The 72,089-nt window shown below is 40.7% G+C and overlaps 1 long non-coding RNA gene across 1 annotated transcript; it reads right to left on the bottom strand.

Moving 5' to 3' along the window:
• Positions 1 to 23,297: 23,297 nt before the first annotated feature.
• LOC112545169 (uncharacterized) lies at positions 23,298 to 60,738 on the bottom strand. Its single transcript, XR_003088606.2, has 4 exons — positions 60,706 to 60,738; positions 59,881 to 59,957; positions 46,680 to 46,816; positions 23,298 to 23,602 (listed from the first exon to the last, which is right to left on the bottom strand). It is a non-coding gene; the product is annotated as an uncharacterized LOC112545169 (long non-coding RNA).
• Between the last annotated feature and the right edge of the window lie 11,351 nt (positions 60,739 to 72,089).

The following is a 72,089-nucleotide window of genomic DNA, read 5'->3' as shown; positions in this document are numbered from 1 at the left end:
CCAGACTGCCGGTTCCTTAGTGAGCACTTAAACTTACGTAGCATTATTTTATGTAAGGAGAAAAGTGTGTATCCGAAGAATTATTTAGCAATCTATCTGACTTCTGAAAGCTTTGACCAGGATTTTCTGATGTTTGTGAAAAAGAGTTTTGATTAAACTTTTTTTGAACTTTCTCCCCCATCCCAGTCCAATATGATAATTCACAGAAGTTCGAGCTCTTGAAACTGATATTTTTTGAGAACACTGGTAATGTGGGAGAGATGTCCTCCATTTAAGAATGTAGCCTCTCATACATACAGTGAACTTCCTTGTTATGTATTGAGACTTCTCATTTAATCTGTGATTATTAGCTTTAAAAATAACAATAAGAATGGTTAATATAATTGTATGTCTTTAAATACGTACATTAAGAGTTATGTACTGAAGTGCTAGAATTTTTTTTTTTAGAGAGTACTCATCCAATATACTGGAATTGCTTTATTGTATTTTACAACAAATAATCTTGTCTAACACTGAAATATTTTAATAAGCAATCACATTCAGAGTAAATGTCAGCCAGTGTGATCCTGTGACTAACAGATGCTAGTGCACTGGGTGGGGAGAGAGTGAATAAAAGTACTGAGAAACCAACCAAGGCCAAATTAGAACAAATGTTTGTCAAGTAAAAAGGGCAGCTCTTTGTCTGATGGAAGGGATTTAATTAGAAAAGTCACAGAAAGAAGCTGTCTCAAAAGTACCAGTCGCATTTTCTTCAGATAAGCTAATGAACCTCAGTGAACTTTGCAAAGAATTGCTGAAACAAGAATAGAGGAAAAAGGAACACAGAAAATCTGTGGCAACAGCCCTTGGAAATGAGAGGACTGATTGTTTACACAGCTCTAGATCATAAAGGGGCATATTTACCTACTGATTTCTCTTCCATTTGAGTGGGCAATGGATAAATAAATGATCAGAGGAAGAAATTATTTTAATATGTTTCTCTTTTATAGGAGGCCATAAATTTAAAATTTAAATCACATGTTGTATATGCTAAGTCACCTACATGGTACATTATCTACCCAGTTTGTTGTCTAATTCCATCAAGGTTTTTTTCCCCTAACAGCAGCCATAACAAAAACCTATTAAGGAACATAATATTTTGCATTAGACAAGGGCATCTTGAATGTATTAAAGAACTCAGTAAACAAAATTCTTTTAACAATGACATTGCAATAATGAAACATAGCTTTAGAGGAAGATGGTTATGTAGCAATCCAAAGTAACTCACACATTGTGCTAAAAGAAAGAAATTCTAAACTCTTTTGATTGTTTTATGATTTGTTGGCTTGTTTGCTTTTTTTGTTATGAGATAAACTTTGGAAGCATGCTTGGGTGAGGATGCCCTTAGACATCAAGATGGTTTATATGGAATAAGAATGTATGTGATATGTATGGGGTTACATTGTGAAGTGTGTATATTGGGACTCCTTCCATCCTGCTGAACAACCATTATATACAATGTTGACCTATAACAAGAAAGTATAAGCAACAGACATAACACAGGGTAAGCAAACAGCCTTAATATGCTTACCTGATGGTAATTTAAAATATTAAACACCGTCATCATAGAGGTATTTTCAGAGACCCAGAGCGGTTACGCACCCAGACATCATTGACATTCAATGACAGTTATGTGCTTATGTGACCTCTTTGCCTTTGAAATTTCTTTTAACAGATCTAAATAGTTTGGAGGCTATGAGGTTGTTGACTGGAGACTGTCATTAACAAGGAGCTGGGTGAGTCAGCAGGTCCATTGGTTCCTTCAGACAGTCTGAATGCACTTTATTTGAAATGTCTATGCATAAAGGGTTCCTAATAATTCCCTTGAATAACACTCAGTCAACATAGTGAAACTATCAAAAATCTAACTACTTTATTGCATGTTGGCTCAGACCCAACAAACTCAACTAGTTGTATTCATTTTCACAATATATGCTTATTTTTGGAAGCAAATCTAATTTAAGAAAATATTTTTATTTGTATATCACAGTTATCACAATTCAAAAGTAAACATATCCCAAGCTATCCCACTTGGAGTATATCCTAATTCAAGTAGGAAGCAAGTGTGTGATCTCTTAGATAGACTACACAATAAACTGGGTAAATGTTGGTGTTTAAATGGAAATCCCTACATCTGGTATGCATGGCTCATGAAAAGTACACTCTCCTTTAAAAAGAGAAAAATGGACAAAGATATCCTCAAGCAAACTGTCAAAGAAAAATATAACCGATTACAAAATTAGTTTACAATAGAAAAGAATCTGCATAACTATAACTTGAAACTTAAAAAAAAAGATTTGTAATTGTCTTACAGCCTCAATAATAGCCCCCTTTTTAAAGTTTCTTTTTAATTGCTATGTTTATTCATGTTAATAGTGGTAGCAGATATTTGTGTTTGACAGATTTTAAATGGCAGAATAAAAAAACCCTCATAATTTTACAGTTTATTTATAATCTATGTTATTTTCATTCAGTGCACATATAACATACTAGGTTTTCTTTATACTCAAGCATTATATTTTTTCATATTACAGTCTATGTGATGAAAATTATTAGACCTGTGGCTGGAGTGACAATTTCATTGTGTAAGTTTCTCACTATTATTTCTTTGTTTAATTTGGCTTACATTATATTTATGGTTACAATAAGCTATTTATGGTTAGTTGCAATTAGTTTAATTGATTTCTGATATTGGTGTCTCCTGTTATATAAATCCAGTATCTCTTCCTTTCCATTTTCCATGCATGTCTATAGCTTACAATGATCCTTCAGTAGTTCTTTATGACTCTATAAAATATACCTATAATTTTGTTTTTACTTTTATAAAAAATGGAAGTCAACAAGAAGAATATAGTGTATGATAAATTGACATTTTTAATTACTAAGTAATGTGGGCTATTTAGAAGAATATAGTGTATGATAAATTGACATTTTTAATTACTAAGTAATGTGGGCTATTTACTATATATTTAGCTGCTTTTTAGTTGAACTTTTGCACTTCAATCAAAGTGTAATTTTGTACAACACTGTTTCTTAACTTTCATAGGAGGCTCAGCTAGGCTTTATTATTATTATTATTATTTCCACTGTAGCTAACTGCATAAAAAAGGTATCAGCAGAAAACACCTCTCAGGCAGATTTTGTCTATATACCAATCATAATTCATCCAAAGGAGGTTTATGCATTGTGAAAGTCTTGACTCCAAAAGTTAAATTAGTTGGTCAAATAGTAAATATCTCTGGGTAGCAAATGTAGTAATTGCCACTAAATCAAATGTATGTTTAAATTACAACTCCATGAACATTAGATTATGCTGATTCCCCTTTCACATTCCTTGTTAAGAGTAACAAGCAGTCCTGTGGCACCATATGCTATTTGCGAATCGCAATTTGCGTATCTTTTTCCACTTTTTTACTGAAAGAGGCTTTTCTGAAATTTGGGCCCGTCTATCTTTATTAAGGAACATCCCTTATTCCTCTCACCGATTGGAATCCACAGATGCTGAAAGAACACGTCTGCTTTTTCAGAAACTGTTCTGAAGAAGCAGATGCATTCCTTGGATGCAGCAGAGCTTTTCCGGAATACCAGAGGTATCCCAGAAAAACTCTGCAGTCTAGACATAGCCTAAGAGACTAACAAGTATATTATGAGCTTTCCACTTCATCAGATATGTGGTTTTTACCTACCAAAGTTCAAGATATAACATTTGTTAGTCTATATGGCCTGGTCTACACTAGTCGGCTCAAGGTACACAACTCCATCGATGTAAAACGCACAGCTGGAGTCATCTTACCTTAAGATGTGCTTTGCGTCCACAATGATAGCCACGCTAGCTGAAATAATTTTACTTGTATTTCACAGGCAATTTCCTAACCCCCATGTAGGTTTCTGCACTTATGAATCTGCACTTAAGAATCTGCACCGTGAAAGTTACGTTTTTTTTTTCTCAACAATAGGCAGCTTGCTTCAACGCACATTATGTTGACTTCTAAAAACAGAGCCTAGGCTGTACAGCCCTCAGTGATGAAAAAGCCACTCAACATGATATTGCAAGACACCTACAAATGATGGGACAGAAAGCTCCAAAAGTAGAATGGCCCCAGGGACTATTGTGATACAGCCCCCAAATGCCTTTTGCTCTGCTGGGCTCCAATTGCAAAGAAAAGCTGCCCTCTCCTAAAAGAGGTCTTGTGAGATACAGCAAGCACTGATAGAACAAGGGCATAGCGCCTTTCACAAGCAGGTTTGAATCAACCTCAATATTTTTTTCTCTCAATAACATGACATTTACATTGTGAAGTGTCAAACCTGACATCTTTACCTACTTTATCCAGGGCTCCGGATCCTTGTATTAAGTAGCTAGGTCTGCTTCTTCAGACATTATACTGTTTCCCTGAGCCACTTCCTACCTTTAAGCCCCCTTATGCTTTTTCCCCACAATCTACACGTAATACAGCCTCCCTTTCAGTTCTCTCCCTAGAAAAGTCCACCCTTCCCAACAACCTCCATCATTCCTAGTTCCTTCAGCTTTACATAAAAGATTCCAGCGCCTAGTGATACTTACCTCTCTCTATCCTTTTTTACCTAAGAATCAATCAATCATTTAATCAATCACTGGTGCAATAATTGGCTTTTTATCTCTAGTCTACTAAGGGTATGTCTAAACTGCATCCCTAGTTCGGACTATGGATGTAAATAGAGACGACCAAAGTAGTTAATGAAGGATTTAAATATCCTACACTTCATTAACATGATCTTGCCGGCGCGCTAGTTCGAATCACAGCTGATTCGAACCAGGAAGTGCACGCCGGGACGTGTTAGTTTGGACTAAAGCCTTTAGTCCGAACTAATGTTACTCCTCAAAAAATGGAATACGTCTACACTACAAAGTTAATTCAAACTAACAGCCGTTAGTTCGAATTAACTTTCATAGGCGCTACACATACAAACTGCTAGTTCGAACTTAATTCGAACTAGCGAGCGCTTAATTCGAACTAGGTAAACCTCATTCTACGAGTACTAACGCCCAGTTCAAATTAAGTAGTTCAAATTAAGGGCTGTGTAGACACTTAATTCGAACTAGTGGGAGGCTAGCCCTTCCCAGGTTGCCTTGGTGGCCACTCTGGGCCAAAGCAGGAAAACTCTTCTGCCCCCCTCCCAGCCCCGGAGCCGTTAAAGAGCCATGGTCTGGCTACACTGCTTGTGCTAGTTGCAAGCCTGCCAGCACCCAGCCAGCAGACCCTGCACCTGGCACGGCATGAGCCAGCCACCCGCTGCCACCCAGCCCTCCCCCTCTTCTCAGGACTAGGCTGGCGGCTCCCAGGAGCCTGCCCGGGGCTACAAGAGGCGGGCGCCTGCTTGGTCAAGTGCGGAGATTGTGGACCTCATCGAGGTTTGGGGGGAGGCCTCCAATGTCCATGATCTCCGCACTAGCCACAGGAACATGGCCTTCTACAGCCGCATGGCTGCCAGCCTGGCCACCAGAGGCCACATGTGGACCTGGGAGCAAGTCCACTGCAAAATTAAGGTCCTGCGGGAGTCCTACTCCAGCGCCTGCAAGCCAGGGGATGACCAGGAGACCTGCCCCCAATTTGAGGCCCTGGACTGCATCTTGGGGGTTCACGCCGTCCATGCCCCCCGGATGGTGATCAACTCCGGGGAAGAGGGACCCGTCCCTGATACAGAGGAGGAGGAGAAGGAGGAGGACGCCAAGAGCCAGGAGCCTGCAGAGAGCCTGCCCAGGACCCAGGACCCCCAAGGCATCCCACAGAGCACATCGGCTGTGTCGTCCGAGGCCAAGGAGGGCTCCACATGTGAGTGCCATCATGCTCCCCTTATGTGTACGGGGAGGTGGGGGGAGAGGGAGCCCAGGGACCGTGCGCCTGGGCCTTGCCCACCATGGAGCAGCAGCTGGGTGTCATGCAGGGGCTCTGGCCTTGCAGAGGGGGGCATTAGGAAGCCTAATCCGAACTAGCTACTCCGTGCCGCGTGTAGCCGTGCTGCATGGGTTTCGAACTAGCCGGGATTTAAAAATGGTGGCGCCCGGCTTATGCAAATGAAGCCCGGGAAATTCAAATCCCGGGCTTCATTTGCAAGTGCGGTATGCCTACATTACCCCGCTAGTTCGAACTAGCGGGGTAGTGTAGACATACCCCCAGTCTCCATCAGCCTCACTGCTGAAGACAGTCCTGCTCCTGCTGGGGGGTTCCCCGGCTCGGGATCGCCTGTCCGCTGCTTAGCCCTCCTGCCACCGGGGGTTCCCTGACAGAGGCTGGGACTCCCAATTCACTGCCTGGCACTGCTGATGTTGGGGGTTCCCTAGCTGGGGTGGGGCTCCCCAGCCCCACTTGTGCCGGGGGTTCCTTACCTGTCTGGGGTTCTGCATCCTCCGCCTGACCCAGATATTGCTGGACCAGACATGGCTCCCCAGCCCTGAATTCTCCTGGCTGGCTCCCACTCCTGGCCTCCCAGGTTCTTTGGTCCAGCAACATCAGTGGCCCTGCCAGATCAGAGAATCCCAGTTTTGTAATGCTATTCCAAAATACTCAACCACACAATAAATTAAACCAGAATAGTTAATTTTCTTTAAATTCACATCTAGATTTTTTCCAGATTATGTGACTGTATTTCTCTGAGTTCAAGATGAGCTACTATTTGAAATAAAAATGGGTTGTGTTAATGATTAGGTATGTTAGATAACATGTAATTGAATAGTCATGTAACCGCATTAAAATTTAGTGGTAACATGAGTATTCAGTAGTCCCCAGAGATGGGCTGACAGCCAGTATGCTCCCAGTCCCACCCCGAGAGCCCCCTGCCTCCCCCCACTGCTGCCTCTCTATCAGAGGCAGCAGCTCACGTGGCAGGTGGAAGCTGGTCTGCAAGGGGAGCTAAGATAAAAACCAGCTGCCCACACAAACCAGCTCCCACCTGCCACCCCACACTGCTGCCTCTGATACAGAGGTGGCAGCACAGGGTGGCATCTCCCCTGTCCACCGGGGGTTTGAGCTCCACATGGTCAGAAGCTGCTCCCCAGAAAAGCCATCTCCCCATGCATATCAGCTCCTACCTCCCCCCCAACCCTTCGTGCTGCTGCCTCTCTATCAGATCAGAGGCAGCAGCACAGGGGTGGGAATTCAGGCAGATCCAGTGCCTGTGGGCACCAGCTCCTGCCTCTCCCATAAAGAGGCAGCAACGGCTGGGGGGGAATGCGTGTAGTCGACAGTATTAACCGATAAGACAGGCTTATTGGTTAATTGTGTAGTTGACTATACGTTGATATCCCTACTAATGAAACTGCGTAATGAATGGTGTCTTACTGAGAGCGTTTCATACACCAAACCTACAGAACAGCCTGGTCCTCAATGGATTCAATCATTTGGATGAAAAGAGCTGTCCTTTTTCAGCCTTCCTAATTTAACAGTTATTTTTCTGGCAACCTCTGTATCGCTTGTATTTTTCATTGTCCCATTCCTAAGCATGTAAGATTTAGAACAATGGAAATAAATTTTTGCATCTAATTTGTTAATCTTTTCCATCTGGACAGAGCAGAACATGTTGATGATGACTTCATCTGCCCTCTAATGTCATTGTTCCTTACATTTTAACTCTGATATTTAAAACAAAATCCATACAATTTCAAAAGATGCAAGAATAAGAGAGTGAAGTGAAATGTCAGTGACTATAATGTTCAGCACCATGCTCAAAATGGGAGGGAGAGAGTCATGATGGCTCACCTCAGCTTTTCTCGACTAGCCCCAGCACCCTTTTTGCCTTAAATGCCCGGCCTGTGTTGTGGGGATATGGAATAAACATTATTAATAGAATAGCCCATGGTCCAATTAACTATGTAGCAAATACAAAGAAAAGAACAAAAATAGATGAAATATTTATTTGAAAGTACTGCTGTTTGTTAGGCAAATGCCATTTTCGCTCCTCTCCAATGTGAAGAGAGAGAGAGAGAGAGAGAGAGAGAGAGAAAGCGATTTACTACACCTGTGAGACTTTTAGAAGGCAGGCCTAAATGTAACTAAAAAGCCTTTACCAGCAACTCACATGCAGATAGCTGTCTTTTTATTTATTTTAAAGCATTACAGCTGCTCTCAAAAGACGAGTCATCAGTCTGTAGTGACAGCCAACATGAAAATGTAAAAGAATAAATTGGGCTTTAATTTTTCTTGACTAAGTATAGACATCTATCATAACTAATGCACTTCTAATAGCACAGCATTTTTTCCATGCAGTAATCTCATCTATTTTGTTATGTGTCTTAAACCTAATTAGAAAGTAACAGTTCTAGCAGATATAAAAGAAAAGACAATATTTCTTTTGACGAGTGTAGGTAAAATCTACTGCAATTAAAGTTATGGCGAAGTTTATGCAAGAACAGAGAGACCATATCTTTGCTAAATAGGCTGTGAAGTCCTCCTACTTTTGGTGCCTAATTATGGGTGTTATGCTTGTAATAGCGGCATCTGTGCATGCTCAACACTCTAATGGGCATCTCCTGCAGGACTAATGAATTTTAATTGATGGTATTTAGCGTGGCTTTTGGTTTCTCTCTCTTGTAGAGGAGGCTATGCCCTTCTGCTCTTCTGTCCTCAAGTGCGTTGGATCGCTGTTGGGAAGCTCATAGATACAGATGGTCAACAAAAGGTGAGGAATGCCAGGACTCTTTGGCCATCAGTTTCTTTTCAGAAAAGATAATGCTTGAATTGCTAATCAGCTTCCTTTTTTCCATCCAAGCTGTTTACACTGTGGACTTAATGCTAATCTCTCTTTGCAAAATGACATATCCTTTTTCAATTCAAAACATGCCTCCCGAGTTGACAAATCAAAGGAGGAGACTTCCTTCCAACCTTCTGATTGGTAGTTTTAAATGTAGTGTCCTTGATTTGAGGGGGGGGGGGAAACCATGGCAACCTTTAATCATTTTACCCACTCTAAGGAGCCTCTTCTGAAAGAGGTATAAAAGTACTTGACACAAAAGAATGGAATGACTGATCACATGTACTGTGCATAAATGGAAATGGTGCCTCTGTATGAAATTGTTGTTCGTTCTATAAATGTTTTAGAGTTTTATTCAGAAATGGAACAGTCATACTTCACACTAATGTTTCCTGAGAGTATGCCTTTAGTTCTGCTGTGATAAAAGGTGCCGTATATGCTGAAAAATACAATGCAGAGTAAAGCTCTCCATTTAGTGACCTTAACGATACTCAGATCCCTTTGCCTTGTTACAAAACAAAAGAGGATTTTTAATGGGATAAAAATCATTTGCTAATGCAACAGCAGTAGTATATTAGCTTGCTGAATGAAACCCTCTGTTTCAGAAAACCATAACTCTCCAAATCTTCAATGCATCAGAGGCTTACATGTTGCAGAAATGATTCCCAGTATCTCGTTATATGGAGATGGGAATTGGTCACCCCCTGCTGGATAATTAACAAAGCAGCCTTGTCATTATTTGTAAAAACAGCCACTTACCTGCTTCCTGTCTGACTGCTGCCCAAAGGGAGCAATCACAAAGTTATAATGGGCATGCATTAATTGTGAGTAATATCTCAGAATTGCTATTGTTTATGGTCTTATTTCATTAAAAAGGAAATTGAACCTTGCCTTTAAGCAGAAATCATGTCTCTTTTAAGAAAAAAATAAAGAAGTAAAGCATTTTATCTGAATGAAGACATATTCTTTCTCATCAGCTTTTTCACCACATCTATTAAATGGACGCAACTAAATAGCCAACAAGAATAAATGTCTCAAATCACTGTTACCATAATCAATGCTGTGATCACTGAAATCCGGCATTCCCTTAATGATACAGCATCTGAGACATGTAGCACCTTTAAAGATATTTAATACAAGTTGGACCTCCCTGGTCCAGCACTGTCAGGACCTGAGCAGTCCCAAATGAGAGAATTTGCAGGACCAGGGAAAGTGTCCCCTGCCACCTGTCCAGAGTCAGTTGTCCACCTGACTCTGGCCCCCTACTCCCTCCCCAGCGAGGCTGTCTGTCATGCTGCCGCTCCCCCCTCAACTCCGGGCAGCCATGGGCAGCTGGGGCTCTCCGGCCCCAACACTGGCCTCACGCTTTCGCAGACAGCCAAGTTTCCCCGGCTCTACACTACTGTGTGCTGCTGGGCTTCTCTAGCCTCTAGCCACAAACTGCCATAAATGACCAGGTTTCCCTGGCTTGATGCTGGCGCATGCTGCCGGGCTTCTCTGGCTTCAAGTCCTCTGCTGCCACAGAAGGCTGAGATTCTCCAGACTCTGGCTCCATGCTGCTGCAGCCAGCCAAAGTTCCCCAGCCCCACACTGCAGTGGGCTGCCAGGGTTGTAACCTGTACCAAAAGCAATCCTTCTCATGAAAAGGTCAAAGATATGCCTTGAATCATATTTGAAATACTAAACTTAATACAACCTCAAAAGTCCAGTGCACTCGGATATTTCCATAACTCTTACAGATTTGAGACTTGCTCATACTTTGGTGTGAGGGGAAAATGCAAAGATTTGTTTCCTTCTTAACTGTTTTTTCTTACAGAAAAAAAGACTGAAGACCTATGTTGCACGTGATGTGGTGAACCCTGAAATATGCACCATTTTTGCTCTGATTCATAAGCCACCATTGATCTGTTGCTGAAGGAATGCAGCAGAATTGTGGATCAGCTTTTACTGTGTAAACACTAACAATGAATACCAGCTGTCATCCTTAGGCCCAGTTCGACATAGTGTGTGTGCACAATCTGATGGAACTAGGCACTTGCTCGAAGTTACAAGTGTGCTTAAAGTCTGTACTGAATCAGGGCCTTCACGAGTGAAGTGTTATGCTACTTCTAAGGCCCCAAATCAGCAATGAATTTGACTGACTTCAACTGAAGAATCCCCACCCCCTGTGCAAGTGCCTACCCACAGAGAGGGTATGTCTACACTAGAAAGTTAGTTCGAACTAACGGACGTTAGTTCGAACTAACTTTCCTATGCGCTACACTAGCGCTCCGCTAGTTCGAATTTGAATCGAACTAGCGGAGCGCTTAGTTCGAACTAGGTAAACCTCATTTTACGAGGACTAACGCCTAGTTCGAACTAGCTAGTTCGAACTAAGGGCTGTGTAGCCCTTTAGTTCGAACTAGTGGGAGGCTAGCCCTCCCCAGGTTTCCCTGGTGGCCACTCTGGCCAACACCAGGGAAACTCTATGCCCCCCTCCCGGCCCCGGACCCCTTAAAGGGGCACGGGCTGGCTACGGTGCCCGTGCCAGGTGCAAGCCTGCCAGCACCCAGCTAGCAGACCCTGCACCTGGCACGGCACAGAGCCACCCACCCGATGCCCCCCAGCCCACCCCCTCTTGCCGGGACCAGGCTGGCGGCTCCCGGGAGCTTGCCCTGGACCGCAAGAGGCGGGCACCTTCCTGGGCTAGTGCGGACATCGTGGACCTCGTCCACGATCTCCGCACTAGGCACAGGAAAGTGGCCGTCTAGGGCAGGAGAGCTGCCAGCCTGGCCACCCAGGACCAGGTGTGAATGAAAATCAAGGGGGTCCACTGAGACCCCCGACACTGAGCCCTGAGCTTACAATGGCCGTCCTGGGTCAGACCAAAGGTCCATCTAGCCCAGTAGCCTGTCTGCCCACAGCGGCCAACCCTAGGGACCCTGGAGGGGATGGACCGAAGACAATGACCAAGCCATTTGTCTCGTGCCATCCCTCTCCAGCCTTCCACAAACTTTGGGCAGGGACACCACTCCTACCCTCTGGCTAATAGGACTCCATTGACCCAACCTCCATCACTTTATCTCACTTCCCTTTAAACTCTGTTCTAGTTCTAGCCTTCACAGCCTCCTGCAGCAAGGAGTTCCACAGGTTAACTATTTGCTTTGTCAAGAGGAACTTTCTCTTACTAGTTTCAAGCCTGCTACCCATTCCTTTCCTTTGGTGTCCTCTAGTCCTTCTTTATGGGAACTCAGGAAGAACTTTTCTGAATGCACCCTCTCCACCCAACCCCTGCTTTTACAGACCTCTATCCTGTCCCCCCTCCGTCTCCTCTTTTCTAAGCTGAACAGTCCCAGTCTCTGTAGCCTCTCTTCATCTGGGACCTGTTCCCAACCCCTGATCATGTTAGTTGCCCTCCCCTCTCCCAGCCTTTCTCTTCCCCTCTCCCACCTCCTTTTCCCAGTCTCCCCCAGTTTTGTTCAATAAAGACAGAGTCAATGTTGGAAGAAACGTTATCTTTATTTTGTACATCAATAAGAAGGGGGGCTAGGGAAGGGCAAGTGGAAGGAGGTGAGGGAGGAATGGGGTACGAGCCCCCGATGGGGAGGACTGGGCTGGCTCTGCGGGCTTCTGGGGGTGGAAGCTCTCCTGCAGCCCCCCAATTACTCCCTCTCCCCAGATGGCAGCCTGCGGCAAGTGCAGCCGGGCTGATGGCCGAGTGGTGTGATGTGCCCAGTGTGGGCACTCAGGGCACTCCAAGCCAGAACTTCTTTGCAAGCGGGGCACCCCTTAGAACTGTGTGTCCGGGGTGGGGGTCGGGACCCTTTAAGCGCAGCCCTCGGCTAGCCTGAGACAGCATCTCCATGCTCTAAGTCCTCCTTTTATGCCCTGCCGGCACTGCTTCCGGCCATCATTAAGCCCTGTTCAGAGTCCACTCAATGTGGACTTACTAGTTCGAACTAGCAAAACGCTAGTTCGAACTAGTTTTTAGTTCTAGATGCGTTAGTTCGAACTAGCTTAGTTCGAATTAACTAATTCGAACTAAGTTAGTTCGAACTAGCGCTGTAGTGTAGACGTACCCAGGGTGCATTGAAGAATTATGGCCTATATTTGGACTGGGAATCACTTCAAATGTAGTTGGATTTCTGACACTGGCTCTGCCACCAGACTCACCACATAGACTCAGGAAGTTATTTAACATGTCTGATTCTCATCTGTGAAGTGGGATAAAAAATGCCTATCTATGTTCCAGGGGGGCCTGCAAAGGTTAATTATTCTCTGTACTGCACTTTGAACAAATAAAGCATTATACTCAGCAAGTGTTCTTATTCTTCCTCATTACTATTTACACAATGTCATGGGTGTGCTAAGTACTTCATTATTAATAACAGAATCAACAGACCACTCACATTAATCCTATCGCCATACTCCTCCGCTTGAATTTCTTTCTAAATTAAGTATAATTCAATATGCACCCCAGTTGTTCCCTGGCAAAAGCAGCACAGCATAACCACATTCTAACACCACCAATTTCTAATTAACAAACCTACCTCTCTGATAAGGAAGTATAGAGAACAGATTTTTGTCCACGATAAGAACAGACATTAGAACTCTAATAGTTTCCCATCTCTCATATCTCCCACCGCCTGATGTAGTTGTGCATTTTCAAACTTGAACTAGTTTCTAAACAAAAGACCATTGTATATCAAACTTCATTACATGAATCTGGTAAATACATTCTTGAAAATACACTGAAGGGTATGCATGTGTTCATTTTAAACAAAATGTGGTTTGGAAAGTAGATATGCATAAAGAAGCATGCTGTGGCTCACCACCCCAGGAACAGTCTAGAAAAGGCCAAGGGGAGAGGGGTGAACTCAACACGTGGAGTGGAGAAGTACAAGCATGTGACAAACAAAGCCATATATGGAAAGGTTGAATCTAATTGGTTTAGAAGTTTGTGTTATGTAACCTGTTATGTAACTGCCATGTGCTATAAAACAGCAAGGGGAGGGGCTCCTTGCTCGAGGGGCTCTGGCTGATTTTAGTACCAGGGGCTCTCCCTTTGTGCACATTGTTAAAGTCTTGTTGAATTTTATTGAAGTATCGAAGACCCTTGATTCTGCCCAGCATCTGACTCTCTGGGAACCACAAAATCCCAACATACACCTTAAAATTTTGCTATTTCTTTAATTTTTCAAATCCATGATGTACAGTTTCAAGACTACTTTGAATATGGGATATCACAATCTACTTAATAGAATAATGGAAACACAGAATATCTGGGTTGGAAGAGATCCCAGGAAGTCATCTAGTCCAACTCCCTGCTCAAAGCAAGACCAACGCCAACTACACTTAATTTCATACATTCAGAAAACAGCATAGACATAACAGGATAGCCATCCGTGGTGATATTGGCTTTGAAGGGGAGAGAGGGAGGGCTAGACAAACTGTTACAAACACATTTGTAATGTGTTATAAACACACCAACTTGTGTAAGTAGTAACTCTCACGAGGTGATGAGTTCCTTAAAACACGTGCATCATAGCTCAAAGTGCAACTATTCAAAATTACACATTTTAGCATTAAAGATGCAACGAAATCTGTATGAGTTGACTTCAGCTTGTAATTTGTTTAAAAAGGTGTCAAAAAGGTAACCTGACAAATTTTATGTGTTGGAATCACTTCTTTACAATTTAATCAAAACTTGACTAGTAACTAGCACTACAAAGAAGTAGAAGTCTAGAACTAGAAGTCTGCTAATATTTATTCAAGTAGAAATGTAAACTGACTTTTTACCAAGTGTATGCATGTATTGGTCCAGATTCAGTTTGACTAAGGGTACGTCTACACTAGCCCCCAGTTCAAACTAAGGTGGCTAATGAGGGCGACCGAAATTGCAAATGAAGCATGGGATTTAAATATCCCGCACTTCATTAGCATGTTCCCGGGTGGTCGCCACTTTGGAAACTGACTAGCCCAGAATAACTGTCCGCATCTACACGCGGCAGTCAAACGGGAGTTCGAAGTAAACCCCTTAACTTGAATTAGCTGTTAAACCTCATTTCACAAGGAGTAACAGCTAATTCAAGTTAGGGGTTTATTTCGAACTCCCGTTTGACTGCCGCATGTAGACGCAGGCAGTTATTCTGGGCTAGTCAGTTTCCAAACTGGCGACCACCCGGGAACATGCTAATGAAGAGTGGGATATTTAAATCTCACGCTTCATTTGCAATTTTAGTCGCCCTCATTAGCCTCCCTAGTTCGAACTAGGGGGCTAGTGTAGATGTACCCTTAGAGAAGAAACTATTTGCTCTAGAGAGGAAAGACAGCCATAAAGCCAGTTTTAACTGGCTGGTTAAGCCAAGTTTACATATGCTTTAACTGAGTGATGTACTACAAAGCACCATCGTGAATGGGGACAACAGAGTTCAAATTTCTGTGCTTTTTCCAGGAAACAAGGTCTCTGGCAGGAATTAGAGCTCAGTGAATACAAGTTTTTTTTCCTGGCAGTTCTAAACCACCGCTCATCCCAAATCTGGCAAATCAAAAATGTAAATGAAAAGTTAATTTCAAGTCAAACAAAACATTCAATCCACACCAAAATATATTGTGTCTAAGCATTTTTAAAGGGTGAAATTCACAACACATCCAGAGATGTCCCCCTCATCACATTGAGCCCTCAATATGGGAAATCCTTGAATACCCACTCTGGAGCAGGAATTTTGTAATATCTAGAAACTTGAATGTAAAAGTTCTATTAATTGAATTAAGTAATGGTGTGTTTTGATCAACACAGCCTGAATTTCAAATATCAAACTCCTCAGGATGAACTGCTTGAACCCCAACCAACAGAATGAGAATTATTCGTGGGAATTACCATGTAACATTTTGAGATTCCTAGACAGAAAATGATGCAAAATGCATCATCTAGTAAATCATGTATGATGTCTTATTTGTCCAGGAGTGCTTGTAACCTCCACAGGAGGGACACTGTCTGGGATGATGAAATCAGACATTCTAGTGCAAACAACAATTCTAGTTATTGTACTTTGTAGCAACAGTAGCCCATTAATCATGTGAGTTGGAATGTCAATAAGTGGGCATGTGAAAAAAAAAATTAAAATGAAAGTGTTCAATAAATGGAATGAAGAACAAAAGGCTGCACCACTTACTGCTTCTCTAAAGCAGAAGGAGTACTAGCAAGTTAGATATTTTAATTTTAGTGAAAGGGGCAGTTAATACCATTTGACACAGGCACCGACTTTGTTTCTCTGGGGGTGTTCTACTCCCACTCTGCCCTGAGGCCCTGCCCTCAGCCCCTATTCCTTCCCCCTCAGTATTCCCCCTTCAATGTACCCATTCTCTCCCCCGAGCATATCTTGCCAATGCTCTACCCCTTCCTGTCCCCACTCTTCTCCCACTCCCCTGGTGAAGAGGAGAGGAAGGATGTGATCAGTCGGACCCACCAAATGGCTGATTGGTGGGTTGATGCTGAACACCCACTATTTTTCCCCCAGTCACTCACAGAGTCAGCACCTATGACATATGTCAGAATTTCTCAAAGTGTTCCATGGGCCACTTTCGAAAAGCCACACACCACTTTGCGTGTCTAAGGGGTCTGTAGCCACAGAAGCTTGTGGCTCCCATTGGCTCTGGTTTGTTATTCTGGCCAAAGAGAGCTGTGAGAAGTAGTGTGGCCCAGGCTACCACTTCCTGCAGCTCCTATTGTCTGGAGATGGCAAACTAGAGTCAATAGGAGTCATGAGGTTCTGTGGCCACAGACCCCTTAGATAAACTAAGTGGTGTGGATCCATTAGCAGCTTTCCCAAAGTAGGCCATGGAACACTTTAAGAAACACCAGCCTATGCTAAGGTAATCCGTTCTAGACTACAAAACTCTTAAGGAAACATGCACAGCAGCTTATCAGGGAGACTTGTTTCATTCTGTGATAAAGCTGTGACAAGAAGAAATATATTTATAGAGTTGTTGGCTTTATTTAAGTTTGAGTTGGTTATAAATATTTCTAACTGCTAATGAAAGAAGGCTCTTCTGGCCACTGAACTAGATGAATGGCATGGAAAAAAGAAAGGATGTAAAGCCCTGCTCTACACATGCTGGTGCCAACAAAGCCCACTGTGCCTCACAATTAGAGCTGGGTTAAATGTTTCAGATGAATAGTTTATTCATTTAAACTTGCAGTTGTGGTGAACATGAAGTAGTTTGGCACTTTGACACAAATTTGCCAAATATTTTCTGCCCACGTTTTCTTTGTTTGACATTTATAAAATAGTGGCAAAAAGACTCTAGCTTTCTTTTTTATAGCTTGCAAGCCAAGACACGCACCTGGACCAGGGTTTATTTTCCTTCTCCCTGATGTGGAGCAGGAATCGGAATGTAGGTGTCATCCTGCCAGGTGAGGGCTCTAACCACGTCATTATAATTAAGGACCTACCAATTTCAGGGTCCATTTTGGTCAATTTCACAGTCATAGAATTGTAAAAATGGTAAATTTCATATTTTCAGATATTTAAATTCTGAACTTTCATGGTGTTGTAATTGTAATTGTAATTGTAGGGGTCCTGACCCAGAAAAGAGTTATGTGAGGGTCGCAAGGTTATTGTAGGGGGGATTGTGGTACTGCTACACTTCTGTGCTGCTGCTGGCAGCAGCACTGCCTTCACAGCTGAGCAGCTGGAGAGTGGTGGCTGCTGGCCATGAATCAAGCTAAGAAGACAGAATTGCCACCAGTGGCTGCTCAGAAGTGAGGATGGCATGGCATGGTGTTACCATCCTTACTTCTGTGCTGCTGCCTACAAAGCTGGGCCTTAGTCAGCAGCTACCGCTCTCTGACCACTCAGCTCTGAAAGCAGCAGTACAGAAGTAAGGGTGAGAGGGGCAAGGCCATATGCAGAATACATAACTATGTAGGGTGCCCAAAAATTAGGGGCACTGCTGGGTCAGCAGGTTAGAGTGGGTCAGCTTCCCATATGCATGTGTGGGAGCTGATCCACTTTTGCTGTCCCCGTGGTGCCCCAAATTATGGTGATATGCATTGGAGAAGGTTCAGGGGCGGTTACCTGATTACCACTACAGGCTGCCTGTACCCAGGGCTACAGCTGTATCTACTGAGCCCTTGGGCAAAGTGTGCATTGGGGGAAGCTCTAGGATCAGGAAGGGGTGGGGCTGGGTACTAGTCTTCCCCAGCCACTCCTTCAGCACTGTCCACTCATCACTCAGGGCTGATTTAAAGGGCCCAGGATTCTGGCTGCTACCGTGTTAGTAGCGGCAGCAGCCAGGAGACCTGAGCCCTTTTAAATTGCCATGTCCTGAGGCAGCTGCCCTTTAGCCTCTCCTCCATCCCTGGCTTCCCACTCACTAGAGGCTGGAGTACTCTGACTCCCAAGGTGCTCCAGGCCCTGGTGCTGAGTGGCAGCCTCCACAATAGGTATGTGAGGCATTCAAACCCATCCCTACTGGACGCCCAGGGTATGTCTACAAAGTTAATTCGAACTAACAGCAGTTAGTTCGAATGAACTTTAATAGGGGCTACACATACAAACTGCTAGTTAGAATTTAATTCGAACTAGTGGAGCACTTAACTCGAATTAGGTAACCCTCATTCTACGAGGAGTAATGCCTAGTCAGAATTAAGTAGTTCGAATTAAGGGCTGGGTAGCCACTTGATTCCAGCTAGTGGGAGGCTAGCCCTTTCCAGGTTGCCCTGGTAGCCACTCTGGCCCAAACCAGGGAAACTCTTCTGCCCCCCTCCCGGCTCCGGAGCCCTTAGAGGGACACGGTCTGGCTACAGTGCTTGTGCCAGTTGCAAGCCTGTCAGAACCCAGCCAGCAGACCCTGAACCTGGCACAGCATGAGCCAACCACCCGCTGCCACCCAGCCCTCCGCCTCTTCCCAGGACCAGACTGGCAGCTCACAGGTGGACCTCATCCAGGTTTGGGGGGAGGCCTCCAACGTCCACAATCTCTGCGCTAGGCTCAGGAAAGTGGCCATTTAGGGCAGGATAGCTGCCAGCCTGGCCACCAAAGGCCACATGCGAACCCAGGACCAGGTTTGCATGAAAATCAAGTTGGTCCAGTGAGACCCCCGACCCTGAGCCCTGAGCTTAGAACATAAGAACGTCTGTACTGGGTCAGACCAAAGGTCCTTCTAGCCCAGAAGCCTGTCCACCGACAGCGGCCAGCACCAGGTACCCTGGAGGGGATGGACCAAAGACAATGACCAAGCTATTTGTCTCATGCCATCCATCTCCAGCCTTCCACAAACAAAGGCCAGGGACACCGTTCCTACCCCCTAGCTAATAGCACTCCATAGACCCAACCTCCATGAATGTATCTAACTTCTCTTTAAACTCTGTTATAGTTCTAGCCTTCACAGCCTCATGTGGCAAGGAGTTCCACAGGTTGACTATGTGCTGTGTGAAGAAGAACTTTCTTGTATTAGTTTTAAGCCTGCTATCCATTAATTTCATTTGGTGTCCTCTAGTCCTTCTTTTATGGGAACTAATGAAGAACTTTTCTTTATTCACCCTCTCCACACCACTCATGATTTTATAGACCTCTATCATATCCCCCTTCAGTCTCCTCTTTTCTAAGCTGAAAAGTCCCAGTCTCTTTAGCCTCTCTTCAAATGGGACCTGTTCCAAACCCCTAATCATTTTAGTTGCCCTTTTCTGAACCCTTTCCAAGGCCAAAATCTCTTGGTTGAGGTGAGGAGACCCCATCTGTACACAGTACTGAAGCTATGGCGTACCATAGTTTTATACTTCCCCTCCTCCTTCTTCCCCTGGCTTCCCCCTTCCAGCTCCCTCCTCCCAGGTTTCCCCCTCCCCTCTTCCACCCTCTCCTTTCCCCTCTCCCACCTCCTTTTCCCAGTCTCCCCAGAGGTTAATTCCCCCCTCCCAGTTTTGTTAAATAAAGAGAGTTTCTATTTTTGAACACATGTGTCCTTTATTTTTTACATCAGGAAGGGGGGCTAGGGAGTGGTAAGTGGAAGGAGGTGAGGGAGGAATGGGGCATGAGCCCCCAATGGGGAGGACAGGGGTGGCTCTGCGGGCTCCTCAGAGTGGAAGCTCTCCTGCAGGGCCTCCTGGATCCTGACAGCCCCCCAATTGTCCCTCTGGATGGCAGCCTGCAGCAAGTGCAGCCGGGCTGATGGCCGAGTGCTGTGATGTGCCCAGTGTGGGCACTCAGGGCACTCCAAGCCAGGATTGCTTTGCTGTCCCTCATCGAATTAGACAATCAAGCGGGGAACCCTGAGAACTGTCTGTCTGAGGTGGGGGTCGGGTCCCTTTAAGCACAGCTCTCGGCTATCCTGAGGCAGCAGCTCCACATTCTAAGTCCTAACCTGTCGGTACTGGTTCCGGCCAGCCTTAACTTCTGTTCAGGGTCCACTCAATGTGGACACGCTATTTCGAATTAGCAAAATGCTAATTCAAATTAGTTTTTAGGTCTAGATGCACTAATTTGAATTAGCTTATTTCGAATTAACTAATTTCAATTTAGTTAGTTAGAATTAGTGCTGTAGTGTAGACATACCCCCAGATAATGTTCCATCCATATGGAGGGAGGAGCAAGAGTGGGGGCTCCAAACTGGGAACAGAGACAAGTCACGTGGAGGGAATACAGAGGGATGCACAAGGGGTCCCGTAAATTCTAGGGTTGGCCCTGGATATGAGTATTGTATTACCACCCTTATTTCTACACTGTTTCTGGTGAGGTAATGCCTTCAGATCTGGGCACGCAGACAGCATTACAATCACCACTCTCCTGTTGCCCAGCTCTGAAGGCAGTGCTGTAGTAAAGATGGCAATACCATGATCTCTCTAAAATAACCTCATGATGCCCCTGCAACTCCCTTTTGGATCAGGACCTCCAATTTGAGAAACTCTGGTCGCTCCCATGAATCTATATAGTATAGGGGAAAGGCACACAAAAGGCTAGATTTCACACAGTTTGCATGGCTGTGACTTTGGTAGGGTCCAAATTATAAAGTCATACTCTCCGACCCAATGACTGTTAAAATATTATACACAAAGTGGGACAGCTTCAAGTACAAGGTGGAAAGAACCCCACTGTAGAATTCATTTACTTGATGGTTCCGGCATTTATCTGGGAGATTCTACATAATCTCCCTGATCCAATGACTATGTATTTTTGGTGGAACAACTTCAAGAGAGACAATACCAAATTATCCTATAGTCCAGTGGCTAGGGCACTATTCTGCACTCTGAGGGTATGTCTACACTACCTCCCTAGTTCGAACTAGGGGGGTAATGTATGCATACCGCCATTTTTAAAAGCCGGCTAGTGGGAACCCCGTGCCGCGCGGCTACACACGGCACGGACTAGATAGTTCGGATTAGGCTTCTAATCCGAACTATCTGTACGCCTGCTTTTAAAAATGGCGGCGCACGCTTTATGCTAATGAAGCCCGGGAAATTCAAATCCCGGGCTTCATTAGCAAGTTCGGTATGCATACATTACCCCCCTAGTTCGAACTAGGGGGGTAGTGTAGACATACCCTGAGAGAACCATATTCCAATCCCCATTCGACAGCAGGCAGAGGGGGTTTCTCATATATCCAGTAAGCACCATAAGCACAGAGATAAAAATTATAAAGGTGGGGAAGCAACTACCAGCAATCCTTTCGTAACTATCTCTTCATTTCCTTTGCTTCCCCTTGAAGAAGTACATCAAACAAAATGTTTAGCTGAACAGGAAAGCTACCTTTTTGTTGACTTTTTTGATTCACCACTTTTTTTTTTTTTTTTAGAATCCCAATCTGAATCTGATTTTTTTTTTCCATTTTGGTAAGTGACAGTGAGCCTAAAAAGCATTTATTTGCCAGCTGTCCTCATGATATTCCCCAGTAGTTTTGCACTGGCATTGCACAAGATGTGGGGACAGAATTTAATGATGTAGGAATCTGCATCAGGAAGATTTTTGGGTACCAGATTAATCATCACCCTCAAATCACTCTCTGATAACTTTCTAAAGGGAAAGAAGAGAAGTAATATAGTGTGATCCCTGCCAGAGTCTGCAATGGGGTTAACCTCCTGGTCTTTGATATCAAATGCTACAGACATGGAACTAATCTGACTCCCCTTGGTCTTACCAACTATTAAGGGCATGAATCCAATTCACAAGCAGTAGCCAAAAACACCTCCAAGTGTATCTTCAATAAAACATTCTGCAAAAGCAGATGAAACTCATCCCAGAACTATGTTGCACTTGTCACTGCTAGACATAGATCTGCTCCAGAGAACCATTGACTCCAGTCCAAAACAGATTGATGTTACCTGTACAGAGAATGGAAAAGTCCGTGCAGCGAGAAACATTCATTTAATCTTCCAGGAAATGATGGCCTGGATTCAGCACGATATCTGCCAGCCAGCAGATGTCTTCTGAATGAAACTTCATGGATGATATTAGGAAGCAAGAAAAAAAAACCCACACTCTTCTTTTCATATATGATAGCCATATCACTTACATTAAATAAATGTGCTGTATAAAAATTAGTGTTGGAATAGTTCCTCGAAGCAGATATATAAGAGTGACCATCTGACTGAAAGAAAGCTCTGTCCATCTTATGTTGTCATTGTTAACTTTCTGGAAGATTGCCACCAAAGACTTTGTTTCTGTCGGCAAAAATAATGGTGAAAACCCTCCCCCATGTTGTCGTCTGCCACCATGAATTAAGAATTTTGAAAGGTACTTGCATCACTAAAAATATTTAAAAAAAAAAAAAACAGATGCAAAAGGCAATTCCATGTGCTTTCATGCTGAGCAAATGTATTGATTGCTTTCTGGCAAGGAATACTTTAGTAGGTTGTAAAACCTTGCTAATACCATGCAGTATATAATATGCTGGAATTGTTGAGGTTTTTTAAGTGGGCATTATTAGATCAGGATATTCTGGAGCAGAGATGTGAAATAGTTTGAGTCACTTGCTTCCTAAAGGAACATTAACTGGCCTTCATGTGGTAGTCCAGCGATCAATAGTTCAATTCCCAATGCTTCATTCCAGCTCTCAGTAAATATGTAATGTGATATTATCCAGTTCATGTCCAATGCTTTATCATTAAAAAACAGGGTTAGAGCCTCAACAGGCATAAACTGGCAGAGTTCCATTATCTACAGTAGAACTATGCCAACATGTACTAGCTGAGGTGTATTGTATCTATTTTCCAAGTTCTTTCAGTAAGAATAGATTCCAATACAGAGATGCTGAGATTCTAAGGAGCACCAAGAGTAACCTATAGAAAACAGCCTATCTGCAAGGGAGCTGATATATATATTGTATCTAGGCTGTCAGTTAATCACAGTTCGTTTGTTTTGTTTAAATTGTATGCATTAACTAAATGTTTTAAAATAGTCATAATTGCAATAATAGAATATACATTTAATTTTATTATAAATATTTGAATGTTTTTCTACATTTTCAAATACATTGTTTTCCGTTACAACACAGGTCATAATGTGCACTATCTTCCCTTTATTATATTTTATTACATTATATTATTTTATTATAAATACATAATTATAAAGATTATTATTTATGCTATATATTATATTTTCACAATAAAAATTATTAAATAGTGTTTTTCAAATCATATTATTTGAGTACACTCAGTCCTATTTCTTGTTCAGCCAATTGTTAAGACATAAAAACTCAACAAAAGAAAATAAGAATGGCCATATTGGGTCAAATCAAAGATTCCATCTAGGCTAGTTTCCTGTCTTTCAACAGTGGCCATACCCAAGTTCTTCAGAGGGAATGACGAGAATAGGTAACCATCTCAACAACTGATCCAGTTAATGACTTCCGTTCCCAGCATCTGGCAACCAAGACAAACAACTTTGTTTACATTTATGGGAGATAATGCTCTCTATGTCCTATTTTCAATGTCACTGAAAGTGAAAACAGGCATTCTTATGGTTCTGTTGTAGCCAGTGTTCCAAGGAATTTACATAATAGATATCCTAAATATGTGTATGCCTATTCATGCTTCAACTTATTGGTTCTAAAGGCTTACCTTATTTCGGTTTTGAATGCATAATATATATATATATTAAAATCTACATTCGTACATTGTATTTTCACAATAACGAGATTACACTATAGAACTTCTATCAGGTGAACTGAAAGATATTATTTCAATAACAATATTCAAATTTCATTCCTGTAGCCAGGGTACTGGAAGGTAAGTAACTGAATACTTGGTTTGGTCAGGCCACTATAATATCAGAATTTCAAGCATGACTCGTATCAGCCCAGGCATTTTAGGATTTGAACAATAATATTCAGCACGCATCTTAATAAAGAGGGTTCAAAGAATGTACATAGAGAGCCATATATTGTAGACACCAACAGTGTTGACTCTAAGATGTGCAGCAGCACAGCTTCACAGGTGATTAATCAGCCCTGCCCAGTCAGAGGCTCAGGACTCCATTCATAGCCCTGACTGACTGTGTGGAGCTGATTAATCAGAGATGAATCTGTGCTGCTCCACAGCTTAGAGGGAACCCTGGTTGCCAATGACCAAACTATAACGTGTGATCAAACAAGAACTAGATCCAGCAAATAGGTTGATGTTTAAATAGCTTTGTGACCCTACTTACTCATAAGTCCAATTGGAGTGCTTTGCATTCAAAGGGGATCTGGAAAAGCCTTCCTGAGGAAATGGGACTATATACCAAGGGCTGGTGGAGGGGTTGATCATTCAGTTTCTTTTTCTTTTCATTTTGTATTAGACCACCAGCTGAGAGAGAGAGTCAGAAGCTAATCACTAGGCCACCTATCTCACCAAGTCTTCTATTACAGCATCATATACATTTAATTAAACTAGAACATCCTGTCAACACAACCCCAGAATCTCCCACTTGCCTTCTTCCAACAAGGAAAAAAAATGGGACTAAAGGGAGAGGATGGAGCGGATGGGTGGCAGGCAAGAGAGGGTAAAGTGAACACATTTGAACACCATGCAGAACAAAGCAGCCATTCAGGCATATGTAGTCTGAGTGTGCTCTCCATTATAACTATGGAACATCTGTTCAGTAAAGTTGTAACTCTTTCAAACAGCAGTGCTAGGAAATAAACTCCATTCCAGGGATTCATTGAGTCATTGTGGCACCACAGCCAGGCTGTATTGACCAAAGGATAGGTATGCTAACCCCGCACCAGTGAAGAATAATATGACAGCCCAGAAGTTTTTTTCCTCCAATTTAGAAATCCATCCCAGGATTTAGATAATCTTCAGTCCAGCAGCCAGGAAGATCTCACATAATCCCTACCACATTTTACACCCAGAGGCACTGCACTTTCTGACAGCTTCCTGATGGAACAGCTGAAGATCAAAGTTCCCCTGATCCTCCTGAGGCAATGACTTCTGCTGGTGGATATTTTTGAAGCAGGGTATTTTACTCTCCAGAATGAACTAAAAGGGTAAACAAATGTGGTGCACATGAATTATCCCAGGGGTGGGCAAGGAAGGGAGATCAAGCAAAGATCACCGTCTTGAAATACAGAAAGCTCTGCCTATAATTCTCATGTTATATTGCCATGATCTCCTTCAATGTCTTTAATTTTTGCTTTCAGGAAGGTAATCACATTGATATTATGCTGAATATGAGTATGCAGCCCTTGGATTTGATTGCCAGTGGCTGATATGCAGCCCTCGGCCTCTGTTACATGTCCAGTCAGATTTAGCAGGGAATAACCAATAGATGTAATTGCAGCTTGCATTCTGGAATTGTGGCTTTAATTGCCATCAAGTCATCTGCAGCCTTTTTCAATGGGGCTCTAGCAGCATCGCTGTCCTCCTTGTCTGGGAGGGGGATATCACAACTCTTTTTTCAATGGCTCAAGAGCTTAAGGCAGCTGTGCCTACATGCATCACAGCACCACCTGGAGTTCCTGCATTCTGCGGCCATCAAAGGGCACAGTTCAGTGTACAGTCTGCAAATCCTCTCATTACATGTATGAGGGAATTTTCCATATTTTTCATTCTATCACTTTTTCCTCTTCTCCTTTTCCTCCACCTCCCCAATTCTGTGCATTCTGTACTGCCAGTTCACTTTCTAATCCAATTGCCCCCCTTTCCTTCTCTCCAGTAACAGCAGCTCCCCAAGTACAAGCAGATTTTTATGGTTAGTTGAATCTCATGATATGCAGGTCTCGGGTTTCACATCACATCTACAAATGGAATTGGTAAATTCTGAAAAAAATACATAATTGATACAGGTAATATCATGCCAATTCATTTTGATATGCTAGTTGTACCTCTTGCAGGATGTCTTACCCAGGCATTTTATGGTACTACTGTAAAAGTAGGAGATGTTGAGTAGCATACCATTGCCTGAAATCTAGATGATTCTACTACAGTAACACTTAGGGTACATCTACACAGAGGAGCTATTTTGGGATGATATCCATTATCCTGAAATAGCATTCTGCGCTGTCTACACAAGAAGCCTGCTATTTTGAAATACATTGGAAATAATGGGCTTCTTATTCCGGCTTCCTATAAAACTTGTTGCATGAGGATTAAGGAAGATGCCGGAATAGCAATTTATTTCAAAATTTAGTGCTGTGTAGATAGCTCCAAATTTCAAAATAAGATATTTTGAAATAAGCTATGCAAATTGCATAGCTCAAGTTGTGTAGCTTATTTCAAGGTACGAGATACTGTGTATACCCTTGGGGTATGTCTAGACTACATGGCTCCGTCGACAGAGACATGTAAACTAGTTTACCTGACATAGTCAATGAAGTGGGGATTTAAATAATCCCCGCTTCATTAAAATAAAAATGGCTGCTGCACTGTGCCGACAATCAGCTGATCCGGCACAGCGCGGCAGTTAAGATGCGAATCGGTTGGCAAGGGGAGCCTTTGTCAACCTCCCTTATGCCTCGTGAAATGAGGTTTACAGGAGCGGTTGACAAAGGCTTCCCTTGTCGACCGAGCCACGTCTAGACTGCCGTGCTGTGCCGGATCAGTTGATTGTCGGCACAGTGCGGCTGCCATTTTTATTTTAATGAAGAAGGGATTCTTTAAATCCCCGCTTCATTGACTATGTCGGGTAAACTAGTTTACATGGCTCCGTCGATGGAGCCACGTAGTCTAGACATACCCTGAGGGTGTGTCTAGACTACAGGGTTTTGTAGACAAAAGTGGAATTTTGTTGACAAGACTATACCTGTGTCTACACTACTGCCGAGTTTTGTCGACATAACATCAACAGAACTCAGCAGTTTTGTCAATGGTGGTAAACCTCATTCTACGAGGAATAACGCCTTGTGTCAACAGAGTTCTGTTGACAAAAGGCGTTATTGCATCTACACTGTCCTTTGCGTCTATACTCTCCTGTCGAGAAAGCGGCTTGCTTTGTCGACAGAACTGGATGTAGTCTAGACACTCTTTGTCGACAGAGGCTTTGTCGACAATATCTGTCGACAAAGCCTCTGTTGACAAAAGCCTGTAGTCTAGACATACCCTGAGTGACTTGCTGACTGTTACCCCTTTTAGGCAAGATTGTGAGATGGACTGCGCAGAAGCACTCCTGGGAGTAAAGCATCCTTCATTATGCTCCTCCATGGCCTCCTTTGTAGGCCAACACGCAGAGGTAAGTGAACTTTCTCTCTTTCTCTCTCTCATATATTGAATGAGCAAAGCAACTGTCTATAGATTCAGTTGTCAGGCCATAAGCCATTCCAAGATTTCCCCTGTGATATTATGGATATCATCCAATTCACCTTTAAATCCATATTTGGATCACTGAGTTATGAGGTGTTCGATAGTTTGGATCTTCTCACCACAGTCACATGAAGAGGAATCTTTGGTTTACCATTTGTGCATCAAGTAGCTGCATCTTTTATGGTCTATTCAGATGAGGTTCAGTGAGGTCCACACTCTGCATGGCAGGTTGAAACCAGAAAGGCAGTTTGTTGGTTTGAAACAGTAAATGAGGTCAATACACTTTGCCATTACCTGGCCAGATCCAGAGATGGATCTGTGGTCTAACACATGTGGTTCCATAGTGGTTTCTGCAATCTCAGGTTTTGTTGAGCTATGCTCTCCATAAACTTGCCAGGTGGGAAGTGATGGGTGATCTTTAGTGCACTTCAGTTCTTATGCTGTGGCTATATCTCAATGGCTAGGCAGTGTTTTGGGGTTTGCTGATTCAGAAAATCACAGCAGAGCTGTTGATTTTAAAGTTCCTGTGCTTGTAAGACTATATCTTCCGCCAAACCTTGCCTACAGCTTATTTACTTTCCAAAGCCTTTTAACTGTCTTATTCCATTTACTCTGTTTTAACACTAATGCGACGGACCTGCAGAAATCCTATTTCTGTAAGAAGTTAGCTTTGGCAATAAAGAAGCTAATAAGTAAAATGGAGTAGAGTAAGTAATAAGATAGCTTATTAGCATGTGTGGAAATTTCCAGTCTTGTCAATAAGGCCATGTCAAAACCACAAAAGGGGCTGGAGCACTAACCTAGAGCAAAAATATATATTAGACATCCTGTCCTTTTGTATGACAAGAGCAGAGAGAACAAAAAATATAGGTGAGGTGTCCTGTTTGTCAAAAAAAAGGTGAGCAGTGAACAATATCTGATCAGTTTTAGAATTTTCAGCATCTTGCCTGTTTTTGGAGTTGAGATGTGCTTTCTCCAATCAAATATTTAGACCTTCAAATCTTAGTGCCGAAATCTATTTTGGGGTTGGTTATTGGATGATGAAAAATGCCAATAAAAAGGCTACATATGCTCTGCCCGGGGTTGATGCTCTGTCTTTCCTTGCCTTTCCTAATGTCCTTTACACTCATTTCTATTCCTTGCTACCTTTTCTTCTTGTTGCTCCACTGAGGCCCCTGCTCCATCTACAGAGTGAGGCTGATTCCTTCATCTTCCAAGGGCCTTTTACTATGTATAATCATAAACCTCTCCAACGCATCATTAGTGATCTACAACCCATCCTGGACAATGATCCCTCGTTTTCACAGGCCTTGGGAGGTAGGCCAGTCCTTGCCCACAGACAACCCGCCAACCTGAAGCATATTCTCACCAGCAACTACACACCGCACCATAATAACTCTAACTTGGGAACCAATCCTTGCAACAAACCTTGGTGTCAACTCTGCCCACATATATACATCACAGAACCTAACCAGATCAGCCATACTGTCACTGGTACATTCTCCTGCACATCTACTAACGTAATATATGCCATTATGTGCCAACAATGCCTCGCTGCTCTAAACATCGGCCAAACTGGACAGTCCCTATGTAAAAGAATCAATGGACACAAATCAGATATTAGGAATGGCAACGTACAAAAACCTGTAGGGGAACATTTCAATCTCCCTGGACACACAATTGCAGATCTAAAGGTAGCCATCCTGCAGCAAAAAAACTTCAGGACCAGACTTCAAAGAGAAACTGCTGAGCTACAGTTCATCTTCAAGTTTGACACAATCAACTCTGGATTAAACAAAGACTGTGAATGGCTTGCTAACTACAAAAGCAGCTTCTCCTCTCTTGGAATTCACACCTCCAGATCAGCTACTAGAAGTAGGCCTCATCCTCCTTGATTGGATCCACCTCGTCATCTCCAGCCTGATTGTAGCCTGCATATTTATACCTCCCTCTGGAAATTTCCACTACATGCATCTGATGAAGTGGGTCTTTGCGCATGAAAGCTTATGCTCCTACACTTCAGTTAGTCTATAAGGTGCCACAGGACTCCTCGCCGCTTTTGCATAATATTCTTGACATTAAAATCATTCCGTTTTAATTGTCAACCGTCTAAGTGTCATTGTTGAGGCAAATCCTCAAATCTGCCTCCTGACATAGAGCTGTCTAGCTCTTAATTTCTGTGGCCAGAGGGAAGGGAAACTTAGATACATTCTGGTCTTATTGGCAAGCTGTCCAACAGTAAATTCCAAATAAAACTCCAGTCAACATGATTCATATGATCTGATACAGAGGCCTACCCACAAGCTGGGCACTGCAGACCCCCCTTTCCCACATTGAGAGCAGGTACACATTTCACTTCCTAACGCATCAGCCAGAACAGCTGAGCAACCTCTGCGCTGGGTGGACAAAGAGAAGAGTTCTGTGCTGCTGGTATAAAGCAGTAGCAAATTATTACCCACGCATCCCTAAAGCGAGGGGCCAACAGAGCAGGAATTATGCCTTCATTGAACTGTTACTCCACCACAGTGCTGCCCATTATACCTCCTAACCATTCGAGTCCAAAATCAAGGGAGAGAAAAAGTTAAAATCTAATTCTACCCCCAGAGTCTGTGCAGTGCCTGTATGCACTTAACAGCTTACAATAAGCACAAAGGGCCAGATTCATTGATTCCAGCTGAATTAATGTGATCATACTGGGGTAACCAAGTGGAGCGATGGGCCCACAGAGCTTAGCCTGGCATCAAAGCAGGTTCTTTCATTTCTAACAGACTGTCTTGTTTTCCAAAATGAGGCTGTTTGAGGAGCTGGATGAGCATGCCACAAAAGCATATTAGTTAAAATCCTAAACAAACATTCAACCCATACCTACAAAGCAGCCACAGTTCAAATGTCCTGGTTAGTTTTTTTTCAAAGAGAATAACTAAATTAGCAATGTGTCAGGTTCTGAGCACATTGTATTAACCATGTTTAAAGGCAACTGTCCCTCACACCCCCATCTCCAAATTCCAGGAAGAAAACTGACTGAGGATGTCTTTTTGACAATCAAAGCTTAAAAAAGATTTGCAGATTAAGAAGGCACAGACTAAAGGTGGTAAGTACAACTATTAGGTAGCCTGTAAAAGTCTCACGCTTGCACAGTTACCAGGTAGTGTTGTTGTGAATGAGATTAAATCAATAAAGAGAGTGGGGAGAGAACAAACATGGGCTACATTTCTTTCTTTCTCTATTGGTGTCTGCATGCATACAGCAGCAGCTAGGTCATTCTATACAGTATACTACTCAGCCATTTCTCACCAAATTTTGTGTGTGTACATATATAAATCTAAAGTAGGAATACATCTAATCCATTTTTGCCAAAGCCACTTTATTTAGAAAGTTGTTTACCTTTCTGCAAAGCCTCATTACCCATAAAAACAAAGAACGAAGTTGATTAATGTGCTCTAAGTGTGATGTTCAAATCGTAATTTTAATATACATAAATGGAGGCTTCTGCTGTATTTGTTTGATAATTTACAGAGTTAGCACCGTCCAAACCTCTAATCAGTTTCTTTTTATGAAGACAGCTGCAGAAGATTCGTTTGGAATGATAATTTTCATTAGTGCTTTCACTCACCGGGACCGGGGGCCTTTTTCAAGAGTGATCTCATCTGTGCGAACCGGGTTTGAGGAAACCTGGCTCATGGACTATTCAATTGCTTTTTTTACAGGGTAACTAAAGAAGGGAAGCAGTAACAACAAAATAAAGTGGATGGATTTAAGAGAAGAGAATGACTATGAATCAGGATTGAGATAGTTTCTTCCCCCCACCCCTTCACTTTTGTTGGCATTGTCAGTCTGCTGAGCTTGCAGGAATAAGGACATTACACAAATGGAATGTAACTATTTCTCCAAGTCCTGTACATTTTGCAGAATGGTGACATTAATACAGATTAACTATAACATACCATTTTACTAGTCATTTTGTTTTAATGCACATTTCATGCAAAAAATAGCAGGGTAATCATGTGTCCTGTAATAGGAAACAGTAAAGACAAGTGGATTAATTCTCTGGCCTATCATGTATGAAGGATCACATTTAAATCAGAAGCAATAATATCAGGCTATGCCATGTTTTTTTTTAATTGCCTCAGTTTCTCACAGCAACACGAAGGCTGGCTGAATGGCAGCATTAGTTTCTGTTAATTTAGAATTTTCATGCTCAGTTGCCAGTATTAATGTTTTATGCAAGTGTAAATGGTAAGTAACCAATCGAAAGGTCTAAATATATTAGCATTCTGCCTTTGCGCATAGGTATGAGGAGATTAGACTAATTCTGCTGTACGAAGAAAATCGTCTCATGGAAAACTGTGAATTTATTTTTGCTGCTGTACGGAAGAATTCTTTTCTTGAATGTTTTACACAACTGGTACACAAACATGCCTCGACGTTTAAAAAAAGAGAAAGAGCACAAGAAGCTAACACAAATACACTTTCTGAGGAGTATGTTTCTGTTAGCTTTGCTTCAAAGCTACTCTAAGAACATTTGCAATCAGGGAGCTGACAGACTCAGCATATCCCTGGGTAAGGTTAGTCTGGCCAGCTCTGCCCTCCTGGAAGGAGAAGGGCCTCAGGCAAAAGGGGTGAGACTAGGAAGGGCCAGCCTTCAGCACTGCCCAGTGTGCACTGTGCTGCCTTCCCCATCCTCCAGCCGGCCCTCAGAGCCACCAAGAGCACAGCATTCCAGCATCAATGTAAAGGGCCCACGACTCCGAGCTACCATTGCCACTACTACAGGAGTGGAGCAGCCAAGAGCCCTGGGCCCTGTTGAATCACCAAGCCCTGGGGAAACTTCCTCCTTTCCACCTCCCCCACTCTCAGCATCTGGTTGCAACACTCCCACATCTCCCAGGGGTATCCTCAAGATGGGTTATAGGCTTTTTGTCAGAGACTGCACAAGAAGCACACTTAGAGCCCTGCAGTCTGGGAGCATACTGCTTTATTCAACTATGTGGAGGGGGGAAGAACACATAATAAACAGGAAGTAATAAAAATGAAGAATGGCTCTTACCCATAATATCCTGAGTAACCCTGTTGTGACAGAATACATTGCTGTCCCAAATGGTAATAATCTTTTTCTCAAGGTATGGCTTGCAAGGTATCATTTGAAAACTTGTAATTTGCTGGTCAGTATTGTCCTAGTAAAATATGTGTCAACATGGTGTGTGAAGTTGTAAGTTTCCCTGTGTGATGTTATTAACACGTGTTCTGAATCCCACAGACTGCCCAGGCAGAAGTCAGTTTTATCCTAAACAAAGGAAAGAATGGGCACTTGCCTTAATTTGCATCTAAGCAGTAAGCAGAATAATCACGCAGGAAGGAAAAACAAAACAAATTCAAACAGGTGGAAAAAGAAACATCAGGGAATTCCCTTCCACATTGTTTCTTGTCTCCTGGTTCTCAGCGGGAAGAGGGGTATTGAAACTATAAAAAGGAGGGATAAAAGCCCTAAACCACCCCTCCTTCTCTCTCCTGCTCACCTCATTCTCCATACCTGAAAACACAAAAGAAATTAGGCATTGGGGGAGAGGTCTAGATTTAAAAGTTAGGTCAATAATCAGCTGGCTCCTGTGATGAGAATGTTTGCTTTGCAGTAAGGCTTGTTTCTTAAGTAGTTAAGTAGTACATATTTTATCTTTGTTTTTCTTGTAACTGTTTCTGACTTTTGTGCCTCGTTACTCATACTCCCTTACAATCTCTCTCTTTGTCATTAATAAACGTACTTTATTGTTTTATTTAACGTCTAGACTAGCATGATTTTCCGCAAATGCTTTTAACAGAAAAGTTTTCCGTTAAAAACATTTGCAGAAAAGAGCGTATAGATTGACACGGACGCTTTTCCGCAAAAGCACTTTTTGTGGAAAAGCGTCCGTGCCAATCTAGATGCACTTTTGCGCAAAACAAATCTGAGCTGTCTACACTGGCCCTTTTGCGCAAAAGGACTTTTGCCCAAACGGGAGCAGCATAGTATTTCCACAAGAAGCACTGATTTCAGACAGTAGCAAGTCAGTGTTCTTGCAGAAATTCAAGCAGCCAGTGTAGACAGCTGCTTTTGCGGAAAAACTTGCCAGTCTAGATGCAGCCAGTGTGTTTAAATTGAAGTGTCTGGGTAACTCTATTTGACACAATAAACAGACATATTATTCTCTTAAAGGAATAATGGATTTAATATTTCTGTACTGTCCAGGAGAAAGGGTAAGTAGTATAGGGAATATTTTCCTGTGGGAATATCTAGAACTGGGTACATTGGAGTTACTCTACAGCAGTGGTTCCCAAACTTTTCGGTATCATGCCCCCTTTTTGATTTTTGAGAAACCCTCCTGACCCTCTTCCCCCCCCCCCCCCCCCCATAGCAGCAAAATTTTTTGAGCAAAAAAAAAAAAAAAAGGAACTGACCAGGGACAAAAAATAAAAATAGCAGCAAAACTTAGGGAGCACGAGGGATTGATGGGGGAGGGGGAACAGACTGGGTCACCTTGCATCCCCCCTGGAATTTCTTCATGCCCCCCAGTTTGGGAATCCATGCTCTACAGTGTAACCACAGCTGGTGAGAGCCAGGGTGTAACTAGTATACTGGAAAGCTGTTTGTGAGCAGCCCAGGTTGCAGCTACTACAGCAAGGCATTGCATTCAGGGTTGCAATGCTGGGGTGACACAACCCCACACTAGTCTGGATTTTGGCCCAGGATATCACACCGTTTAATCTCTTGTTAACCAAATCATAGCTCAGTTGCGTGTTGAAAGATGAGGGCCTCTTCAATTGCCTTGACCTTGTCTGCCACAAGTGAATCCTTCCCTTTTCTATCCTGTAGCCCAGGGACACCATTTTTGGAATCATAAAAAAAAAAAATGACCTTGTTTTAACTGAATTCCTGTGGCCTAAAATATTTTGAAGTGCTGTCTCCACTGCTGATAGATGTTCCATATCACATCCGCCTATGATCAGAATATCATAAATCCTCATTACAACACACAGGAAGCTTTCCACACACTTTTCATCGCCATGCTGACTAAATGGCAATTGGTCACACTGGCATAAGTTCTTTTGAATGTTTATAGTAGTAAATTTCTTACCTTCCTCCTTTAACAGTATGTGTTGGTATGCCTGTGAAATGGCTAGCTTGCTAAATTTTTGCCTTATGCCTAACACTATCAGAAAGAATGTCTGTAGAATGGAGTGCTTTTTAAATTTGGAAACCTGATGCACTATAACTTTATTATCCCTGCAGAGGCAGATGATCTTATTGGGTTTAACCAAGGGCACTACAGGTATGTCCTATACTACAGAAAAGTGCCCTGGTGAAATGGTGCTCTCCTTTTCCAGACTGTCTCAATCTTTTCTCTCCAGGTGTAAGGTACTGATCTTGCTTGAAATATTCTGACTTGACCATATCCTGGATCTAAATCTTGGCCATTGATAGCCTGCTGGTCTAGTGGTCATGCAGTGGCTTCATGAGCTGTGACCAGGATTCTAGGGTAGCCATGCTGAGATTAATCAATTAGTTAAACTGCAAGAATAGGGCAGACAATCCACAAACTAGTGTATATTCCAAAACTTAGATTCACCAATGCAGCACAAAACAACTTCCATAATACCTAACTGGTTATCCAAAAGCCACATCACAGGTCCCTTATAGTAACCCAGCCTTTGGCTTCTGCCCAGACCAAAAAAAAAATAAATAAAAATAAAAGTTCTACCAGTCCCAAAGGATCAGACACATTGCCTCCCTAGTTAGTGAATATTTAAGATCTTACCCAAATGCACACACCAAATTCTTATTAACTAAACTGAAATGTATTAAAAATGAAAAGCGAGTATTGGTTAAAACAGCAGTTCTCAAACTTTTTGGGCTCTGGAGCCCTTTACATGCGTAAAAATTTGTGCGGCATCCCAGCTGTGTGTGTTAATTGTGTCAGTTCGAGGTGATTCTCAATTATGCTTTTGAAGGCTTTCCAGTTTGTCAACCTCCTGGAGCCCCTGGAGATGTCTCATGGAGCCCTGGGGCTCCACGGAGCACAGTTTGAGAAAAACTGGGTTAAAAGATACATTTAGGCTGTGTCTAGACTGGCCAGTTTTTCTGGAAAATCAGCCACTTCTGTGGAAAAACTTGCCAGCTGTCTACACTGGCCGCTTGAATTTCCGCAAAAGCACTAACTTCCTACTGTAAGAAATCAGTGTTTCTTGCGAAAATACTATTCTGCTCCCATTCAAGCAAAAGTCCCTTTTGAGCAAAGCTTTTGCGCAAAAGGGCCAGTGTAGACAGCTCAGATTTGTTTTGCGCAAAAAAGCCCCGGTCGCGAAAATGGCAATTGGGGCTTTTTTGTGCAAAAGCATGTCTAGATTGGCACGGACGCTTTTCCGCAAAAAGTGCTTTTGTGGAAAAGCGTCCATACCAATCTAGACACTCCCTTCCGAAAATGCTTTTAATGGAAAACTTTTCCGTTAAAAGCATTTCCGGACAATCATGCCAATTTAGACTCAGCCACAGACACTTAGTACAGTTGTGAGATCAGTTTCATAGTTGCAAAGAGTTCTTTCAGAATTAGTCCTGAGGTTATAGTACAATGTTCATTTTCAGGGTGATCCAGATGGGACTGGAGATCTCACTCTTAACAAGCTTCCCCAGCATAAAGCAGTGAGCAGATCTGAGAGAAAAACCCAAGGTTTCAGGCATTCTCTTGAAAGTGCAGAGTTCTTAGGCAAATAATAGGCAAACATCAAGACTCTGAAGTAGACGTAGCATCACTTGGTAATTAGCTGCACAGTTAACATAAGGCAATTGCCTGTTTTCTACCATTTGCAGGTGATTTACTATATACTTCAAAGAGAAATCAATACAGTAATATAACTATATTTACAGTTCATTTAAATGTTAAGATCTCATTTTGATCTTTGAATTAACAGAATACGGCATAGACAGGGACTGTTCAATTACACTGTTAACCTCTAATAATATATATGTAAAAACACAAACATTATCTACCAGTTTGCCTCTAACTGTTGAATTTGGGTGTTTTATCCTGCAGAATGCTTATGTTTCTGACTATATATCACATGTTTTTTTACAATTGGCTTGTTCTGGGAGGGTCTCTGTCAGGTGATATATGACAGCTCAGTCTCCACTGAGTGGTCTTTCTTTCCCTCTTGTGGGTTCAGTTGCTACAGAAGAGAGAGGAAGAAAGGGAGGGAAACCTATTCCCTCCACTACACTGGATCCTGACACAGGGCCCTAAAAGGGACCTAAAAGGACATTGCTGTGTCCAGACTGCTGGTTGGTCCACCCCAGGTTACACTGCCTACGAGGGTGTAGTTCTCCATTTGGGTACAGTCATAATTTTAATAGCATCAGTTCTGTCTGCCTGGAGACAACATTCCATTTGGGGGGCCTCTCCAGGGTTCCAAAAAAGGGGAAATATGAATCACCACTCCCAGAGCTGCCTTACTAAAGCTGTGGTCACTCTGCTCACAGCACCAGCCTTATTTCTAGGTTCGGCCTGTAACTCCTCCTCTCCCTCTGTCACTGCCCTTGAAAACTGTCCCTCCATGTGCAGCATGTCTTGTACTTGTTCAGGTAGTGGGCTTCCCTGGTTCAGTATTATTCAGTGTGTTCCTCCACTTTAGCATGGCATCTATAAACTCCATCACAATCCTTGGTCCTTCTTTAAAAACGTCTGGTGAACATCTAGGACTGCCTAGGTATAATTCTGGTCTTTTGCTAGGATATACTTTGAACATTTCCTCTCAATTTAGTTTTCATTCTTGTAACTGTTTTAAGCCTAACTGGTTTGACCTTTGATCCCAGATGACTAGGTCTTGTAACTTCTTCTTTTGACTTTTATATTTTACAGGGACAAATACAAACTCTAGACGAGCTCTGCACTGGTGGTTCACAAGGTCATTCCTACATTCTCTATCAGTCCTCCTTTTGCACTTCTGAGATGTATGTTCATTTATCACAGTAGATGAATCCCCTCTATCTACTTCCCTTTGTCCTTTTTGTCTCTGTGTTTTTTGTTTGGTTGGTTGGTTTTCTTTGGGGGGGGGGTTGTTGGTTTTTTTTGAGAGGGTGGAATCTATCCTTTTGGGTGTGAAGTTCTGTTTGCATTTTATGGCTAAGTGTCCAGTCTTGAAAAATTTATGACACTTGAAGAATTTCCTTCACAATGAAAACACCTGTTAGGGGTCTGTGCCCCTTGCAGTTGGCTTTGCATCTTCTTCATTGAGTCATTTCGATTGTCCCTGCAGTCTTAGTGCAAATACTGTAAGTTTTTCATGTTGCTTTCTTTTCTGTTGCTAATTCTACTGCTTTGGACCAGGTTAGGTTCCTCTCTGCTTGCAATTGTCTTTCTATGTGCTAGACAGCTTCAATTCAGCTGTTCTGACTCCATAAGCGTATATAGGGCATGTCTACACAGCAAGGCTAAACTTGAAATAAACTACGCAACTTGAACTATGCTAATTGTTTGGCTTAAGTCAAAATAGCTTATTTCGACTTTTGGCACTGTCTGCACAGCAGTTATTTTGAAAAAGAGCACTCTTCCCCTGATTTCCCTTACTCCTCATAAAATGAGGTTTACAGAAGTTGGAGTAAGAAGCCCATTATTTTGAAATAATGGGCTTCCTGTGTAGATGCACACCATGTTACTGCTGTGTAGACATCTCCATAGAGTCTCACAGCCCCACTCTTGCTTTCACCAGCCTTGTTTACAACCAGCACACCTGCAGTCCTAACTTTTCCCCAAAGTGCTCTGCAAAATCCAGCCACAGTTCACTGGTTCATTTATTCCTCTACAGACACACAAATACATTACAGTTTTTAACTGGTGTAAATTCACATTTGCATTTAAACTCAGCACTGAACTGTTCTACTGAAAGAATAACATACGTGTAGTAACAAGTGATGCCAAGTAAATGGAGGGCAGTTAGAAAGGCTGACAAGCACATAGAAATAAAAATGTATATCTGAAAGTCTATAACATAATCATAGCAATGTACAGGTTTTGTTTCTTTTCCCTACATTCAGTTCCCAGAAACTGCAATCCCCTTTGGTTGAAGGACCTCATCTTTTTATGCTTTCAAGACATCTGTTCACTTGTGTCTGTCTAGCATTAGATGGCTTATCTTGGATTACACCTTCAAAAGTTCAGTGACTTTTCTGTCAAGAGGCAACTTTTCTGTCATGCAGTTTTTTCCTTCCTCTGGGCTTCTACACCCCTGTATGGACCTATTTAGTTCTTATATGCAATTTTAGATAAACACACAGGCTATGTCTAGACTGGCATGATTTTCTGCAAATGCTTTTAACGGAAAAGTTTTCAGTTAAAAGCATTTGCGGAAAAGAGCGTCTACTTTGGCATGGATACTTTTCCGCAAAAGCACTTTTTGCGGAAAAGCGTCCGTGCCAATCTAGACGTGCTTTTGCACAAAAAAGCCCCAATTGCCATTTTCGCGATCGGGGCTTTTTTCGCAAACAAATCTGAGCTGTCTACACTGGCCCTTTTGAGCAAAAGCTTTGCGCAAAAGGACTTTTGCCTGAACGGGAGCAGCATAGTATTTCTGCAAGAAGCACTGATTTCTTACATGAGATCGTCAGTGTTCTTGCGGAAATTCAAGCGACCAGTGTAGACAGCTGGCAAGTTTTTCCACAAAAGCAGGTGCAAAAGCAGGTAGGAATAAGGGATCTTAACTTCCTTGAAAGTAGGAATAAGGGATCTTCCGGAAAAGGGCTTATTTTCCGCAATATCCCGTCTAGACTGGCTCTTTTCTCTGGCAAAACCCCGAGCCAGAAAAAAGTAGCAGCCATGTTCATGCAAATGCTGCGGGGGATATTTAAATCCCCCGCGGAATTTGCAATTCCGAAGTGTCTCGTTAGCATCCCTTTTACGGAAAAGGGTGCCAGTGTAGACACAGCCACATTGTTTAGGATAGATGAGGTTACAAGTCCCCCAGAATGCTGGTTTACACCCTGTTCTATAATTCTCGCATACATCCATAACTCTTAATATCCCTCACATGTTATCATTCAAGAACATTAATGAACAGTGAGTTATTAGTTTCCAAATGTTCCCTCACAAGGTATATCTTGTACAAAGATTATGACGGTGGTGTGAAGTGTGTGAATATAGGGTGCTTAGTGTCACAATATTACTAGAATCATCATTTTCTGCATTCAGCGACTCAGATTTTCCCATAAATTGCCATTTTTATGTTTCTTGCTGTCTTTTTAATAAATGGAGGTCTCAGTGCACAAGAAAGAAACTTTACTTACGTTACTGCAGGCTGGGAAACTGCTGCTTTGTTCAAGCAGCAGGTTCCCAGCTGGCAGTAATGCAAGTTAAACATGAAGGGAGAGTAGGAGCATGGTGCAAACCCATAATACTCTGAGTAACCTAGTTAATTCCTTGATGACCACTTTACAACATTTCAGAATCCATAATCCAAGATAAATGTTTTCCATTGCAGTCTGAAAATAGGATTATTGGCACTCTAGAATTTACACCTTTGTAATACTATCTTTCAAAGCATCACTCGAACATAATTTGCCTCGCTTTTGTCTGCCAATATCTTCAACCTATCCCAGATCCCCCCAACCTGTCGCCTGCATTCTTGTCTTTTCAGCAGAATACTCAGTCACATATTCCACACTAACGAACTGCTGCTTGACAATGCTTTTTTGTCAAGCAAGTATATTCAGGAACTCTCTTTTGGGGAATGATTCATATTTGCAGGATTATGCATATAGGCTGGGATTTGCCATGAGGCCTAAGGAAATAATGTACTAGACTCCCTTGCAACATTCCTATATCTTCAGGGAAATGAATGAGATGATCTACTAGGGCTCTCTTTCTAACACCTATAATTCAATAATTTTATATGATGTTTATATATGTGATTCTGTGAAAGAGAGTTGGGAGGGGAAGATTACAGTTTACTATTGAACTGAATGGACATGCACTAAAATAGCTGACAGAGAAGCGAAGGAAAGAAGATTCGATTACAATTAGGAGCACATGAGGTACAATAAATGTAACTGACAAGGTGGAGAAAGCATAAAAACACCACTTAGGCTGACTGCTAAACTGTAAAAGTAGTACACTGTTTATGCAAAACTGCGTATATAAGACAAATGAAGTGCCAAACCAACTACTTTTTACGTGCATGGAAATGTCAAGCTTCAGTCTGGAAACGATATGTTGCCTCTGGTAAAACAGGCTGAAAGGGGAGAAATGAGCAGAGGATTGGGTCTTAAATAATTCTAAGAGGAAGGGCACTGAAAATAGGCAGTAGTCATGGTGAAGGGGAAAGGAGCAATGAGTGGAAGAAGACTGAAAATCTTACAATGGAAGGAATATTCAGAAAACATGAACATAGCTATGCTACAGAGATCCTCTCACCAGATTTCCATCTGCAAAAGATTAGGGGGAAGCTGATCACTAGTGTCTAATAATGTAGCCATATGACTGCTACTTTTGTGACTGGAAACTAAGGCAAATCAATGACTGGAAGGGCAAAAAAGCAGAGAAAAGGGAAAAAAGGGAAAGAGAAAGTGATGCTCTGGGCATAAAATTCCCCATCTTGAGTAACAATTATGTAGTTACCCCTCAGCTTCTAGGAGCTCAAATGGTTCTTTTGCATCCTCAAATTATTTTTCAAATATTGGCAGCCATAGAAAGCATGGACTTTTCACCCCATTTGGTTATACACCTGAACTGGATTCACTATGCAACAGCCAGAAGGAATTGTCTATCTATTCCTTGAGTTCCATAAACGTACCAAGCATACTCCATAAAATCAGAAGAATGAAGACTGGTGTGCTTTGGTAGCATAAACTTTCTATGTTAAATTGAGCAGCTATTGTTTTGGAAATCTAGGGTATTTGCAAAAATTAATCTACATTAGACAATATATTTGACATCAATCAGGAACATAAAATAAATGGGGTATATCAAAATGAAGGTGGCTAAAAGTATGTTTTTTTGTTTTGACACAGTGTCTTTTTAAAGCTTTGGCTATTGTTGTTGTTCAATTCCAGCATATCCAGTTAGGCTTCAAATCTTGCTCATTGGAAACTAAGACGTGGACAAATGAATTTTAATTTGTCTCCTGCTCTATCTGTAACTGAAATCTTATCTTTAGACCAAAAAGACCCAAGGGTGTTTAGTAAGAGGAAGAGATGTGTGTTACTTTAGTGTCAGCTCTTCTTTCTATCAATAATCAGATCCAGCTATGCAGATTCCTCTGTTAACTATCCTTTGTGATATCTAGGAATGTAATTCTATCAAAGGTCACTTTGATTCAATATACTTGCCTATCATCTGCCTTTTAACCTTGAATGTTTTTCAAATAGAAATTATATGCATGGAGAAGATTTGTTTTCATTAACAAAATTTTATGAATTTTTTAGGTGATTGCCGTATTTACATGACATACATATGCATAGTACATAACTATGTAATACAGCTCTTCTTATGCAGATAAAGCCAGAGATGCAAACATCCTTCTTATTTCTAGCTTGCTCCATTTTTCAGCATGTGTCATATTTTTGGGGGCATTTCATATTGTGATCCAGGTAAATGTCTATTCTGAGTGATGCATTTCACTCATGAGACTTAACTGTATATAGCCAAAACCAGGATGCATGTGCCACAAAGTGTGAAGTGAGAGGAAATATGATTGAGAATAAGTTCATATTCATTTAGTGTTATAACATTTTTCAAAGCCCCATATTTTTCCCTATTCCACTCACCACAAGGAGAGATATGTGCCATAGAAAGGAAATCTCAGCAAGTGATAGGAAAATGTACACATTCTCATTCCATTATCTAGGTACCCTGTAAAAGACATGCAGGCTGTAGCTGGTTAACCTTTTGTATGAAGGGCCCCTGTGCCAAAGAGCCACTGCTGTCTGGAGCCACTGGAGGAGGTTTTTCTGAGGGCAGAGCCAATGGTGAGTCACAAGGCCGAAAGCACATGGCTTATGGATCCACTAGATTTGGGACCAGGTCTTGCCAGTTTCTGTTTGGGAGCATATTTTGTTAGTGGCTGGGTTTTTAAAAATGGACATAGAGTTAAGATGAAGGGACTAGCCTTCTGATAAGTAAGGGAATGTTTAGACTACAGGTTTTTTTTGGAAAAATGGCCGTTTTTCAAAAAAAGTCACCTACATCCACACTGCAATTGCATTCTTAGAAAGAAAATTGAAAGAATGCAGGGGGGGTTCCGACATTGGTAAACCTCATTCTACAAGGAAGAATGCCTTTTCTGAAAGAGCACTTTTGGAAAAAGGTGTGTGTGGATGCGGAAGAGGAAGTTATTTCGAAAAAAGAGGCCTCCAGGAAAAAGCACAGGTGCCCTGGTGGATATTCGGTCCACAGTAATCATAGCTCTATAGTTCCTGTCTCCTGGCACCTGTTAAAGCTGCAGGTACCCTGGAAAAGCCTTGTGCGGGAAGCAACAGCACTCTGGCTAAATTGGTTCCGGGTGGCCTTTTATAAGAGAGAGAGTCCAATGAGTGTGGATGCTTTCTTTTGAAAAATCAGATCACTTTTTCAGTCTGCTTTTAAAGTGGAAGCTCTCTTTTGAAAGAAGACTTTTTGGAATAGAGCTTTTGAAAAAGCTTCTTTTGAAAGAAGCTTGCAGCCTAGATGTACCCCCAGATAGAAAGTTACCAGAAGTCCTTGGATAGAAGAAAGAAAGAAAGAAAGAAAGAAAGAAAGAAAGAAAGAAAGAAAGAAAGAAAGAAAGAAAGAAAGAAAGAAAGAAAGAAAGAAAGAAAGAAAGAAAGAAAGAAAGAAAGAAAGAAAGAAAGAAAGAAAGAAAAGCAACCAGCTTTTTCAACAAAAGGACAACTGAGTCTTTGGTCTATTATTTTATACAACTTAATAGCCTGAATTCAAAAAAAGACAGAGCAGCTCTGTTAACTCCTTATGCTGGTTTTCTGGTCAACAACACCATCTTTCCTTCTCAGGAGAGTAATGAGATCCTTTTACCTAGACTCAGCTCCATCTAATTGCTTGGGCTCAAAGAGACACCCTAAGCTGGATCTAACTCCAACACTCCATTCATCCTATCTTTCCAAAATAAAACCAATTACAGTCTGACTCAGAGTCACCTGAGCACTATTTTCTTTATTCTTACTGATCCTAAGAGAGAGATACACAGGCAAATGCAATATATACATCACAAGTTTTTCTAGTACTTCATTTATTGATCTCCCACATCCTTTTATCTCTACATGCCAAGTAATCCAAAACTCTGATATTGGGATGCAGTACTACATTATACCTATCAGATTATTTTACCTTATTCTTTAAGAATTGCAGTAACTTCCTATCAGGCATTTGCTACATGTTGATTTTTAAAGTTATACTGGTTGTTTTTAAAGATACTGAAATATGACAGGCCAGTAAGTCCCAAAGCTGTTTGAGTCACAACTTTGTGTACCTAAATCCTGCAGAGCCTACATGTGTTGTATTCTGTAGCAGATCTGTACATGGGAAGCTTGAAAGATTGAGCCCTTGGGCTTGTTTGCAAAAATGCTATAGTGAGTTTATGTGAACAGATAAAAGTTCCTCTCTAGAAAGTGCTTATTTAAATTATACAGAAATTTGTCCTGCAGTTCTGAAACTGGAGTTGACAGATTGAAAGTGGTCCTTAGAGATTCACATCGAGTTTGAAGAAAAATATCTCACTGCATATTCAAAAGCCATGAACAATGCAGAGTCAAGTAACCAGAAACAAATGAAGAACAGAAAGTTTGACGAAAGATATATTGATTTGGTTTCATGGAATTTAGTGATGGATGACTACAAAGCAGTGTATGCTTCCAAATCCTATCAAATGAATCAGTGAAACTTGCAAAGTTGAAACGATTCCTCACAACAAGGAATATACAGATAAGTCCAGTAACTATGAAAGAAAGAAGAATTCAATCTACAGAAGACTCAAATACAGACATAACATCAGTTCCAGAAAAGGCTCTGAAAGCATCTTGCTTAACATTGCTTCGGATTGCAAAAAAGTAAAAAATGCCATACCATTGAGGAAGAACTGATTCTTCCAGCGGCTGCAGAAATATTCAGAGTGAAGGTAATTGAATATGCAGCAAAAAAATTTAAGACCATGCCACTTTCTAATGGTACTGTTAGTAGGAAAACTGAAGAGCTTTCAAATTATATAAAATGCTAGCTAGCTGATGTTGGTAATGCAAAACAATTATTTGTTTTTGTTTGTCTGGGGGAAATTTTGGAAAATTTTCTTTTTCGTCAGGAGTTACGAAAATGGACAACAGGTCATAATATATTCAAATTATTTATAATTTCATGGAATTTGATTAGCTGAATTGTGAGCAATGTGTTGCTGCTTTCAACTTTGGTAGAGAACATCAGTGTTCACATTAAATATATCAGCATAGGAGAATATAATTATATTCAAGAACTGTTCTCAGCTTTTCTATGCCAACTTGTTGTCTGAGTGGAAAAACAGAAAAGGCACTGCTCAGCTCTCTTATGACTGCATACTGAAGTTTCAGGAACATACACCTTGCCAGTTTTTGCCAGTTGTTACTGTAGAGTACCCAGTTTTAGTTACAGAAACAATCAAAGTGTTGCTATCTTTCCTAACAACATATATACATGAAGCATCATTATCTGCCACGACAGCTGTGAAGACAAACTTCTGCTCCTGACTAGAAGTGGGGAATGATTGATAAATTTGCTTGTCAACCGTCACTCCAAAGGATAGATGGAGTCTACTGTAAGAAACAGGCACGCCCATCTCACTGATATCTGTAAGTACTCTTGCAATCTTTTTCCGAAAGCATTTACTAATGAAATATACATAGACTTTTATCCATCTATTTCTTAGTTATGGGTTTGTGATCCACATTGTATTTGAAAAAGAATCAATCAACAAAAAACTTTGAGAACCTCTGATCTAGTACAAATTATAACTAGACTACAATTTTAAGAACAGATGGGAAATTTAGGGAGGCAGAATGTAATTATCCAAATTGGAATTTCATCAGCACACCAGGGCTAGCATCACTATTCCGATGAAAAAAGCAATGGAATCTCTAATGACTACACGTGGTGAAAATATTGGTTTTAGTCAGCGTCTGTCATCAGCATGCTCTCCAATATCTTCCTAGGGCATTGGTTCAATGCTGAATTAGAGGGAAGAGTGCCACCTATTGAATCCCCAACAGAGCTGGGAGAATACAGAAAAAATGTATTCAGTATCATTCCTTCAAAGATAGCCATTAGAATTCACAACCCTTTTCATTCATTTCCCTTAAATATTCATGCAAGCACTGTTTGCCAGACTCTCCACAAAAAAACTAAAGTCTCATAAATATTCTGCAAAAAATACATTTGCACACAAGTTCATACCCAATTTGTAATTTGCCTCTTTCAGTTTATAAGAATTTCGACCATCCAAACAAGGATCAGGAACAATAATCATACACTCCATATAGTGAGAGATATGGGCAAATAGGCTGTATTATGTTGACATAAATTGATTAAACCAAATTCTTAAAAAACGAAGTGTGATTGTGGATAATTTATAAGTAGAAAAAAAGGGCTAGGAGCATCTAGTAAACAGTTTATTATAATCATTCACACACTTAACAAAGGGAATAGCTTTTTTTAAAATACTTGTTTTATAGTCATCCTTCTAGATTGCTGAGTTTTAGTACAATGTTTCAAAACAGTTCATAGGTATAGATTGGATTAGTATCCATCATTAAGAAGACATCGATATCCTCCACATACCTCAAATTTGAGGTTCTTCCACTATCTCCAGCTATTTCCTTTCCTAGACTAGAGAATGGTCAACAAAAGTTGGAGCACTACTGGGTCAAACAGGGAACCAAGTTCCAAAGCTAAGGATGTGGAAATTCTCTTCCTCCACCACCTTTTTATTCTAACCCAAGAGTTATTAGCATGGATGCCTTATCTGGCCATGACTAATGCAGTAGTACATGGGAACAAAGATGGACTTGGGTGCAGCTTACAGCCGTCGAGGGCTTGATTCTTCAGTCACTGAAGCCTACAGAAACACTTCTGTTGACTTTAATAGATGAAGGATCAAGTTCATGTGGCTTTAAAAGTTAGCGGTAATTGTAAGTAACATTTAGAAATGTAGTAATGCCAGTGCTTTTTGTGCAAGAAACACCACTTACCAAGTGGGCAGCTGGGTTCTACACCAGATGAAGTTTGAGTGGTTTTAAGAAGCGGCCCCATGTAGAGCCTATTACAGTAATCCAATCTTGATGAATGAAATCCATGCTCTCCTGGAGCTTTCCATTAATTTCCTGCCCTGAAAATATTTAAATACAATGAAAAAATTAGAGTATTAAACAAATTTCCTTTTTGGCTTTCAAAAGGCACTGAAATAGGAAAGTCATGAGTGCATGGCAGGGCCCTTATGTTTTAAATAAGTGGTATCGTGTCTAAGCATAAGTAGCACAACACCAATTAGATTTAACAAAGTTCTTCCTTAATACCCAACATTCTGAGTGCTTTGCTTTCATCAAGGGCAGGCTACTTTCTTCCTTATAATCAGCACTGATGGATGGCATGCTGCTTTGTACCATCTACACTACTTCAGTGCTTTACACATGAAAGGCCAACAACACAGTTCTTACTTTCTGGAAATTCATCTGAAGTAACTGGGCAATTACATGGAATATTCTCCATATAGCAAAATAAATCCTGTTACCAGCTCTATGCTCAGAAATTACCAAGCTGTATTTTAATGAACTCCCCATACATTATACCATACTGTTTTTTATTATTATTATTTCAGAGAAATAGATGTGGAATAATAATGCACCATGGAGCTAGTATGTCGATTTTACTATTCTTCAAGACTGCGGTCTGCTTATCCCACCACATCCCAAAGACGAGTAATCAGGGATGAACTGAAAACTTTAAAAAAGCATAAGAAATCTCAACTAGTGTTTACCCTTTGGAGAAAGGGGAACCCAGAGAAAGTCAAACTGTTTTTCTGATAATGTATTCTCTAGTGTTTTCACTGATAATGGTTGGTATTTCAGTATGCTCATGGGGTCAAGTTTTGCCCTCATTCAACTCCACTGAAATCAATATGCTGTAATGCAAGATTTGTGATAGAGTTATTTATTTGACTTTTATCGGGGTGTTTTAAATAATCCCAATGAATCCCATTTTAAATCTCAGTTAGGGAGTAAAGGATGAGGCAGATGAACTAAAAAGAAACAAACATACTATTGAATTATGTGGAATCCCAGTAAGTCAAGCGGAGTGCCTAGAATTTGATAAATACACACACACACACACACACACACACACACACACACATATACCCCTTGATTATTCAGTAAAAATTCTCCTGCATGACCTGACCCACAAACTGTAAAGGCTCTTCTGAATTAATGAGATTGTTAATATGTTTTATGCTTTTAATTTAATACATAGACAAATTTTAAGATGAATATAATTATATAATATCCAGACAGGGCACAAAAGTACATTCGTCAATTTAAATACCAGACAGAAAGTTAAGAGATGAGCTCTTATTCTGCTATTTACAATGCATGTGTGGACCTTTGTGCCCCTATGGAGTACTACTTAAGTCACTAGGTCTAAGCGTTGGTTCAGGGGTCTGCTCACATTGTAAGTTGCAGGCTCAGGACCATGATCCTTGACTTGAAGAGCTTATAGTTAGATTTTAGTTGTGATGCAGAGAGTAAAAATAGCAAACAGCTGAGTCTTGGAATATGCATATCTTGATGCTTCCCTGACATTTATAATAAAATATACATATATTTTAATATATTAACTCTTTTTTCTAGGTGACAAGGAAGAAGTAGGGTTAAGGAAAGATTTATTTAGACACCTGTCTGTAACTTGACTTCCTTAAACTTCTAAAATGTCATTGGCATTGCTCCTATTGATAGTGTTTTATAAACAAATAGACTGGAATTATTTCACTAAGTGAACACAATATTTGAAAAATAGCCTAGAACAACACTGTATTAAAGGAACACTGCATGATCAGAACTGAGGCAGGTGAATACTGCAAAGAATTTTCCTCTAATAACATTACAGCTTTTAAAATATGGGGTGTTTTATTTTGTTTGGTTTTGTTTGTTTTGGCTATGCTCTAGGTTCTTTTGTGTTTGCCCTACAAATTTGTTTATCATGATTTTTAGTAGGAAAAATGTTCACCAAAAAAGCCAACAGTATGCAAATACTACAAAAATGTATCATTTGTATTGTATATATTGGCTACATCTAAGCTGCCCTTCTTGCGCAAGAAAATATGCAAATAAGGCAAAGCAGTGAATGTCGCCACGTCTCATTTGCATTCTGTATGAACTGCCATTTTTTTGCAAGGAGCTTTTGCGCAAAAAGGAGCCATCTACATGGCTCCTTTTTGCACAACCTACCCTTCCCCGCCCCCCCCCCCGATCAAGAGCTCTTCTTCCTGAAAAAAAGGGGCAGAATGGCTCTTGCGCAAGAGCAGTTTTTTGTGGGAAAAAGGGCTGCCAAGCATAGGGGGATGGGGTAGTTGGGGGGGCAAGGGTTCACCTATCAAGAAAGAGGAAGAGCATATTTGGATACAGACTGACTAATCTATTGGTAAGGGCTTAAAACTAGGTTAAATGAGGCCAGAAAACAAAAGCTTATAGGTAAGTTAAAACACAGAGATCTGTGAGAAAGGTGGGAATCTGGGGGGGGGGGGGGGGGGCGATCATAGGTTGTTATAGCAGGAATAGAGGAAAGAAAGGAGAAAAGACCAGGGAAGGAGGATTATATCATTATCTTAGATGTCTGTTTACTAATGCAAGAAATATGTGGAATAAGCAGGAAAAACTCTAAATACTAGTAAATAAAAACAACTGTGACATTTGGAATGACGGAGATTGGGTAGGATACCGCATGTGACTGGGATATTAGTATAGAATAGGAGTGGGGAACCACCAGATTGTGGAGGAACATGATTCATCAGGGTTAGCCCATCAAATATTTTGTTCACCTGAGCATCTGCAAGCACAGAGCCCTGCAGCTCCAAATGGCCACAGTTTGTTGTTCCCAGTTTCAGGAAACAGTGACCTAGCTGTCGGTGGTTCCCACAGCTCCCATTGGCTGGGAATGGTGAGTCACAGCCACTGGGAGCTACAATTGGACATGCTTGTGGGCACTCAGATAAACAAACTAGTGGCCTGCCACTGGCTGGCCCTGATGAACTGTATGTAGCTTCAGCACCAGAGATTCCCCACCCCAGTGTAAATGGACAGGAAGGGGGAAAAGGAGGAGATATTCCTTTGGGGTATGTCTACACTTGCATCCCAGTTCAAACTAGGGATGCAAATGCAGGAATTCGAAATTGCTAATGAAGCGGGGATTTAAATATCCCATGCTTCATGAGCATGATCTCACAGGCGTGCTAGTTCGAATCACAGCTGATTCGAACCAGGAAGTGCACTCCAGGACACGTTAGTTTGAACCAAACCCCTCGGTTTGAACTAACATTACTCCTCATTTTGGGGGGTTTAGTTTGAACTAACGCATCCCGTCACACACTTCCTGGTTCGAATCAGCTGTGATTTGAACTAGCGCGCCAGCGAGATCATGCTCATGATATTTAAATCCCTGCTTCATTAGCAATTTCGAATGCCTGCATTTGCATCGCTAGTTTGAACTAGGGTGCAAGTGTAGACATATCCTTATATATTAAGGGAGGGAAAGAGAGGAAGTGTTGTCTTATATACTAAATATGGACACACTTGGACTTATGTTGAGATAAGTAGGAGACAAACTTGCTGAAAGTCTCTGGGTAAGGATAAAAGATTTAAACAAGAAGGGTGATGTCATGACAGGGGTCTACTACAGACTACATAATCAGAAAGAGGAGGGGAATGAAGCATTTTATAAAACAAAAAAAAAAAATATCCAAAGCACAAGACTTGGTGCTGATGGGAGAGTTCAACTACTCAGACATCTGTTAAGAAAATAACTCAGCAAGGCACAGTTTATCCAACAAGTTCTTGGAATGTATTGCAGACAGGGCCAGCCTGAGCCATTTTGGCACCGCCCCTGGGCGCATGGTGCATGAGTGGGCCTGCCCGTGGGGCCCGGGCCCGCCCCCGAGGCACACGGCGCATGCACGGCCCAGCCACGGCTGCTGGCGTACAGCCCAGGGTCCACCCCCAGGGTGCACAGCGCATGCGCTGCCCAGCCTGCCTGGCTATTGCTGCTGGCATGCATGCCGGACTGTGCAGGATACCGCGGCCATGGGGGGAAGGGCGCTGCTGGCCGGCGCCGTGGGGCCGGCGCTGTGGTAGCCGGGCGCATGGTGCCTAATGGCAGCTATAAGGGACACTGTGCGCCCCTTACAGCTGCCATCAGGCACCCCCCATCGGTTGGCACTCTGGGCAGCTGCCTGGCTCACCTACCCCTCAGTCAAGCCCTGACTGCAGATATATATATATGAATGTATTATTCCAGAAGGTTGAAAAAGATGTTAGAGATTTGATTTTGATAGATAAGGAAGAACTAATTTAGACTTTGAAAGTGGATGATATATTAGGTGAAAATGGTCATGATTCTAAGGAAAGGTAGGAGGGAAAACATTAGCACAAAGATAATAGATGTCAAGAAAGCAGATTTTAGAAATCTCAGAGAGTTGGTAGGTAAGATCTCATGGAAAGCATGTCTAAGGGAAAAAACAGTTCAAGAGACTTGGCAGTTTTTCAGAGGCATTATTAAGAGCAAAAGAGCAAAGTATTCCACAGCACAGGAAGGACGGCAAGAGATCACCCAAGCTTACCTGGATATTTTCAATGACTTGAAATTCAAAATAGAATCCAACTAAAAGCGAAAACTAAGACAAATTGCAGTTGGTTAATATAAACAAACATATAGAGACAAAATTACAAACACCAAGGGACAAAATAACATGAAATTAGCTAGAGACATAACGAGTAACAAGAAAACAGTCTACAAATACATTAGAAGCAAGAGGAAGACCAAAGACTGGGTAGGCCCGTTACTCAATGAGAGAAGAAAGATAACAGAAAAAGTATGTCAGAAATGTTAAATGGCTTTTTTGTTTCTTTTCACCGGAAAGGTTAGTTGTGATTGGAGGTCTCACAAAGTGAATGCCAGTGAAAATGAGGTAGGGTTCTGAGGTTATTATAGAGAAAGAGAAAGTTTAAAATTACTTAGAAAAGTTAGATGTCTTTATGTCATCAGGGCATGATGACATATATCTTAGAAAACTCAGGAAGCTCAGGAGATAGCTGAGTCATTCGCAATTATTTTTCAAAAAGTCATGGAAGATGGGAGAGAGTCCAAAGAACTGGAAAAGGGCACATATAGTTCGAATCTATGAAAAGGGAAATAAGAATGACCTGGGGAATTACGTACCCTGTCAGACAAAATACCAGACTTAATGGACCATTGGCTGAGCCAGGATGGTTGTTCCCTCCTAACCATTCTGAAAATATAGTAGTTGTTCTCTCATTAGATTCCTACCACTTACCCTACTTTCGCGTTTCTCAAACTGTGGGTCCCGACCCCTCGGGGGCTCTCAAGCAACTTAGAGATGGGTCGCAGTATCACAAAGTTTGAGAACCCCAGCCCTACTTTATTTTGGCCTCCAAGAACATCCCACCGCCCTTTTAAAAGTTGAATGAGCAAATTCAGTGATCTCTGACAACAACTACTAGATGTTAAACAGAAATTCTAAATAAGCAAGAAACTCCTTTAATATACGGGATTGTTTTTTCTTAAATGCTTTTATTGCATAAAGTGAGTTGGAGTGAGTGAACTAATGATTTTAATGAGTGCAGTATAATATAAAGACATTAACATGATATTTTAAATTTTTTCAGTGCGCTATGTTTAAGACAACTCTTAGGAAGAACCATAGAGCAGAATAGCAGCTGCCCTCATTTAGTAGCCACATTTTTACCATGCAAGACACAGGGGAAAGTAATTAAATCTAACACAAACCACCCTTGGTTTGAAGCTGTCCTCATTTTAAAACCACAGGGGCAAATAATCCTATGTACTGTTCATCTTCAATTATTCAAATTATTCATTGTTCCCCCATGATGAAGAAGTGCTTGTACTGTCTTAGAAATAGCGGCTTGTAAGAAAAAATGTAGAATGAATATATCTAATCTATAGCTATAGCTATATTAAAGCAATAGAAAGACAAATCAGAGAAGCTGTGGTGCTTAGCATTGCTTCATTGTGCAGCAAATATATGTAGTACATTACATTATAATATATTCAAATTTGAAAATGACAACATGGGTAAAATTGATGTTTTGGTCAAAGTATTTGTGTATCATTGCTGTTATCAGAGCTGTGATATATTGGGATACTAACCATTCTTACTTATTTCATCCTACACTTGGGAAAGTTCTCTTTAGCTCTGTTTGTTTAGTGACAATGCATCAGAGTATCATGCACATGGTGAAACCACACAATGTCACCCAGTGGAGATAAGAAAGACACAACACTAGACAGAACTACATCCTTCTCTCAGAATCCTGTTCTTGCCTCTTTAGGATAAAGCAGAACTATTGGCTTGTGTCTACCACCCTCTTTCAACATTAGAAAGCATCTTTCAGATATCTCTTTACTTGGCTTTGGCTGTAACTTGTTCTTCTGACCCAGATATTATGTACAATTTTTCTATAGTGATCGCCCAATGAGCTTTCAAGAAACATTGTCTCTCATGACTGCATGCTTGCTTCCCTGGAACTTAGCTTTGCCTGATTTTTAAACCAACTGCTAAAATAAATCACAACCTTTAATTATTCTTTTTTAATGAACAAACAACATTTAGCTGAGATTATGTGTTAGTGCCAGAGAGAGAGAGAAAACAGATGGTTTATCTCAAATTCTGGGAACATTTTTATTTGTCCAGAATATGAGTACTTGCTCAAAGTAGACAATTACCCATGTTATTTCAAATTATTATAACAATGGAACATCATAAACAGTGATCTTGTACAATATGGTCCACCTAAGCAGAGAGCTTTGAGAATTGACTTTATTGTACAGGAAGGCATTCAGAAAGAGTAAATCCACATGCAAATAGTTTGCCCATGAATTCTTTCAGAAGGATGGCTAGGAGAGATTACTTAGGTACTAGAATCTTGGACTACAAATTATCATACATCCTGGGAAGGATTTGGCTTACTAGGTGACCTAATTCTGAAACATCTTGTTTAAAACAAATTATTATATCGAAGACAATAAAGACCCTTCTAGACATTTTTGATCAAATAACAACAAGAAAATAAATCCAAAAGATGCATTACTCCAGACCTGCAAGAACGCATCCAAAGTTAACTACGTGACTTTGTTCATATACATAGAAATTTAAAAGGAAAGCGGAAAGTAGTAACACATATATGACGCATTAATCTATAATTGAAACACCCAATGGTAATTTTTTTCAAGTGCACTAGACAAAAGAAAAATTTAAAAAAAAAAACAGGATACAAAACTATATCAGGACTATAGAAAATAATAAAAGTCAAAATGCATATATCCAAGTTACTGGATGAATAAATAGTAAAAATAGAGATTAAATGTCTCAAATAGATCAGAGGAGCAATTTTTCTTTTTCTTTTAAAAATAAAATAAAATAAATGTTTTCAACAATAAGATCATCATATTATGCAATGTCAGTACTTACAGGGCTCGTCTACACTGGCCCCTTTTCCGGAAGGGGCATGTAAATTTCATGAGTCGTAGTAGGGAAATGCGCGGGGGATTTAAATATCCCCCGCGGCATTTAAATAAAAATGTCCGCCGCTTTTTTCCGGCTTTTAAAAAAGCCGGAAAAGAGCATCTACACTGGCCCCGATCCTCCGGAAAAGGGCGCTTTTTCCAGAGGATCGGGGCCAATGTAGATGCTCTTTTCCGGCTTTTTTAAAAGCCGGAAAAAAGCGGCGGACATTTTTATTTAAATGCCGCGGGGGATATTTAAATCCCCCGCGCATTTCCCTACTACGACTCATGAAATTTACATGCCCCTTCCGGAAAAGGGGCCAGTGTAGACGTAGCCACAGTGTCTACTACTACTGACCTCATGAAATAATTTATATGAAACAATGAAACAAAAATACAATTCTCAAACAAAATACTATTTTTTCCAAAACATTTTTTTTAAAACAATTCTTTCTTGCAGGAATTTTCAACAAAATTAACATGATTCCATGAAAATACTATTTTTTCAAAACAAATTTTATGACAAAAACCATTTTTTAAAAAAGCCTACCAATTAGATCTAAACAGAATGATCACTGAATGTTCATTACTAAGTATGCAATGATTTGTGGGAGGATTTTCCATTGCCTTGCATTTTTATTCAACTGTTATCTTCCCACCTTATCTGACTTGATACATCACTTATATGCAAATTAAGCTAAAGATGATTGTACAATGCTATCATTTCATTTAATGTCTATTTACACAAGTGTAAATGACTACCAAAGCAGCAAGGCAGTGGAGAGTTGTTCTCATTGTACAGAGCACAAATATGCCCAGAACATTTCTGATCTTCTGCTAACCTATTCAGAAAACAGCGCAATCCATCTACCCCTTCCATGGTCTCCATAGACAGGAATTAATATTAATGGCTCAAGAAATTTCAGATCATATGTTCAGTTAATTTTGTTAACTTATCATATTATTGATTCATTTGTTATGCTAATTTCTAGTACTTTTGCAATATCTTTGTCCTTTCAAACTACTTCTCGTGAAAATGTTTGGTTACTGTTTCTTCTGTCACAGAGCTGTAGCATGGTCACTAAGGCTGTGTCTAGACTGCAGGGTTTTTTCGAAAAAACTTTACCTGAGTCTAGACTACAGCCGTGTTCTTTCAAAATTAAATTGGAAGAAGGCAGCTTTTCTTTCGACGGCGGTACTCCTCATTTCATGAGGAAGAATGCCTTTTTTCGAAAGTGCTCTTTTGAAAAAAGGCGTTCTTGAATGCAAACAGAGCTTTTTCGAAAGAGAGCATCCAGACTGCTTGGGTGCTCTCTTTCGAAAAAGCGGCTCACTTTTTCGAAAGAAGAGGTTGCAGTCTAGATGCCCTTTTTCGAAAGAAGCTTTTTTGAAAGTATCTTTCGAAAAAGCCTCTTTTGAAAGAGGCTTGCAGTCTAGACATAGCCTAAGACTATTACAAAATTTTGCCTTGCTGTAGTACCCAACAAATTCTGTGCAATAGAGAGTTTAGCCTCATGTGCAGTGACAACCAGGACAAAGTAACACTGACAATGCTTTAGTGGTGAATTTCTAAAATTGGGCAGCAATTACTAAGTCCAATCTTTGTGATATGTTCCATGTTTTCTGCAGGCTTCTGAATCTCATTCTTACAAATTGAAAGATCTTTTTAATGAAAGAGTTACTTGGATTTGATTTCCTTCTTTTAATGAGACTCATTACACCCAAATTGGGTATTGCCATATGGCATCAGCAAATGTCAACAGTGGGGAATCCACTGTTACTTGAAAGATGTTTATCTATCAGTACATCAATTAACCTTAATTAAATCAATATCAGATCTTTGGAACCATAGCTTTGCCAGTCAAGTATCCCCAGCTGGCTGGCCACGTCTTTATCAATTGACCGATTACTGGCATCCCAGTGATACATGATGAACCATGAGCAAGGATACAGTCAGGGGTGCTCTAACATCTGTCAGGGATGATCTAGATGGTGCTTGGTCATGCTGTGAGCACAGGGAACAGGACTTGATGAGCTCTCAAAAGCACTTTCAGTTCTAGTACTCTGTGGTTCTATGAATTTGTACAGTGACCGAGTGTGTCTAGACTACATCCCTCTTTCGACAGAGGGATGTACATTAGGCACTTTAAAATTGCAAATGAAGATGGGCTTTGAATTTCCTGCACTTCATTTGCATAATTGCATCATGGCGCTCTTTCAAAAAAGTGCTATTTAGAAAGTAAAACTGCAGTCTAGACGCGGTTCTTTCAAAATGGGAAAGCTTTTTCGAAAGATCCTGTAAACCTCCCAGCTGGCCTTGAGAGCACAATTTTTTGCTCAACAATTTTGCCATCTGGCAAACCTAGTACCGGCACTCTTTTTTTTTTTTTTGTAAAGTACTCTTGAAGTTGTACAAATGCCAAAAAAGCATTAGAACAGTAGGAATCATTATTTTCATTTGCTTTTGGACTCAACTTAAAAATGGCCAATTTCCTTTTAATGTCATCCAGTATTGGACCTTAAAATACAAGGCTCATGTCTTTGACTGAATTGTGAACTTTTAGAATTACAGAAATAATGGAAATACTAACATATCTTCCACTGCAGAATGCTTAGCAAATATTACTCTACTGATATATAAAATACCAAGGTGTAACATGATCTATGCAAAAGCTTCAGAGGGGTAGCTGAGTTAATCTTTAACTGGAAAAATGGGAAAAACAAAAATAATCTAGTAGCACCTTACTGACTAACAAAACATATAGAGGGTATCAATTTAGTATTGAGGAGAATAGCAGGCATAATCAGTCGTTCCTGCTTTTTTTCTAGTTTTCAGGTTGTAGAAATGCTGTAGGAAGATCAACTATATGTATATGTCAGAAAGTTCTTTACAGCAATAAGCTGGCATAGAACAAGAGATCTGTATTTCTTTTTAAAGTTTTCTAACTAAACTTAGCATTCATGAAAACTGAAGAACTGAGAGACACATTCTTTTAGCTATAGCCTATATAGTGGGTACATTTCTTTGTTCTCTTGATCATGTCTTATGAATGTGGTATACCTAGACTTTAAAAAGACATTTGATACAGTCTCACATGACCTTCTTATCAATAAACTAGGCAAATACAACTTAGATGGAACTATTATAAACTGGCTGGATAACCATTCTCTGAGAGTAGTTATGAATGGTTCACAGTCATGTTGGAAAAGCATAACAAGTGGGGCTCAGCAGAGGTCTATTTTGGAACTAGTTCTGTTCAATATCTTCATTCATGATTTAGATGATGGCATAGAGAGTACGCTTATAAAGTTTTCAGGTGATAACAAGCTGTGAGGGTTTGCAAGTGCTTTGGAGGATAGAGTCATAATCAAAATGATATGGACAAACTGGAGAAATGGTCTGAGGTAAATAAGATGAAGTTTAATAAGGACAAATGCAAAGAACTCCACTTAGGAAGGAACAATCCATTTCAGACATATGGAAATGGCAAGTGACTGTCTAGGAAGGAGTACTGCAGAAAAGGATCTAGGTGTCATAATGGACCACAAACTAAATATGAGTCAACAGTGTGACACTGTTGCAAAAAAAGCAAATATGATTCTGGGATGCATTAACAGGAGTTTTGTGAGCAAGACACGAGAAGTCATTCTTCCGCTCTACTCTGTGCTGATTAGACTTTAATTGGACTATTGTATTCAGTTCTGGGCACCACAAAATGATTAAAGGCCTAGAAAACATGAGCTATGAGGCAAGGTTGAAGAAACTGGGCTTGTTTAGTTTGGAAAAGAGAAGACTGAGAGGGGACATAATAGCAGTTCTCAGGTATCTAAAAGGGTGTCACGGGGGTGGAGGGGAATTGTTCTCCTTGGCCTTTGCTATAGGACAAAAAGCAGTGGGCTTAAACTGCAGTAAGGGAGGCTAAACACTGGAATAAATTGCCTAGGGAAGTTGTAGAATCTCCATCACTGGAAATATTTAAGAGCGGGTTAGACAGACATCTATCAGGGATGATATAGGTTGTGCTTGGTCCTGCGCTAAGGGCAGGGGACTGAACTTGATGATCTCTCAAGGTCCCTTCCAGTTCTAGTAATCTATGATTCTATGTGCCATATACCTGACTTGTAGGGATCATCTCTAGGAAGAGACCAGATGTCTCAGTCTTCTGAGTTCACCAGGGAGATTATTAACTCATTTCATGTTATCAGATCATTAATTTATTTTATAAAATTCCACACATTAGAAGGGTCAATCTCATCTACCACTTCAGTCTCTGAAAGATCTTCTCAAAATGCTAAAAGCCAATCATAATAAAATATGAAGAAAACAGTTTCAAAAATATCAAATTAAAAATCAGAAAATAAGAGAATACCACAGAACACTAAGATAGTCAATTACATTTAGTCATTGCTAACCTAGACCAGATTTGAACTCAAGTCATAAATGTCTCTATATTTTAATTCCAACAGATACCAAGTTGCCATTTATCCTGGTAAGTATAGAAGTTGAAATCCCCCTAGCCCATTATTGGTCTCAAACTATGTAAAATATCCTGAGTTGACTTGAAATAGCTAAAAGGAAGAAAGCCATCCTAGCTTTTTTTCTGTCTGAAGGACGGTGAGCATGTCTCATGAGACAAGCAGATAATTTATAGTTAAACATTTTCCTTGATCTGTAGATGACTTTTTTTTTCTATTTCAAATTAATTTGACTGAGCGTGAACAAAGGGGGAAGCCAAAAGGGGACATTTTTTTTCTCTAGGCAGCCAGCCTGGAAACACAGTGGTAGAGACTTAATTTTTTTTATTCTTGAGTGAGCTACTACTGACTCAAAATTAAGGGTGAGCTATATGGAGTTTGCAACGTTTAAGTAGTTCAAGCAAGAGGTAGAGGGCATCCTCACCTCTCACAGTGTGAACCAACATGTAGGAGATGTACAAATGCATTGAACCTTTTACTCTTCCTCTATTTATATAGAAACAAACACATTTCATTCGTCTTTCATTATCTCCCGAATGTTCATCACATTTATGCCATCTTGTCAGCAATTCATGGCCATATAAGGCATCTTGGTATGGATATAAATATAATTACAGAACTAAGCATCACCATTCCCCTCATTTCTGATAAGGATCAGACGTATGCCCGGTATGATCATTACTCTTTGTTGCACATCAGGAGGGTCCCCATTTTAAAATCATCTTCACAAGTGCCTGGAAAGCTTTTCTTCCAGTTTTGGTCGGGTTCCTATGAAACATTGTAATTTGATAGACCCCTTTCCCCACCCAGGGCTTTAGGCTGAACTACTGTTTTTCATAGCTCCAAAATTCAAAGTGTGTGACTGCTGCTCCTTCCTTAATCGATGCCTGAATAAAAATAAAATGACACAAAAGTGGAAGAGTAACTAATTCTAGCTTTGTTTAACTGACAACTAACCATATTTTTGTCCTCAATTTCCTTTGAAGATTTTATGAAAGGTTGAAGATCAGAAGGGCTTCCTCAAAACAGTCTAATCTTTTCTAGGAAACACATATGGTAGGATTACTTGTGAAAAAGTGGTCCTACTCTTGCTTTTTTAACTAGAGTTAATTAATTGCCAGTTAACTCAAGTTAGGTGACACATTGGTAAATACTAATTAAACATACCTCAAATATTTGTTTTAGGGCACAAATACTTGTTGTTTGCCTTAGGGCTCAACCTGGGATAAATAAACATCAGTGACCTGAAACACAAGTTTATAGAGGGTTAAAATGGCATTTTACAGTCATGTGTTAACTGGAGTTAACTGACAATCAGTCAACTTTTGATAAAACAGAAACAAATTCTCCCATCTGGACATGCCCATAGAGATAACTAGACCTGAAGAAGAGCTTTGCAGGGTCTCTCTCACTGACTGAAGGTGGTCCAATAAAGGATATCACCTCTCCCATCTTGTCTCTCTAATACCCATAGTCAGTCTACTCTATAAAGTAATGTTTATCCACCCTGCCAAGGCTCCTTCCCCACTCTGGCACGATAAATTCAGAAGTGGGGCCCCACAAAAGTACCACAAAACCTTATCTTTCTAGGCTTTGGTATAAAACTTCCCCCCAAAATCTTAAAAAACCTAGATTTTGGAGATTAAATCTGCTGCCACCACCATAATAATGATAAGAAAATCAGGGGAGAGATCACTTGGGAAATCTCACCTCTAAAGTAAAAACCGGGACACAAAAGTTAACCCATACCAGGTTAATAAAAGAAAAGAGAAGGAACTTTTATTATCACCACACTATTTTTGTTGCAAGCATAATGACCAGATGGAAAAATCACAAATTAATATACTCATGGGGAAAACTCTACCATGGGCCGAGACTTAATTACAAAAGAGAGAAAAACCCATTTTTAAAAATGCACAGATATCAGGGCCCATTTCCCAAACCACAAAACAATAAATCCTAACGGATTTATCTAAACCTTACCCTACTTACCGATAGTGAAGGGGCTATTCTTGGAGGGAGTCAGTCTGTCTCCCTCAGTAGCTGGAGAGAAAACTCCCTAGAGACAAAGGAGAGAAAAACCCCAACATTCCTTTGTCTCAGTTTGAAATTCCTGCCTACATTCCTATTGGCTGACTCTAACTGGTTTAGGTAAGGGACATAGTTAACCCCTTAATCTCCAGGCTGCTGGCTAATCCTCATTGTCATGACACCCCCAAAATAGGATAATACTCCACTTTAGTGTAACAGATAAATTTATACATCTTCAGCTTTTTAAGAATATATACTGCAGATATTTTATACTGAAAATTTTAAATAGCTCTTTTGTTGCCAAGCAAAAACTGCTACTGTTATGTCATGGAAAACTATCTGTTTAAAACCTTTACTATTGATGTATTATACATTTTGCAGGGTGGATTTTAGTTACTGAGGTTATCTGTCGCTTTCATTGGAATTCAAAAGTAGAGCAACTGTAGCAATGGTTTAGTATGTTTGAGGAGGCAATTCATTAAAACCCCATGTTTCCAGAGGTTTATAACTTTAAATAGATTATCTACTCACACAGTTATTAACTGCTCACAGATAACACTTTGGAACAACCTGATATCATAGGATTTGACTGATTATGATTTACAGGTGTGATAATATGTTGTTTTGCCTTTTTTCTTAAAACACATTAATAAGTTTGTCACTTCATGGTACTCAGAGAACTCCAACACAGTTCATTTTTTTGACATCCAACTCATTATGATCTCATTCCCAAGGAAAACAAGTGTCTCTGATATGTATGAGACACTTTGTTTAGCAATGGCAAGATTATAAAGTTTGAATATCAAGGTGTAAAACTACAAAAGTATCTACAATATAGATGAAGTCTGACATAGTGAAATAAATGTACCTACATTTACATAACAGATTATATGATTCATTTACAATATTTTAAAGGTGTGATCTTACATATATACAAGATCATTCAAATTAATGTTCACAAACAGAAGATGACAAGATTAACTGACAGAATCTCTACCAAATTGAAGAAAAGAGCTAGAGGGGAAGTTTAATAAAAAAATAAGAGATTCAGCTTTAAAACTCTATAATGGTCACCAGGGAAATATGGGCACAGAAATATCAAGCCAGATGTGGCTTGGAGCATAAAGTAATCAAATAAAATTCAGTTATATAAACATAATATACACAGAATACAACTTATGTTATAGTTGCTGTATTTTACTTGCTTTTTGTCATGATAGATAGATAGATAGATAGATAGATAGATAGATAGATAGATAGATAGATAGATAGATAGATAGATAGATAGATAGATAGATAGATAGATAGATAGATAGATTCTTACTCTGAGTAACTTACAAAACCACTGTGGTCTTTACTTGGGGATCATTCCTAATTTTTCCTGCAATATTTGTAATATGTGCAAAACCTCCATCTGGAAATGCTGAACTTAAACTCACATGAGGCTCAAAGACTAGGCTAAGTCTGGTCCCAAAGCAGAACTAGCATCCATCTTAGTAGATATTTAGAAATAACTTGGATATGGTAGTAAATTTAGGGGAAGGGCTAGTAGAGGGAAGAGGATTGTATGATATTTAATGTGTCTGATCCATCAGGCATGTGAAGAGAAGTGAATAGACAGCACGGGAGGGTGATAATCTCCAAATAGGTACAGGACAACTATAGCATGAACAGCTACAAATAAAGTTTCCCTACAACACCCCAGCAATGTGCCTTAACTATGATCCGGATGAATGACATTGGTGTAATAAAGAAGTTCAATCTTTGTGTCTATTGTCCCATTTGCTGAGACTACTAATTTCTGACCATGGTGGTGTAGGTTTGTGCAAAATAAATACTTATATCCATTTTTATTAGAGGTTTAAGTTTTACTGTTTGTGTGGCAGACAGCCCCAGTTCTACCATATAGGATCTCTTACAAAAAAAAAGAAAATTATGTTGAAGAAGAGATATTATGAACCCCAAACAGAGTATACAGATTCCAAAACAGAGGACAGAAACAGAAACTTAGTCTACACACTCCCAAACTCTGGAAATTTTGCCATATTGACCTCGAGACTTGGATTTGAATTTGTTGATTAAGATTTACCTGTAATCCCAAATCTAAATTATGGATGTTGAAGTTAGGAACTTGGAACTAAGCACAGATTGAAGTTTTGTGGCTTATAGTTAGCTCCAGTCTAAAGGTAACAAATTACTAATTATGTTGTATTTCAGCTATTAATACATCAAAACCAACCATCTTACTTTTCTTCCAGAAGAATATTTGGTTTTTCTTTTACAAAAACCCTTTGAGCCCATCTCTAATATTTAGCAATCAGACTCTCTTGTCAAACGAGACCATCAAATGTACTAATATTGATGCAGAGACAGAGGCCATGGACTAAATTCATGGCCCATTGCGGGTGGCAAAGGGAACAGAACTGTCAATCAAGAAAAAGAAGTAAAGAAGGCATGCAGAGCCAGAAGAGTTTAACCAGAATCAATTGTGGAATTGTGCTCTTACGAAAGCCATTAAGTGATGTCTGAAAGTAGTGGGAAAACAAAGCACAGGTTTTGTTTGCTTGTTTGGTTGGGTTTTGCTGCTCTTTATAGCGTAATAGGATGCCTAAAAGCATGTTATAGTACCTAGAAATGGAATTTAAGGATTCTGCAGTATCTACATTTTGCATAAAGCTTTTGGCTGAAGCTGTGCTTTCTGGCATAACATGCCATTGTTTGATGGCATACTGTGCTTGAACTATCAACACAACATATTTGTTAGTTTTATGCTCCACAAGTTGCTTTGCAATGTGCAGTGGGATAATTAGCATGGAGTTTTGCACTGCCACACTTTTGGCACAGTTATTTATTAGCATCATGGGCTGGCTGGTTCTTTGAGGCAAGCTGGGCTCAGCCTTGCCCATGATTTAGCAGCTATCCCTCAGCCTCTGATGAGCTGGCAATGTGACGGCTAATTAGTGACCCCAGCTGGGCGTAATGGAGCTTAATTAAAAAGACTGATCCGAGCTATGGTGGTGCAGCAGGGAAAGTACTACTTAAATAAGGCTGGGAACTCAAAAGAGGGAGGAAGACCCTGCAGAGAGTAAGAAGGGGGGTTGCTCTCTGGGAAAAGTGTGCGGAAGTCAGGATGAGTCACCCATAAGCAGGAAAGCAGACTCCCTGAGATAAGGCCTAAAAGGAATAGGGAGATCATCAGCGGTTAACTGATGGAGTCTCGATAAAGGGAGGCAGTGCGGAAGTCCTGCTCTGAAAGATTTTTCACTTGCTGGCATGTAGTGAGACTTCTTACAAGGTGCTTGGTTATTTGTTTGGTTTGTAGTGAAAGGACTGGACAAAATGTTTTGGAACCAAAAGAAGAATCTACTGGATTTTCCCTGCACCGATTGCAAAATATTAACATGCTTCTAACATGCAACCAAAAGATGGGCCACTGAGATTGTCAGTTTCCCCATTTGTGATTGCAGAAGAGAATTACTCTAATTGGTGGATATATTTGCAGCACAGACAAGGGTAGGGAGAGAGGGACTGTAGGCCCAGATTCATGAAAGTTTGTTTATTTATTTATTTATTTATTTATTTACGTATTTACTTATTTAGGACATGACTTACATAAGTCTCTGCCCAAGTCCCATTGAAATCGAGAGGATTTAAGCTCAAGCACATGCTTGAAGTTAACTTAAGTCAGTACTCTGTTGAGTGGGGCCTTAAGCTACCAAAAACAGAGCAGGGGCAGCAGGACAAAAGACTTCATTCTAAAGAACTGTTCCACCAAGGTCTACCAAAAAAGGTAGACACACATCTCATAGAGCCATGATCTGTACCTTTCCAAACACTACATGGAGAATGTAATTGATATTTGCTTCTTAACGTGATTTCCTTCCCATCTGCTCCTGAATAACAACTTCTTTGGTCCTGCCACAAATACAAGGAACTAGACTAAGAAATCCTTTCCAGCAGGGCCAGCCCACAACATTTTGGCACCTGAGGCAGGGAGCTCAAATGATGCCCCCCATGCTCCCTCACTTGGGCCAAAACTTTGAATGGTCTCAATTCTACCTTCTTCCTGTTCTGCTCCTCTCATGGCACTCCACCATCTTCAGCATCTAGAGCAGAGAGAATATATATGCACCAGAAGCAGACACAATTTTCTATACTCTGGGTCCTAGTGGAGCCCCCGCCCCTCCTACAGTCTGGCACCTGAAGCGGCCGCCTCAGTTTTCCTCATGGTAAGGCTAGTTCTGCCTTCCAATATTATGATTCTTTAACTCCACCAATGACATAAAAATGAACTCTTGTTTGAACGAGTCAGTAGATGCAGATACTGGATTGTATTTAGCACTTTGCAAACAAGGTAGGTTGTGAGTAAAATGGTTTTCAACTTTTTTTTCCCTTCTCATTCATTTTTCAAAAGTGCTTTTTGGTTATTAATGTCCCTTCTGATCTTAGTAGCTGAAAGTTTTAATTTATAGGAACATTTTCCCCACAATATATTTAGTCCATGGAACTCCAGATTCTCCTTTCCCTAGTGAGGCTCTTGGAGAAATATAAATTAAAATTAGTTTCAGTGCATTGAATTAATTATTCCATTTATTGCTTATTATCTTGCTTTGTGGTTTTACGTGCCTCTGAACTGTAGATGGGATTAGAAAGGAAGAAGAGAGAATCAACTAATTAAACTTAGGCCTTCAAAAGAGACAAAAAGGCTTGACAGCCTGGGAAGAAAGTAGAATAAAAATTTTAAAAAATTCAGGGCATATAACACCATGGAATATATATTTAGTTTATGTATTGCAATTACACTGCAAAAAAAGTGAAATGTGTTAGCAGCAAGTCTTCTGTTTTTAAGGACCTCTAGAGATTGAAAATAAAACGTTTAAATTGGAAGCAGGAACCAAACCAAGTCATTGGTAAATCATTTCACTACCCTCTTTTCCACAGTGTGCACAGAACATATTCTCAGTGTGTGCATTAGTACAGGCAAAAAAGCAACAGCAGTTGTCAGACACTGAGGAGAGAAGTGGGAGTAGCTATAAAGATCCCAGGGGGAGGGATAGAAGGATATTGAGAATTTTGACCACAGCTTAAATAAAATAATAAGAGTTGCAGAGTTGGCATTTAATGGCAAGTGGGTGAACATTACTCTTTATGTGTATTTATAAACTTAAAAATCAGACAATTTAACTAAAAGATTCTGGAATGGGGAGTCAAAAGCTATAATCACTCCTGGCATAATTCCACCAATGCAAATAGAATTAAATCAGGATGAATTTGAAATTTTAAGCCATCAAACTTTAGACAGACCTGATGATTTATGGAAAGTGATATTGGCTTAAAACTCTCTTTTTCACATTAACTGAGGCTAACATGCAGATTTAAGCTATTGAGTTTGCTGATGTTTATCAATCAACACTTGCAAATATACTTGTTTGTTTTCTTTTTAAAAATATTTACTTTTTATAATGATCTTGGGGGTTCCTTATATAACAAATGAGAGAATGAAAAAGGAATAAAACTTTAGTAAAACAAATTGAAGAGCATCGCTGATGAAGTGTAGCACACAGCTGTGTGGTATTCCCAACCTCTGCCTTCAGAACACATCTCCAAATCCCTATGTTCGTAATACTGTCCCTTATAAAGCAGCATCTCTAAATTATAATCTTCCACAAACATAGATCTACATATTCCCTTTTTAAAGAAAAACAAATTAACTCATATATATTAACAGCTATCTAATAGCACATGCATTTAAATTCTCAACCATGTAGTACATTTCCATAAACCCAATGTGTTAACTGCCTAGAGAAGAGAGATTACTTTTGAGTGAGTCTGTACCACAAATTTTTCTCAAATATTTCTTCTTCAGGTAGGTTAGAAAATCTCTATGAGTCTTCAGGATGCTTAATCTCCCACTCTGATTCTCTCAGTATCAGCCTTTCACTAGAGTGAGAGCTATTCTCGTGTTCCTTGACAGTTTCTCCTTTGTGTGTTAATAAAGGATCAGTCGGATGGGAAATGCCAGAATCCACATCAGCTGTTAATGTGCTGGAACTTTCTGGGATTACTTGTAAATCCCTTTGATTACATCAACATGTGTCACCCAGTCTGTCTGGACTACATAAGCCTTTGGATGCAATGCTTCTTTAATGCTACCCGTTTGACCCCAACTATTATAGGCATGATTCCTTAGGCACACTCTATCACCTAGGTTAAGAGATGGGAGATCACAGATCCTTTTGTCAAACTGATATTTCTGCTTCCACTTCTGATTTTCTTTTATCTTCTGTATGGCTTCATTGTCATGAGATTTCATCAAGGCATTAGTAGTTGTAAAACTACATGTGATCCTTCTTCCAATTAGCAACTGAGCTGGAAAAAATTATTCATCGGGAAAGTACTTTGGTAAACCAATAACGCTTTATACAAATCACCCACACTATCAGAAAGTCTTCTTCATAAGGTTCTTTAATAACTGTGTAGACCTTTCCACAAGTCTGTTTGATTGGGGATAATTTGGACTTGATGTTTTGTGATGAAAATCTATAGCAAATTGCCTAAAATCTGTACTAGAAAATTGTGCCTCATTATCGCTAATGACTTTATCTGGAATTCCATGTCTGGAGAAGATTCTCTTCATGCTGGCAACAACTGACTTAATACTGCACAGTGTGAAAATTTCCACATGTGACTATTAAATAATCCTAAATAAATGAGTCAGTGCCTACCTTCTCATAAGGCCTTTGTGGGACTGGATGATGATGTCTCCAATGATCTGACTGTTTCATGGCTTGTTTTTCAAGCACAAAACATTGTTTCCTACCACATTAGTAATGTTGTGCTTGATTTGTGGCCAATATAGCACCTTTCCTACTTCTTGCTTTCACTTCTCAATTCTTAAATGACCTTTGTGGCTCTTCTATAACTTTTCTTTTTAGAGACTCAATGGAATTATAACCTTACTGCTCTTGAATATTACTCCCCCCCACCCCATCTGTCACAGTAAGTTCATATCTGCAGTTCCAATAGTCTCTTATAATTGAACAGCAACTGATTATTTCTTCAGGCAACCTTTAATTATCATTTCTTTAAAGGTTCCTAAATATTCATCATTCTATTTCCTCTATTGTTGCAGTTTCCTGTTAGATATGGCAATTGACTCTACAGTCAAATTTACGTTGACTTCCATCTCTATCACTGAAGTCTTCTATGGTTTCATTGGAGCTACTGCTCTGGAAAGTGTATCCACAGTGAACATGAATTTACTAGGCATGTAGGTCACAACCTAATCATACTTCTGAAGCATTATCATCCTTCTCTCTATCCTTAAATTACAATCATTTAGCAGTTTGCTAAATAATACAATCAGGATCTTGTGGTCCTTTTCAGCTTCTACTGTATGTTCATAAATACACTGATTAAATCTCTCACAGGTGAACAATATTCTTTAAAATGCCTTCTTGACCTGTGCATATCTGGTTTCTGCCTCAGTCTGTGATTTGGATGCATATGTCACTGGTTGCCAATAATCCTCACGCTTCTGTAAAAAACACTATACCAAATCCATACTGTGAAGCATCCACAGAGATTTTAATAGGCCTTCCTGGTTCATAAAAGTGGTTTAACACTTATAGAATCATAGAATCATAGAGCTGTAAGAGACCTCAGGAGATCATCATTTCCAGACCCCTGCCCAAGGCAGGACCAATCCCAACTAAATCAACCCAGCCAGGACTTTGTCAAGCCAAGACATAAAAACCTCTAGGGATGGTGATTCTACTATCTCCTTATGTAATCCATTCCAGTACTTCACCACTCTCCTAGTGAAATAGTTTTTCCTAATATCCAACTTAGACCTCCCCTGCTGTAACTTGAGACCAGTGCTCCTTGTTCTGCCATTCGTCACCACTGTGAACAGTCTTTCTCCATCCTCTTTGAAACCTCCCTTCAGGAAGTTGAAGGCTGCTATCAAATCTCCCCTCACCCTTCTGCAGACTAAACAAACCCAAATCCCTCAGCCTCTCCTCATAGGTCATGTGCTACAGCCCCCTAATCATTTTGCTTGCCCTCCGCTGGACCCTCTCCAATGCGTCCACATCCTTTCTATAGTGGGGGGCTCAGAACTGGACACAATACTCCAGATGTGGCCTCACCAGAGCCAAATAAAGGGGAATAATAATTTCTCTAGTTCTGCTGGCAATGCTCCTCCTAATGCAACTTAATATGCCATTAGCCTTCTTGGCTCAAGGGCACACTGTTGACTCATATCCAGCTTCTCATCCACTGTAATTCCTAGGTCGTTTTCTGCAGAACAGCTACTTAGTCAGTCGGTCCCCAGCCTGTAACAATGCTTGGGATTCTTCCATCCCAAGTGCAGAACTCTACACTTGTCCTTGTTGAATCTCATCAGATTTCTTTTGGCCCAATCCTTTAATCTGTCTAGGTCAATCTGGACCCTATCCCTGACCTGCAGCATATCTATATTTTCCCCTAGCATAGTGTCATCTGCGAACTTGCTGAGGGTGCAATCCATCCCCTCATCCAAGTCATTAATAAAAATGTTGAACAAAACCAACCCTAGAACCAATCCTTGGGGCACTCCGCTAGAAAGTGACCACCAACCTGACATCGATCCTGTCAGGGCTGTTCCTAACTATGGCACGATGAATGAAGAAGTGGGGACCCTCAGAAGCACTCCAAAACCTGATCTCTACAGGCTTTGGTACAAAAACTTCCCCCAAAATCCTAATACCCAGACTTTGGGAAATAAAAAGCGCATCTACCACCGAAGTATTTGTAAGAAAAAAAAAACGGGGGAAATTTCAGCCCTCAAGTAAAACTAGGGCACAAAAATTAACCAATGCTGGTTAATTAAAAAAAGGAACAAACTTTTATTATCAAAACAAAACCAATTACAAACATAGTTGGAATGGCTAGATGGTAAGAGCCACCAATTAATATATTCATGGGGATCCCTCCATGGGCCAAAACTTAGTTACAAAAGAAATGAAAAACACACTTTTACCAGCACAGATATCATTTCCACATTCCCAAACCAGAAAAACAATAAAACCTGATGGATGATCTATCTTTGCACTACTTACACATTATGAATAATCTTTTTCTTAGAGAGAGACATGTCTTCTGTTTTCCTCAGTATCTAGAGAGCAAACTGGCTCAGAGACAAAGGAGGGAAAAGTTAAAAATTCCTTTGTCTCAGTTTGAAATCTTTACCTGCTTTACCATTGGATGACCAGATACCTGGGTAGGTTAACCCCTTATTCCCCAGGCTGCTGGCCATCCCTCATGGCCATGACAGAACCGTTGATCACTACCCATTGGGCCCAAGAGTCTAGCCAGCTTTCTATCCATCTTACAGTCCATTTATCCAATCCATACTCCCTTAACTTGCTGGCAAGAATATTGTGTGAGACCGTATCAAAAGCTTTGCTAAAGTCAAGGTATATCACATCCACTGACTTTCCCATATCCACAGAGCCAGTTACCTCATATTAGAAGCTAATCAGATTGGTCAGGCATGACTTTCCCTTCGTGAATCCATATTGACTATTCCTGATCACTTTCCCCTCTTCCAAGCGTTTCAAAATGGATTCTTTGAGAACCTCCTCCATGATTTTTCCAGAGACTGAGGTAAGGCTGACTGATCTGTAGTTCTCTGGATTATCCTTCTTCCCTTTTTAAAAGATGGGCTCTACATTTGCCTTTTTCCAGTCATTTAGGATCTCTTCCGTCCTCCATGAGTTTTCAAAGATAATGGCCAAAAGCTCTGCAATGACACTTGCCAACTCCCTCAGTATCTTCGGATGCATTAAATCCAGACCCCTGGATATGTGTATGTCTAGCTTTTCTAAATAGTTTTTAACCTGTTATTTTTCCACCTCCTTCTCATACTGTGCTGCCTAGTGCAATAGCCTGGGAGCTGACTTTATCTGCGAAGAAAGCATTGAGTACTTCAGATTTTCCCGCATCATCTGTCACTAGGTTACCTCCCTCATCCCATAAGGGCCCCACACCCTCTTCGATCACTCTCTTATTGCTAACATGCCTGTAGAAACCTTTCTTGTTACCCTCAACATCCCTTGTTAGCTACAATTCCAATTCCACTTTCGCCTTCCTGATTACTCCGCTGCATTTTCGAGCAATATATTTATACATCTGTCCAAGTTTCCACTTCTTATAAGCTTCTTTTTTGCGTTTAAACTCACCAAGGATTTCCTTAGCAAGCCAATCTGGTTGCCTACCATATTTGCTTTTCTTACTGCTCATCGGGATGGTTTCTTCCTGTGCCTTTAATAAGACTTCTTTAAAATACTGCCAACTCTCCTGGACTCCTTTCCCCTTCATGTAAGCATTCCAGGGAATCCTGTCCTTCGGTTTTCTGTGGGAGTCAAAGTCTGCTTTTCTGCTGTCCAGGGTGTGTATTTTGCTACTCTCCTTTCTTCCTTTGGTTAGGATCCTGAAATCTACCATCCCATGATCACTGTTTCCCAGGTTGTCACCCACCTCTACTTCCCCTACTAGTTAACTTGTTTCTTTCATCAGTTGTTGTTTTCAGCCTTCCCATGATTCCTCCTGTTGTGCACCCCAATACCATTTACTTTATTCTCTAGAATTTATTTTTAAGCTACAGCTTTGGTAATTATGTATGAATTTTACAAGACAATTAAGCATTCACAGGAACTCTTAAATATCTTTGATTGGAAATGTGGCATGATTTCAATCTCTCTTCTTAAGCTGGTCAAGCTAACATTGTACTCACCAAATACATGCAAAAGCCACTGGACGTCATCCTCCATATTCTTCTTTGATACCTCCCTTTGTCTCTGCTTTCTGTTGCAAATACAGGAGTTAACCTCAAAGGGATTGCAGTCCTTTTCATTCATCTTTTCTGACACCCCTGTAACAATATTGGGGTTTGATAAATAACAAACCAGTGGATAAGAAAAGGGAGAAAAGACATAGTTTGGAACTTTGCTGTATGATGTGTTAGTGGGGAACAAGTAGTTTGAGGCAATGGACATGCCCGAAGCTAGACTGAGCAAGATGACTTTATCCTCCTGGGCACTGTTTTAATCACCCTGATGTCCTTGTACCATCAAATCACCAAATTGGTTTTACCATTCCCTCCATTCCACTGCCAACTGACTTTTCTCTTTTCATGGCTGGAAACCAAACTAGACAACTTCTCATCTCTGGAATTCTGTTTAGGAGAACTGACTCCAACTTGCTGTCCCCCCACAAAGCTCTCTGACTCTGAGCTAGGTGCACTTTATGAAAGTCTGTAGCCAGACAGGAACCGCCCCCCCCCCCCTTGCACCATCCATGTT

This window comes from Pelodiscus sinensis, chromosome 1 (assembly GCF_049634645.1).
Source record: "Pelodiscus sinensis isolate JC-2024 chromosome 1, ASM4963464v1, whole genome shotgun sequence".
Lineage (NCBI taxonomy): Eukaryota > Metazoa > Chordata > Testudines > Trionychidae > Pelodiscus > Pelodiscus sinensis.
Note: the sequence above shows the minus strand (reverse complement) of the source record. Positions and strands in the feature narration are given on the sequence as shown.